Source organism: Liolophura sinensis, chromosome 13 (assembly GCF_032854445.1).
Source record: "Liolophura sinensis isolate JHLJ2023 chromosome 13, CUHK_Ljap_v2, whole genome shotgun sequence".
NCBI classification, from domain to species: domain Eukaryota; kingdom Metazoa; phylum Mollusca; class Polyplacophora; order Chitonida; family Chitonidae; genus Liolophura; species Liolophura sinensis.
The window spans coordinates 11,621,424-11,693,512 of NC_088307.1; the positions used below are offsets into that span (position 1 = coordinate 11,621,424).

The window sequence follows — 72,089 nt, forward strand, 5'->3', positions numbered from 1 at the left end:
AATAAATAAATAAATATATTCAGCTACAGTGCATGTATGTGGTATAGTTTATGTGCGCTATTTAAAATGGGTTCATCCATGTTAATAATGGAAATTTCTTTATCTGTTTATTCAACGTCGACAAAAACAATGAAGTAAACAAAGCAACATAAAGTAATAACGCCCATGTTTAGAAAGATGTCTTCTTCCTTTGTATATTTGAGCTTTTGAATAAAGGCTTCAAACTGATAGATGCATTGGACGGATCACAAGGAATGCTGGAATTGGCCAAGGCTAAAGGATTTTACCAGAATTATTTCTGCAACTTTATCGAAGAAACCCAGGGAATAATAGAAGATGGTAAGTTAAATTGTATGTCTGTTTTCTCCTTAATGTTTTTTTTATTTATTTGATGTCGGTGTACTTCGCACTCAAGAACATTTCCCTTATACGACGGCAGCCAACATTATGGAGAATGAAAATCCACGACCATCTGAATGTTGCTGGGATACCTTCCCATGTAGGCTACGGCCGGAGAGAAAGCCAGCTCACAGCTGAACTTACAACAACCGCATTGGTGAGGGGGCTCCTCTGTCATCACACCGCGCTTTCGTGGTAAACCCCTCGGCCACGGATTAAGTTGGGGTTCGTTTTACTCTTTCCTTTCTAAAACTTTGTGTGTTCATTCTCGTTTGGACTCTTAGGGAACAGGGAACATTTCCAGTTCGTCTAAAACACGCTGGTCCAAGGGCTGTGCTCCTCGTGCCTTTGTTTCGTAATACCGTCACCAAGGTAGAATTAATGACAACATTGTCTTTACTATGTCCCTTACAATAATCTGGTAATTGTGTGTCAGCCCACTGATAGGTCTGCCCATAATCCAGGCCATGCACCTGATTTGGCTTGGACCAGTAGGCCTGTTGTTCAATAACTTCACAACTTGGGCCAGCAGCCGTTTTGATAGCTAATCCGTAACTTCCTATCACCTGCCAGTATCAGAGTACTTCAGGTACTCGTCAAGTAAGTAAGAAAACAGTTTCTAACTAGATTTTTGATTTAGTATAAAAGGCCTTACTGTAACTTGGTAAGGCAGATAGCAACTTACGGTCACATTAGTAGGTTTGTGTACTCCTATACTGCAAATCCAGAGTGTGTTCTGGTTGGCATTAGGGGGCCTATCTCATGTTATTTAATCAGCTGTAGTGGATGGTTCTACCATTATTAAATTGTACATAGTTGTTGTTGCGTTACAACACCGTCTTCTGGATTTATTTTGTGATCATCGAGCCACACCCCTGCTAACTCCCCAAACAGCGATTTATGGATAGCGGCTCGGTGATAATACATCAGTGCCTTTGTATAATGAGAACCAATGCTCAGTCATGCGCTAAGATCATAGGCATAGCGCCATCTAGATGTTGTCTTAGGGGGGATAACTCAGTGACATAATCCATTGAATTTTTATCACCGTGTTGCCAAGATATGGCCAACGTACATATACGCACAATATCTAAACGAGCCCCTCTGATGGCGAATCGTTCCAGAGTTATTAATGGTGAGCTTGTCTTTCGGTCGCCAAAGACGTACGAGACTAAACCTAAACATAGTCCTGCAAATTAGCTATACTTTCCAACGGGAAAAAACATCATTTAAATTAATAACCGAAGCGAATTTCTTTATCAGAGACGTTCGACATAGCCTGCTCTCTTGGTGGCATCAGACCCGGACATTTGGAATCGGCTGCTGCGGGGCAAATGTTCCGAGTCACCAAGCCAGGTGGGTTGGTTATATCGAACAGTCTAAAGCTTTAAGGTGTCCATAAGGGAGAGTTCTCTTTTTTATGGGAAATTGAAATTATCTCACAGAACAATTCCGGGTTTAATCAAGTTTCTTTTTTTCTTCGTGAAAATAGAGAAATTTTGGATTCTGAGCCAAGTGGTGAAAGATTTTGCTCATATTTTCACTTCAAAACTTTGAATTGGATGTATCTCTAAATTTACTCGACACAGTGAATATCACTTAGTTTGGACACTTCCAAATCATGACTGGGATGCATCTGATTTGGTTAGCGTAGTGTACTATTATTGCCCTATAGTAATACATCACGGAAAATGCATTACGAATCCCGCAATTAGCTGAGTAACGCCTTATATATTGTAATAAAGTTAAATGACACATATTTCACATGGACTTAAATGAAAGCCTGGGATCTAATTTTTAGGTCAATATGGAAGTAACTGAAACATAATGGATGGATTTGATTTTTTTGATATCTTGCTTATGGAGGTGTGTACTGTATACAATCGGGGCACTTGACCTGTCATGAGTATAGCTGAAATAAGCTGTTGATAGTCCCGTACCATGTTAACTCAGCGTTCAACTTATACGGCCTGCAGGCTAATCGGCACGCATGCGTATTAGGCTGGCCGCGCGATTGTTGCATATGGCCTGGATACAATGAACATCACATATTTACAAAACTTCATAAACCTTGAATTGGATGTATCTAATTTATCAGACTCAATGAACATCACACGGCACATTGCCGCAGACAGTAGGCCTAATGTAGTGAATAGCTTAATAAATATTGCCAGCACACACATTAGACTTACCATCTGGCTTACTTACGCACACATGGGTGCAACACGGACGTTGTATGAACCCAATTTTACCAAATTTTTCGTCTTTTTGTAGGAGGCCTGATATGTATTTCTGGTGTCAAAGAACGATGGGACGGCGACCCAGATTACCACCAGCGCATGCGCAGTGTGATAGCGGAAGTAGAAGCGTTAAATAAGACTCTACCGTAATCCAGTACTATTTCTATCAATACTGGCATCATGGCGTTTTGTTACTCATGCAGAAAATAAATAGTTAAATATAATATACCAGTTTTATACCGCTACTATCATGCAGCCGAAGAATTATTATTATTTTTTGTGTAACTTTTTAACATCCTCAATTTGTAGTATTGTAAAAGATGTACGCCGCGCGTCTCTCGTTCTGATTCAATCCTTCATCCCTTTATTATGAATTCAAAGAAACTTATCATTAATCTTATCATCGAAAAAGACCCATTACTCCGTCACGTTTTATAATACAAGCTTTCACACCTGGTCATAATCGTGCATACCTGAGTAAAATCGCCCTCCGCTGTGACGCTGCGATATATGTGTGCTACCTTGCAGAGTTATGAGCACAGCTCCACAGAAATTGTGACGTATAAACAAAGGAATGAACAATAGGGGAAGTCATTTTTACGTTACGTCTGCACTTATTTTTTCCAAATGCGTGGTCAGCAACTGAGCCTGTGCACCTGTACATAATTCACGACTAAATCACCCAAAGAGAGAGATAAAAATGGTCTGTCAGTAATTATGGAGTGTTTTGTATGGTTTCTGTGTGCTGTGACTGGGTGATGTTTCATGTCTGTTGTCAGTGTACTGTGCCTGGATGAGGATTCGTGTGGTATCAGTACACTGTAGTTGGTTGAGGTTTCATGTCTGGTGTCAGTATACTGTGACTGGATGAGGATTCGTGTGGTATCTGTACACCATAGTTGGTTGAGGTTTCATGTCTGGTGTCAGTATACTGTGACTGGATGAGGATTCGTGTGGTATCGGTACACTGTAGTTGGTTGAGGCTTCATGTCTGGTGTCGGTATACTGTGACTTGATGAGGATTCGTGTGGTCGTGTGGTATCGGCACACTGTAGTTGGTTGAGGTTTTTATGTCTGGTGTCGGTATATTGTGGCTGGGTTAGAATTTGTGTGGTATCGGTACACTGTAGTTGGTTGAGGTTTTTATGTCTGGTGTCAGTATACTGTGACTGGATGAAGATTCGCGTGGTACCGGTACACTGTAGTTGGTTGAGGTTTCATGTCTGGTATCGGTATACTGTGACTGGGTTAGAATTCGTGTGGTATCAGTACATTGTAGTTGGTTGAGGTTTCATGTCTGGTGTCGGTATACTGTGACTGAATTAGAATTTGTGTGGTATCGGTACACTGTAGTTGGTTGAGGTTTCTTGTCTGGTGTCAGAATGCCGGGGCTGGATGAGGATTCGTGTAGTATCGGTACACTGTAGTTGGTTGAGGTTTCATGTCTGGTGTCAGTATACCGTGACTAGCTGGATGTCTTGTCTAATATTAGCATACCGTGACTTGGCGGGCTTTCTGGTATATGCTATAACTGGATGGGGTGTACGTCTTTTGTGACTACACTGTAAGGTAATGCGATGGAAGTGGTCAGGGTGCCGTGTCTAGTGTGTCCAGGGACCGGTTTCATAAGGCTCACTTAACAAAGTAAACCTTTAACTACCATACCTCCCTGGCCGAGGGAATTAGCGTGTCAGCAAGGTGCAATGGTCCAGGAACCTCTCACCAATGCAGTCACTGTGAGTTCTAGTTCACTTCATGCTGGCTTCCTCTCCGGCTATTCGTGGGATGGTCTGAGAGCAAACTGCGGATGGTCGTAGGACTCTGCCCGCTTTCCTCTCACCGTAACGCTGACCGTCGTCGTATAAGTGAAGTATTTTTGAGTACGGCGTAAAACACCAATCAAGTAAACCATCAATGAATAAATTAATCAATCACTAAGACACCGAAGTTGAGGGTTCAAACCCGGTATTTGAGAAGTAATTTGTACATTCCCTAACTTCCACTGTTCGTGAGACCTTGGTGACTAAGTTATAAGCTGTAGACTTTTCACCAATACAGTGTGCATGTCTCATCTCTCATCTCCGTTAGAATGGCTATTCGACACTCTGTGTTATCAACCCAACATGGCTACTGGCCGCCATCTTTGATTTTCTGGCCGCGACACCTACCCTGGTGAACAGCATATCTTCAACCAATCTAGTTTATACTTACACAGTTGCTTTTGAGGTCATGGAAATGACGCAACAGTCGAGTTGAGTTAAGTTAAGTCTTAAAGCTCTGCTGTATGCTGAGCTTCAAACTTTAAGTATGGGTTATAGGAGCAAGTTTTAATGGGGAAGTGGGTTGATTCGTTTGACTTTCAATCGATCGATCAGGCAGGTAAACCAGACGACGGTTCCATTTCAGCTGTGGGCAAGGACGTTTCGATTTTCCACTGCAACAAACGGAAACTTTACTGAGGCTGACTAGTATCCAGGCAATAAGGCATTCGCATATTGTTCATCGTTGACTTGCCAAAGGCCAGCGGTTTTTCTTCTAGCATTTAGGTTTCGTCCCTCCCTGACACTAAATACAGTCGTATATGTGAATGAAATATTCTCTGACACGTCATCAAAAACAACGAAGTGAAATTTATTCAACCATAATAATAGAGATGGACATTGTCGGTGTGAAATGACAAATCTATAACCATGTATAGGAATCAAATTAGGACACATTCTTGAGTATGGAGATAATCGTCAATCCATTCATCAGTCTCGTCTTCCCCATTCCACCTATCCATTCTTCAGTTTATCTATACATCCATCAGTTCGTCATTCCATCCACCAGGCCCGCTGAGTAGGGCGTAAAGTTAAACTGTGTAACTATAATAAGAAAAAAAACCCCAAAAAACTACAACAAACAAACAAACAAAAAACAAAGAAAAAAAAAAAACAAAAAACAAAAAAAAAAAAAAAACCCCAAATAAATAAATAAAAAAATCTTTCAATTTTTCAATTCAATCATCATTCCATCAAATCTAATATCATTCTATCAATAGTTCTATACCCAATACTTTATATAGCCAATGCCGTAACACACTGTGGAAGTTTTCTGTGAATTCCAGATTCAGCTCGAGGATTTTCTCGATATCCAACTTCGGTTCCTTCAGGTATTTAATGTTGGACAGGAGCAAGCTGAAGTTCAGGTTTCGGAAGAGCGATTTAATGTTGAGAACGTTACAGATGAGAGCTGAGCGACAGCAAAGGCAGACAAAGGGGTTGTGTCAAAATGCGAATCATGGGTGTGGACACGTTCGTGTAACGGACGAAACCATCATAAGGTTACGGGTCAATATTCGCCAGACGATTTTCCAAGACAACGTTGAACACAAACTGGGAAAAAACTAAGAAACTATATAAATTAATAAACTAGGACAGACTCGTGCAAAGAGGAACAGTTAACAGTTTTCATTGAAGATGAAAGCTCTATGTCTATCCATCAAATCAGCATTGAAATCGTCCACCATGCTAATCCATACGTTGTCGGTAATCATATTATGTAGTTGAGTTGCGCTTTTATTGTATCTGTTCATATACCGAACCTGGCGATCTTTTCCAACATGATGAATATACGCAGGCGCTAGCCTGTAGAGTTTATAAAGAAGGCAACAAGACGCATACGGAGTAATTTATCCGAAAACTACTAGTGCATATTATAAAGAAGTAATGAAACTTTATTTCCTATCAACGAGCTTCATGCACTTGATTCAAGCCGGAAGTTTATATTTTCAAGAGGCACGCATAATTCTTGGCCAAGCGAATGTTGCGCTCTAGGTGATTTCATGTCGAATTAACATGTAGAAATTTTAAATAGATAAAATAGGATAGACCTAATGAGAATTTTTCTTATATAAGATTCCGGGATTTATAATTTCATCTTTTCCACATATACTGTACTAAAACGATCAGCAAAGGCTAGATGAAAATATCATTATGCACTTCCCTGATATTGGTTGCAAATATTCAGTCTGAATGTGACGTCATGACGTCAGAATTGCAGTCATCGACAGAAGGCCGGGGGATGGTGACACGCAAGACTTGTGCATTCCCACCAGAATTGTTACGTCAACTGGTGACGTCACAGACGTTGACAAGGGCAAGCGCACATAGAAACCATTTCTGTGAACTCTCTTGTTCTGGAAGGATGAAGGTCCTACTAATCTTCTTGATAATGTGTTTTGCTTTGTGCGTGAAATGGGTGGCAATCCTGTCCTTGGATAGTCTGAAGGACGAGTGAGTATTGCTTTACCATTCTGTGACGACACAGAACATTTACACTAATATATATAATGATGACGACTCCTTGATGACGACACAGAACATTTACACTAATATATATAATGATGACGACTCCTTGATAAGGACCATAAGAAAACTGACAAATGTAACTGCCGCATGCGATTTTCGTGATTTGAACTGAAGATTTGTGAAGTTCGGAGTAAATGCTTTGGTTTTATTTCTGTTAATTGTACTGTTTTGGTCTTCATTATTGCCGCATAATGATGTGATATGAGTTCTGAATTACGCCTTTGACACTTTGAGGAGAGAGCTGACAACAGGACCTAGTTCCAGGACAGTGAATGTAACGATTAAGAGCGGTTAATGTTCAAGCTAGGGTACAGGAATATGGCCAACCGATCTAAGAGCTAAACTACAATCTGAGCACGTCTGTTTGTTTCGTTGTCCACAGGTGCAGAGAACAGACAACCCTCGAAAAAGTGATGACAAGAGTGAGAGTATTTTGGGGTTTTAAGGATCCCGATCCTCCGTGGTGGAAACCATTTCTTTGTGAGTGGGGAAATCCGGAACCTCGAGGTAAGTGTCTTTTACATTGTACTTCAGCTTCACTTGTCACAACCGATATATACGATATAATTAAGAAGCACAGCAAATACTGTAAAAACAGAGGAGCGACGACAGTGTGATTGCTGACAAATAGTGACACGTACCCGGTGAAATACGGCCTGTTGTCAATTTATCTCAGTTAGGGTTTTATTCTGAATATTCATGTAAATGTTAATAACAATTTTGTAGACGTCACTTGAAATGAAAGACTGGAATGAACACATGTAGAAATGCTTTCTAGACGTATCCAATTCAGAGCTAAAATTCAATGCCCAGTATTTTATTCTCTTCTTTCAAAATACAATAAAACTCACCATCACTTCATATATATCTGTTTTCCTGTTGCCTTATACAGGTTATATCGAAGCGGTAAATATAGTTCCAGCGCTGTATCTTCTGTTGAGATTAGCCTGCAATCGGAAAAAAACGACCAGTAAGTTATGTACATGTACACAGAATACTTCCTCTCCAGCCGTAAGTGGGAAGGCCTGCCAGCAACCTGCGGATGGTGGTGGATTTCCCCCGGGGTCTGTCCGGTTTCCTCCGACTAAAACGCTGGCCGCCATCGCCTATGCGAAATACTCTTGAGTACGGCGTAAAATACCTATCAAATAAATAAATAAATAAATAAATAATTGTACACTGAATGGTTGATGAATCACCTCAATAGTATCATTTTTCTAATTTTCTGCTAAGTGGATTTCAAGATGTCTGTAATGAAAGAAAAAACAAAGATAACTTTTAAAATGGATCACTTTGCAGAGAATAATAAATGTTCACTTGACACAATACTTTGGCGAAGTAATACTTTTGTAAGGTTTTGGCTTATATTTTTAACATTCCGAATTCTGTATTGGATTTTAAATCCTCACAATATACAAATGTACTTGTTCAGATGGGAAGCTGTCCAGACGGAGGCGGCCAAGGTTTACAAAGAAACGGGCAAGTCACCGAGGTAAGCCACATAGATATACGAAACTGTTACAAACAATGAACATAAAGTTCATGCAGTTGGAGAGTGACGTCACCAGATGTTATGTACTGTGAATGTGGTGTGGAAAGACTACCATAGAAGTCAACCAGCCGGTTCTATTTCATTCAGTGGGAAAATGTAAAAAAAAATCTAGATGAGTGTTTTCTGCCAAGATTTTCCGATAATGATTATGACAACTTCAGATTGCCTTTGATCGGTTGGAATTGATGAATAAACACAATAAAGTTGTCTTCATTCATCACAGTTTACATATTATAAAAGGCACACAATCAAGCCTTTAATGAAAATGTTATTTCTGCGGTTTAGATGTGGGTCTCCTACTGTATATGTATCTCTGATGACGTGCACAGATTTCATTTTAATATGCACCAGGTGGATTAAGTTTGGCTCCTACATATTTTATTTCTATCTAACAGCACAACTGACGCCAATCAACCTCTGTCCAATGATAACCCCTCCCGCCGATGCACACAGTAAGTTGAGTCTTCCCGAAGGCCTTTCTATATATTTTTGTTAACTGTATTCCCCACATTATGTGGTTAAAGAAATTGTCGAATGGAATTGCTATATGTTCGAATAGCAATATAATTGTACAGTTATTGATGCAGTTAAGAGAATGACTTTACATGAGAAGAGAATGACATCAAAACATCAATATATGTACTGAAGAATGCTTTGTTTTATTCTCAGGGAATCGCACTATTTGTCGTTTTGACTGCCGTCATACATTCCAATTCTTTGACGGCGAAATACATATAAAACATGTAAGTTGATATAACATTTTTACGTATTGTATCATTTATACCAGCAAACCTATTCCATTTTAAGCATTTCATTCATACTAAACAAAACCTGTGTTTATTTGTTGATATTTGTTTAACAATCACAACGAATATTTTGCTGAATATAAATATCCAATCCATATGTTTAATGACCATATTTTAATATGTAAACATCTTATAATTCTCAATAAATATTTAGTTATTTGTTATAACATAAACATACTATACTGCCGTCTTGTTGTGTTTAGAATATCCGCATATGTCCCTCTGCTTATTTGATTTCATACACATATATCGCCTATATATATATATATATATATATATATATATATATATATATATATATATATATATATATGCCTGCCATTTGGCCCCTGCCTTATACCTACAGCGTGGCTACTTAAGGCATATATCAACCAATCAGCACATAGTGGTAGAATACAGAATTAATGCTCGCTACACGCATGAAGAACTGGTGTGATTGTATTTTAAATTTAGAATTAAAGCTATTACGTTCCCTACAACGATACCGCTAGCCAGGCATCAAAGCCCAACAGAATGTCAAATAAGAAAAAAAATGTAACAAAAATTACAAAAACAGACAACATGGAGAAAAAGCATAACAAAGATGACAAATAATCAACTGGGTTTGAACCACACTCTACAAGATATCATATACAATACACAATGCATCTCAAGTGTCGCATCTGGTTTGCCTGGGCTCAGTTCAGTTTTGAGGTCGCTCGGGGACACAACATGTTAGAAGACTAAAGATATGAAAGTTTGATTTAAATAGTTAGAAGGAATAAGCGGTGTTGTGTGATGTGCTCTTTCAATAAGATCCCTACTCCAAAGCAATGGCGTACAGTTTCGTAGTTACTTTTCTGTGCGGCATCCTTAAGTCTGTTGATCGTACTCATGAGCATGCCTTGGGCTACAATAAGGTGCAAGACTCAGATTTGTAGCTTTGTAGTTTTCGAGTTACAGGTGTTAGACATAACGTAACTGAGATGTTTTTTTGTGGCCATGTCTCAAAAAGTTACAATGATAGCCATAATCCGGAAACAGATAGGGAATTAACGTTGTCAAACACACCTTAATACACGAAAACATTATCAAACTTGGACACGTTTCATCATGTGATAAGTTCGACTAATGACGAGCTTCCAAAGTTTTCAGTGCCTGTCCAAGATTTTAAAATATTTGTTCTAACTGTTTAACTCCACCTTATCAAACTACTGACAGTATGATGCACTACTCTTTCACTCCTTTATTTGCAGGGTACACCACGGGGTCAGCAGAGATACAGAGAAATACTGCTGGGTCCAGCAGCGAAGACTTTCACAGCTATGCGTTGTGTATTGGACACTTACTTTAGAATAATGAATGTGCCAGCAACATCTCTCAAATGGACTTTTGCAGCTCACCCATGTGGCACCCCAAAGTTTCTAGGGGTCTGTACCGAGAGGGTCAGATTTGCTGTGGTCCCGGTCCCAGACGAGGGAATAAACGTCCAGGTGCAGCGTCTGGGACCAGTTAAAGGTTTGGTACGGGAGGTGACGTATCAGACCTACCATTTAACATATAAGGGGTTAGCCCTTAGAGATGAGGGTACAACCCTCTTATATGGTGCCAAGTAGGTCTGATAATTCATCAGTTCTTCAGCAGGGAAGCTCAAACATTAACATCCCAATGTGGGTTTTCATCCACACCCTCCCCATGATAACCATCCTTGCTGAACAACTGCCAGCTGTACAAGTTTGTCACTTTGGTCTAAATTTCAATTGAAAAAAAATTCTAAATTGTCTAATTTAATCAACTTTTATAGTGTCAGTTCAGGTATTACAAGAGTAATAAAAATATAAAGTATAGCTTTATTTAATTGTTGTAAGACTGGTTATTTGTCACTCCAGTTTCTGGCGACCTTGTACAACTGGTTTCCCGACTTGATCTTAATACCCCTTATGTGGCTCCCTCTGGTGTTGACCCCTAGAAACTCTGTCTGCATGAAGCTAGTATTTAGTCGAACGTCATTTGTATACTAAATAATCTGTTAATTACCGTATCTATCAGACACCCTGCATGGTATGTTTCATATAAAATTGATCATACAACAGAGATTTGTTTTCTCTTTACTTGTTGTCTAAGCAAACACACATTCTAAGTGTATTATGATTTAATGACGACATGCACCTTCAAAATTTCCTGATATCTCCTGATCTCCTGATATGTCAATAGATATGCCATTTTCTTGAATTTGTTTTTTTTTAATAGGATTTGTGTTTAACGCCATATACTGCAGAATTGTCCACTTATTTCACAGCGATGAGGTTTGTGAGTGGAGGAAACCGGAGTGCTTGTAGAAAACCACATCTGTTCGGCATCTATTTGAGAAACCTTTTGACATTAATGTGTATCAAAGGGAGGAAAATCCTTTAAAAGATCTGGTAGCCGTTTCTGTTTTTAAAATTATAACTGTTTTGGTTTTCTAGCTTCCATTAAAGGCCTCCGTCTTTGTTTTTTGTTTCATTTTGGGTCAACGTGTTGATTGAAAGACTTGTCGAGAGACGCAACTACTTCCTATAATGCCAACCTATCCTGGAAAGGATATTGTTAAAATACTGCCAGTGTGGCTTGAACCCTTACCAATTGTTGGAAACAGATTTGCTAAACTTCTAGAAAATTGTTGAGAATTGTAAGACTTTTCATAGCTGCAGTGACTGAGGCTTTTGTGCGCTATGATGTTGTAACGGAAGCTATCACAGCATCGACTGGGATAGTACAATAATGGTACACGTGATGTTGCCTGACATTAAAGCTGCTTGTGATAATACGATGCTACCCTGCTGGCACCATCCAGCTTTGAGGCGCGTGAAAAAATCGACCAATCACTGATCACCGTTTATCATCAAGCAGAAACAGGTGCTGACAATAATGCTGTAACCGAGAACACGCCTGCAAGCGCAAGCTGTATAGCCTAGAAGAAAAACGTGAACCATACGTCTCTAAAACAAGCTTGTGAAGTTTAACATTATGAATTATGTAGAGCGATTTAGTGTTGGAGGCGTCACTCGTGGGACCTGAGCGACACCAAAGGCAGGCGAAGGGTTATGTCAAAATGGGAATCTAGGTGTGGAAACAGTCGTGTAACTGACCTAACCATAATAACGTTGCGGGTCAATATTCGCCAGACCGTTTTCTAAGACGACGTTGAACACAAACCGGGAAAGAATTAAGAAAGTGTATAAATTAAGAAATTAGGAGAGATTCGTGCAAGACAGAAGAGTTAACAGTTTTCGATGAAGATGGAAGCTGTATGTCTATCAATCAAATCAGCATTGACATCGTCTACCATGCTACATGAACAGTTGTCGTTAATCATGTTATGTAGCTGAGTTGCGCTTTTATTGCAACTGTTGATATACCGAACCTGGCGATCTTTTTCAACATGATGAATATATACAGGCCCTGACCCGCAGTGTTTATAAAGAAGACAGCATGATGCATATGGAGTAATTTATACGAAAACTACCAAGACATTTTAGAAAGCAGTAAGCAAACTTCATTTTTCATTAACGAGCTCATCGGCTTGCTTTGACTGGGAAGTTTCCACCAGGCACGCACAATTTTTGACAGTGAGACAAGCAAAATTATCTCCGGAGGGGAATTTCGTTGTCTAATAAATTGTCATATAACAATACATTGTATGTTTATAGTTGTAGATTTCCTAGCGCGGCTGAGTCACGTGACGTGTTCATTTCGGTCGCAGCCGAGTTATAAAACATATAGAACATATTGTAATTTCTAGCCAATCAGTTTCCATTGACCGATGCTTCTGGATAATGACCTTGTTTATGTTTTACTTTGTTCTTTCTCAAAGCTTCGATGGCAAAACATAAGGCGGCAGATTTGTAGGCTTGGACAGTCAGTGATAGTTCTAAACAGAGATAGACAGTGATACGACAGTGGTATTTGGAGAGCTGTAAGGTGCTTTTGACGATGTTACGGACGATACATCACACCTATAATTAGAAGAAATCGTTAGTACCGTTGGTATTTATTTATTTATTATTTGATTGATGTTTTACGCCGTAGTCAAGAATATTTCACTTGTACGACGGCGGCCGGCATTATGGTGGGAGAAAACTGGGCAGAGCCAGGGGGAAACCCACAACCATCCGCAGGTTGTTTGCAGACCTAGTTAGTCAGTGATAGTTATAAACAGAGATAGACAGTGATACGACAGTGGTATTTGGAGAGCTGCAAGGTGCTTTTGACGATGTTACGGGCGATACATCACACCTATGATTATAAGAAATCGTTAGTACCGCTGGTATTTATTTATTTATTATTTGATTGGTGTTTTACGCCGTAGTCAAGAATATTTCACTTATACGACAGCGGCCAGCATGGTGGGAGGAATCTGGGCAGAGCCAAGAGGAAACCCACAACCATCCGCAGGCTGTTTGCAGACCTTCCCACTTACGACCGGAGAGGAAGCCAGCATGAGCTGGACTTGAACTCACAGCGACCGCATTGGTGAGAAACTCCTGGGTCATTACGCTGTGCTAGCGCGCTAACCAACTGTGCCACGGAGGCCATTTAGCACCTTTGGAGTGGAAAAACCGGTGTAATTTTTACTTATTTAGCCGAACCAGGACTAACGGGTGATTGTTGGCGGACATTCTGCCATTAACCACTTGCTGGAGGATTTGTGGCCTCGATACCAGAAGAGTATCAACCTCCCTTCGTAAGACGAGTCGGAAAATTTAATCGGGTTATCGTTGGGGGACATCAACAAACTACGCCTGTAAAGAGGAAACGGACGTCCAGAGAAAGGACTGGAATACTTCAGGGCCGACTGGACAAAGACGGAAAGACAAGTTAAAGTCTGTAGCGTAACTCACATATAAAGTATTGGTGCATACGAGTAAGCTGCCGCCATTTATTGTAACATTTATTATTTATATATCCTGTGCATTGTTATTTGCAGTTTAAATCGTTATTTTCCTTTTTGATTCATTAAATTGTTAAACCAACAATCTGAGTGTTCGACAGTCTTACTCTGTTTGACCCAGGCTAGGCTGGTTATCGGGAATTGATTTTGGCTTATTATACCGATACCCTAACAAATATATGACACATGAAATATGTGTCCGCTATGTAAAATAGAATAAACATAATGAGCTTTTTTCATTATCCAAGCTTCTGAGATTTATAATTTCTTCTTTTTTACATATACTGTACTAAAATGAACGACAAAGACTACATGAAAATATCATTATTGCACCGATTATGTTCAATATTCTTGTAAACACGCCAGCTGGACATCCCTCACATTTGTGGCAAGTATTGAGTCTGTCTGTGACGTCATGACGTGAGAATTGCTGTCGCCGACAGAAGGCCGGGGGATGGTGACACGCAAGACTTGTGCATTCCCACCAGAATTGTTACGTCAGCTGGTGACGTCACAGACGTTGACAAGGGCAAACGTACATAGAAACCATTTCTGTGAACTCTCTTGTTCTGGAAAGATGAAAGTCCTACTAATCTTCTTGATGATGTGTTTTGCTTTGTGCGTGAAATTTGTGACTGTCGTGTCCTTGGATAGTCTGAAGGACGAGTGAGTATTGCTTTATCTTTCTGTGACGACACAGTACATTTACACTAATATATATAATGATAACGACTCCTCGTCGTCATATGGTTGAAAAGTTGTTATGTTTATGCAAACCCCAAACATTCATTCATCCATTTAGTTCTTTGTGAGTGATAAGGACCATAAGAAAACTGACAAATGTAACTGCCGCATGCGATTTTCGTGATTTGAACTGAAGATTTGTGAAGTTCGGAGTAAATGCTTTGGTTTTATTTCTGTTAATTGTGTTGTTTTGGTCTTCATTATTGCCGCATAATGATGTGATATAAATTCTGATTCACGCCTTTGACACTTTGAGGACAGAGCTGACAACAGGACCGAGTTCCAGGATAATGAATGTAACGATTAAGAGCGGTTAATGTTGAAGGTAGGATACAGGAATATGGCCAACCGATCTAAGAGCTAAACTACAATCTGAACACGTCTGTTTGTTTCGTTGTCCACAGGTGCAGAGAACAGACAACCCTCGAAAAAGTGATGACAAGAGTGAGAGTATTTTGGGGTTTTAAGGATCCCGATCCTCCGTGGTGGAAACCATTTCTTTGTGAGTGGGGAAATCCGGAACCTCGAGGTAAGTGTCTTTTACATTGTACTTCAGCTTCACTTGTCACAACCGATATATACGATATAATTAAGAAGCACAGCAAATACTGTAAAAACAGAGGAGCGACGACAGTGTGATTGCTGACAAATAGTGACACGTACCCGGTGAAATACGGCCTATTGTCAATTTATCTCAGTTAGGGTTTTATTCTGAATGTTCATGTAAATGTTAATAACAATTTTGTAGACGTGACTTGAAATGAAAGACTGGAATGAACACATGTAGAAATGCTTTCTAGACGTATCCAATTCAGAGCTAAAATTCAATGCCCAGTATTTTATTCTCTTCTTTCATAACACGCGTACCTATCAAGCAATAAAGCTCACCATCACTTCATATATATCTGTTTTCCTGTTGCGTTATACAGGTTATATCGAAGCGGTAAATATAGTTCCAGCGTTGTATCTTCTGTTGAGATTAGCCTGCAATCGGAAAAAAACGACCGGTAAGTTATGTACATGTACACAGAATACTTCCTCTCCAGCCGTAAGTGGGAAGGCCTGCCAGCAACCTGCGGATGATCGTGGGTTTCCACCGGGCTCTGTCCGGTTTCCTCCGACTAAAACGCTGACCGCCATCACCTATGCGAAACACTCTTGAGTACGGCGTAAAACACCTATCAAATAAAAAAATAAAACAATAAATGAATGAATAAATAAATAAATAAATGTACACTGAATAGTTGATGAATCACCTCAATAGCATCATTTTTCTAATTTTCTGCTAAGCGGATTTCAAGATGTCTGTAATGAAAGAAAAAACAAAGATAACTTTCAAAATGGATCACTTTGCAGAGAAAAATAAATGTTCACTTGACACAATACTCTGACGAAGTCATACTTTTGTAAGGTTTTGGCTTATATTATTGACATTCTGTGTTGAATTTTAAATCCTCACAATATACAAATGTACTTGTTCAGATGGGAAGCTGTACAGACGGAGGCGGCCAAGGGTTACCAAGAAACGGGCGAGTCACCGAGGTAAGCTACATAGATATACGAAACAGTTGGAGAGTGACGTCACCAAATGTTATGTACTGTGAATGTGGTGTGGAAAGGCTACCACAGAAGTCAACCAGCCGGTTCTATTTCATTCAGTGGGAAAATGTAAAAAAAAATCAAGATGAGTGTTTTTTGCCAAGATTTTCCGATAATGATTATGACAACTTCAGAATGTCTTTGATCGGTTGGAATTGATGAATAAACACAATAAAGTTGTCTTCATTCCATCACAGTTTACATATTATGTAAGGCATACACTCAGGCCTTTAAGGAAAATGTTATTTCTGTGGTTTAGATGTGGCTCTCCTGCTGTATGACATGCTTAGATTTCATTCTAATAAGCACCGGGCGGATTAGGTTTAGCTCATACAGATTTTATTTCAATCTAACAGCACAACTGACGACCATTAACCTGTGTCCAGTGATAGCCCCTCCCGCCGATGCAAACAGTAAGTTGAGTCTTCCCGAAAGGCTTTCTACACATTTGTGTTAACTGTATTCCCCACATTATGTGGTTAAAGAAATTGTCGAATGGAATTGCTGTATATTCAAATAGAAATATAATTGTACAGTTATTGATGCAGTTAAGAGAATGACTTTACATTATAAGAGAATGACATCAAAACATCAATATATATACTGAAGAATGCTTTATTTTTTTCTCAGGGAATCGCACTATTTGTCGTTTTCACCGCCGTCATACATTCCAATTCTTTGACGGCGAAATACATATAAAACATGTAAGTTGATATAACATTTTTACGTATTGTATCATTAATACCAGTAAACCTATTCCATTTAAAGCATTTCCTTCAGACCTAACAAAAACCTATGTTTATTTGTTAATATTTGTTTAACAATCACAACGAATATTTTGCTGAATATAAATATCCAATCCATATGTTGAAAGAGAATTTTTTAATATGTAAACATCTTATAATTCACAATAAATATTTAGTTATTTGTTATAACATAAACATACTATACTGCCGTCTTGTTGTGTTTAGAATATCCGCATATGTCCCTCTGCTTATTTGATTTCATACACACACACACACACACATATATATATATATATATATATATATATATATATATATATATATATATATATATATATATATATATATATATATACATATGCCTGCCATTTGGCCCCTGCCTTATACCTACAGCGTGGCTACTTAAGGCATATATCAACCAATCAGCACATAGTGGTAGAATACAGAATTAATTCTCGCTACACGTATGAAGAATTGGTGTGATTGTATTTTAAATTTAGAATTAAAGCTATTACGTTTCTTACAACGATACCGCTAGCCAGGCATCAAAGCCCAACAGAATGTCAAATAAGAAAAAAAATGTAACAAAAATTACAAAAACAGACAACATGGAGAAAAATCATAACAAAGATGACAAATAATCAACTGGGTTTGAACCACACTCTACAAGATATCATATACAATACACAATGCATCTCAAGTGTCGCATCTGGTTTGCCTGGGCTCAGTTCAGTTTTGAGGTCGCTCGGGGACACAAAATGTTAGAAGACTATAAAGATATGAAAGTTTGATTTAAATAGTTAGAAGGAATAAGCGGTGTTGTGTGTTGTGCTCTTTCAAAAAGATCCCTACTCCAAAGCAATGGCGTACAGTATAGTAGTTACTTTTCTGTGCGGCATCTTTAAGTCAATTGATCGTACTCATGAGCATGCCTTGGGCTACAATAAGGCGCAAGACTCAGATTTGTACCTTTGTAGTTCTCGAGTTACAGGTGTTAGACATAACGTAACTGAGATGTTTTTTTTGGCCATGTCTCAAAACGTTACAATGATAGCCATAATCCGGAAACAGATAGGGAATTAGCGTTGTCAAGCACACCTTTATACATGAAAACATTATCAAACTTGGACACGTTTCATCATGTGATAAGTTCGACCAATGACAAGCTTCCAAAGTTTTCAGTGCCTGTCCAAGATTTTTAAATATTTGTTCTAACTGTTTAACTCCACCTTATCAAACTACTGACAGTATGATGCACTACTCTTTCACTCCTTTATTTGCAGGGTAAACCACGGGGTCAGCAGAGATACAGAGAAATACTGCTGGGTCCAGTAGCGAAGACTTTCACAGCTATGCGTTGTGTATTGGACACTTACTTTAGAATAATGAATGTGCCAGCAACATCTCTCAAATGGACTTTTGCTGCTCACCCATGTGGCACCCCAAAGTTTCTAGGGGTCTGTACCGAGAGGGTCAGATTTGCTGTGGTCCTGGTCCCAGACGAGGGAATAAACGTCCAGGTGCAGCGTCTGGGACCAGTTAAAGGTTTGGTACGGGAGGTGACGTATCAGACCTACCATTTAACATACAAGGGGTTAGCCCTCAGAGATGAGGGTACAACCCTCTTATATGGTGCCAAGTAGGTCTGATTATTCATCAGTTCTTCAGCAGGGAAGTTCAAACATTAACATCCCAATGTGTGTTTTCATCCACACCCTCCCCATGTTAACCATCCTTGCTGAACAACTGCCAGCTGTACAAGTTTGTCACTTTTGTCTAAATTTCAATTGAAAAAAAAATTCTAAATTGTCTAATTTAATCAACTTTTATAGTGTCAGTTCAAGTATTACAAAAGTAATAAAAATATAAAGTATAGCTTTTTTTAATTGTTGTAAGACTGGTTATTTGTCACGCCAGTTTCTGGCGACCTTGTACAACTGGTTTCCCGACTTGATCTTAATACCCCTTATGTGGCTCCCTCTGGTGTTGACCCCTAGAAACTCTGTCTGCATGAAGCTAGTATTTAGTCGAACGTCATTTGTATACTAAATAATCTGTTAATTACCGTATCTATCAGACACCCTGCATGGTATGTTTCATATAAAATTGATCATACAACAGAGATTTGTTTTCTCTTTACTTTTTGTCTAAGCAAACACACATTCTGAGTGTATTATGAATTAATGACGACATGCACCTTCAAAATTTCCTGATATCTCCTGATCTCCTGATATGTCAATAGATATGCCATTTTCTTGAATTTGTTTTTTTTGAATAGGATTTGTGTTTAACGCCATATACTGCAGAATTGTTCACTTATTTCACGGCGATGAGGTTTGTGAGTGGAGGAAACCGGAGTGCTTGTAGAAAACCACATCTGTTCGGCATCTAATTGACAAACCTTTTGACGTTAATGCGTATCAAAGGGAGGAAAATCCTTTAAAAGATCTGGTAGCCGTTTCTGTTTTTAAAATTATAACTGTTTTGGTTTTCTAGCTTCCATTAAAGGCCTCCGTCTTTGTTTTTTGTTTCATTTTGGGTCCACGTGTTGATTGAAAGACTTGTCGAGAGACGCAACTACTTCCTATAATGCCAACCTATCCTGGAATGGATATTGTTAAAATACTGCCAGTGTGGCTTGAACCCTTACCAATTGTTGGAAACAGATTCGCTAAACTTCTAGAAAATTATGGAGAATTGTAAGACTTTTCATAGCTGCAGTGACTGAGGCTTTTGCGCGCTATGAGATTGTAACTGAAGCTATCACAGCATCGACTGGGATAGTACAATAATGGTACACGTGATGTTGCCTGACACTAAAGCTGCTTGTGACAATAGGATGCTACCCTGCTGGCACCATCCAGCTTTGAGGAGCGTGAAAAAATCGACCAATCACTGATCACCGTTTATCATCAAGCAGAAACAGGTGCTGACAATAATGCTGTAACCGAGAACACGCCTGCAAGCGAAAGCTTTATAGCCTAGAAGAAAAACGTGAACCATTCGTCTCTAAAACAAGCTTGTGGAGTTTAACATTATGAATTATGAAGAGCGATTTAGTGTTGGAGACGTCACTGGTGGGATCTGAGCGACACCAAAAGCAGGCGAAGGGTTATGTCAAGATGGGAATCTAGGTGTGGAAACAATCGTGTAACTGACCTAACCATAATAACGTTGCGGGTCAATATTCGCCATACCGTTTTCTAAGACCACGCTGAACACAAACCGGGAAAGAATTAAGAAAGTATATAAAATAAGAAATTAGGAGAGATTCGTGCAGGACAGAAGAGTTAACAGTTTTCAATGAAGATGGAAGTTGTATGTCTATCAATCAAATCAGCATTGACATCGTCTACCATGCTACATGAACAGTTGTCGTTAATCATGTTATGTAGCTGAGTTGCGCTTTATTGCAACTGTTGATATACCGAACCTGGCGATCTTTTTCAACATGATGAATATATACAGGCCCTGACCCGCAGTGTTTATAAAGAAGACGAAAACTACCAAGACATTTTAGAAAGCAGTAAGCAAACTTCATTTTCCATCAACGAGCTCATCCGCTTGCTTTGACTGGAAAGTTTGTGTTTCCACCAGGCACGCACAATTTTTGACAGTGAGACAAGCAAATTTAACGGCGGAAGGGAATTTCGTTGTCTAATAAATTGCCATATAACAATACATTGTATGTTTATAGCTGTAGATTTCCTAGCGCGGCTGAGTCACGTGACGAGTTCATTTCGTTCGCAGCTGAGTTGTCTAAATATAGAACATCTTGTAAATTTCTTTTCCAATATGATCAATATTCTCAGGCGCCATCCCGCAGTGTTTATAAAGAAGACAACATGACGCATATGGAGTAATTTATCCGAAAACTACTAGTACATATTAGAAAGCAATAATGAAACTTTATTTCCTATCAACAAGCTTCATGCTTATTTGTTGGCCAAGCGAATGTTGCGCTCTAGGTGATTTCATGTCGAATTAACAATTCTAATGTCTAATGAGAATTTTTCTTATATAAGATTTCGGGATTTATAATTTCATCTTATCCACATATACTATACTAAAACGATCAGCAAAGGCTAGATGAAAATATCATTATGGACTTCCCTCATATTGGTGGCAAATATTCAGTCTGAATGTGACGTCATGACGTCAGAATTGCAGTCATCGACAGAAGGCCAGGGGATGGTAACACGCAAGACTTGTGCATTCCACCAGAATTGTTACGTCAACTGGTGACGTCACAGACGTTGACAAGGGCAAGCGCACATAGAAACCATTTCTGTGAACTCTCTTGTTCTGGAAGGATGAAGGTCCTACTAATCTTCTTGATGATGTGTTTTGCTTTGTGCGTGAAATGGGTGGCTGTCGTGTCCTTGGATAGTCTGAAGGAGGAGTGAGTATTGCTTTACCTTTCTGTGACGACACAGAACATTTACACTAATATATATAATGATAACGACTCCTCGTCGTCATATGGTTGAAAAGTTGTTATGTTTATGCAAACCTCAAACATTCATTCATCCATTTAGTTCTTTGTGAGTGATAAGGACCATAAGAAAACTGACAAATGCAACTGACGCATGCGATTTTCGTGATTTGTGAAGTTCGGAGTAAATGCTTTGGTTTTATTTCTGTTAATTGTGTTGTTTTGGTCTTCATTATTGCCGCATAATGATGTGATATAAATTCTGAATTACGCCTTTGACACTTTGAGGAGAGAGCTGACAACAGGACCGAGTTCCAGGGTAGTGAATGTAACGATTAAGAGCGGTTAATGTTCAAGCTAGGGTACAGGAATATGGCCAACCGATCTAAGAGCTAAACTACAATCTGAACATGTGTGTTTGTTTCGTTGTCCACAGGTGCAGAGAACAGACAACCCTCGAAAAAGTGATGACAAGAGTAAGAGTGTTTTGGGGTTTTAAGGATCCCGATCCTCCGTGGTGGAAACCATTTCTTTGTGAGTGGGGAAATCCGGAACCTCGAGGTAAGTGTCTTTTGCATTGTACTTCAGCTTCACTTGTCACAACCGATATATACGATATGATTAATAAGCACAGCAAATACTGTAAAAACAGAGGAGCGACGACAGTGTGATTGCTGACAAATAGTGAAACATACTCGTTGAAATACGGCCTGTTGTCAATTTATCTCAGTTAGGGTTTTATTCTGAATGTTCATGTAAATGTTAATAACAATTTTGTAGACGTCACTTGAAATGAAAGACTGGAATGAACACATGTAGAAATGCTTTCTAGACGTATCCAATTCAGAGCTAAAATTCAATGCCCAGTATTTTATTCTCTTCTTTCATAACACGCGTACCTATCAAGCAATAAAGCTCACCATCACTTCATATATATCTGTTTTCCTGTTGCGTTATACAGGTTATATCGAAGCGGTAAATATAGTTCCAGCGTTGTATCTTCTGTTGAGATTAGCCTGCAATCGGAAAAAAACGACCAGTAAGTTATGTACATGTACACAGAATACTTCCTCTCCAGCCGTAAGTGGGAAGGCCTGCCAGCAACCTGTGGATAATCGTGGGTTTCCACCGGGCTCTGTCCGGTTTCCTCCGACTAAAACGCTGGCCGCCGTCGCCTATGCGAAATACTCTTGAATACGGCGTAAAACACATATCAAATAAATAAATTAATGTACACTGAATAGTTGATGAATCACCTCAATGGTATCATTTTTCTAATTTTCTGCTTTCGGATTTCAAGATGTCTGTAATGAAAGAAGAAACAAAGATAACTTTCAAAAATGGATCACTTTGCAGAGAAAAATAAATGTTCACTTGACACAATACTTTGGCGAAGTCATACTTTTGTAAGGTTTGGCTTATATGGCTTATATTATTGACATTCCCAATTCTGTGTTGAATTTTAAATCCTCACAATATACAAATGTACTTGTTCAGATGGGAAGCTGTACAGACGGAGGCGGCCAGGGGTTACCCAGAAACGGACAAGTCACCGATGTAAGCTACATAGATATACGAAACTGTTACAAACAATGAACATAAAGTTCATACAGTTGGAGAGTGACGTCACCAAATGTTATGTACTGTGAATGTGGTGTGGAAAGGCTACCATAGAAGTCAACCAGCCGGTTCTATTTCATTCAGTGGGAAAATGTAAAAAAATCTAGATGAGTGTTTTCTGCCAAGATTTTCCGATAATAATCATGACAACTTCAGATTGTCTTTGATCGGTTGGAATTGATGAGTAAACTCAATATAGTTGTCTTCATTCCATCACAGTTTGCATATTATATAAGGCATACACTCAGGCCTTTTAAGGAAAATGTTATTTCTGAGGTTTAGATGTGGCTCTCCTGCTGTATATGTATCTCTGATGACGTGCACAGATTTCATTTTAATATGCACAAGGTGGATTAGGTTAAGCTCATACAGATTTTATTTCAATCTAACAGCACAACTGACGCCCATCAACCTGTGTCCAATGATAACCCTTCCTGCCGATGCAAACAGTAAGTTGAGTCTTCCCGAAAGGCCTTCTACACATTTGTGTTAACTGTATTCCCTACATTATGTGGTTAAAGAAATTGTCGAATGGAATTGCTATATGTTCGAATAGCAATATAATTGTACAGTTATTGATGCAGTTAAGAGAATGACTTTACATGAGAAGAGAATGATATCAAAACATCAATATATATACTGAAGAATGCTTTGTTTTATTCTCAGAGAATCGCACTATTTGTCGTTTTGACCGCCGTCATACATTCCAATTCTTTGACGGCGAAATACACATAAAACATGTAAGTTGATATAACATTTTTACGTATTGTATCATTAATACCAGTAAACCTGTTCCATTTAAAGCATTTCATTTACACTTAACAAAAACCTTTGTTTATTTGTTGATATTTGTTCAACTATAAGAATGAATATTTTGTTGAATATATAAATTACTAATCCATGTCCTTGAAGACTATATTTTAATGTGTAAACATCTAACGACAGCAATAAATATTTAGTTATTTGTTATAACATTAACATACTATACTGCCGTCTTGTTGTGTTTAGAATATCCGCATATGTCCCTGTGTTGATTTGATTTCGTACACATATATAGCCCATATATATCCCTGCCATTTTGCTGCCACCTTATATCTAGAGCGCGGTTGCTTAGGGTATAAATCAACCAATCAGCACAAAGTGGTAGAATACAGAATTAATGCTCGCTACACGTATGAAGAGCTGGTGTGATTGTATTTGTAATTTAGAAATAAAGCTGTTACGTTTCTTACAGCAATACACGGTAGCCAGGCATCAAAGCCCAACTGAATGTCAAATAAGAAAACACCATTAAAGCAATGCGCTAAACTAATCTGCCATGCTCAGAAAAATTAAGCTTTGGAAAACAGGTGTTTGCGAACAGAAGCCAACTCACATAACGACGATTGGCTTGATTTAACTGCCGAAGTACACAGACAATGGAAAATTCAACAAATTTAGCTTGTATGTACAAACTGTAACAAAAATTACACAAACAGACAACATGGAGAAAAACCATAACAAAGATGAAAAATAATTAACTGGGTTTGAACCACACAGTACAAGATATCATATACATTACACAACACAATACAGCTTTAGTGTCACATCTGGTTTGCCCAGGCTGAGTTCAGTTTGAGGTCGCGCGATAACAGAAATATTTAGGAGACTATAAAGATATGAAAGTGATTTAAATAGTTAGAAGGAATAAGTGGTGTTTTGTGTTGTGCTCTTTCTAAAAGATCCCTACTCCAAAGCAATGGGGTACAGTTTCGTAGTTACTTTTCTGTACGGCATCCTAAAGTCTATTGATCGTACTCATGAGAAACTACATGTCTTGGGCTACAATAAGGCGCAATTCTCAGATTTGTAGCTTCGTGGTTTTGGAGTTACAGGTGTTAGACATAACGTAACTGAAATGGGTTTTTTTTTGCCATGTCTCAAAAAGTTACATGGATAGGCAAAATCCGGAAACAGAAAGGGAATTCGCGTTGTCAAACACACCTTAATACACGAAAACATTATCAAACTTGGACACGTTTCATCATGTGATAAATTCGACCAATGACGAGCTTCCAAAGTTTTCAATGCCTGTCCAAGATTTTTAAATATTTGTTCTAGCTGTTTAACTCCATCTAATCAAACTGCTTACAGTAAGATGCACTACTCTTTCACTCCTTTATTTGCAGGGTAAACCACGGGGTCAGCAGAGATACAGAGAAATACTGCTGGGTCCAGTAGCGAAGACTTTCACAGCTATGCGTTGTGTATTGGACACTTACTTTAGAATAATGAATGTGCCAGCAACATCTGTCAAATGGACTTTTGCGGCTCACCCATGTGGCACCCCAAAGTTTCTAGGGGTCTGTACCGAGAGGGTCAGATTTGCTGTGGTCCTGGTCCCAGACGAGGGAATAAACGTCCAGGTGCAGCGTCTGGGACCAGTTAAAGGTTTGGTACGGGAGGTGACGTATCAGACCTACCATTTAACATATAAGGGGTTAGCCCTCAGAGATGAGGGTACAACCCTCTTATATGGTGCCAAGGAGATCTGATATTTCATCGGTTCTTCAGCAGGGAAGATCACATAGTAACATTCCAATGTGGGTTTTCATCCAGACCCTCCCCTTGTTAACCCTCCCTGCTGAACAACTGCCAGCTGTACAAGTTTGTCACTTTTGTCTAAATTTCAAATGATAAAATTTCTAGATTGTTTAATACACCCAACTTTTAAAGGGCCAGTGTTCATAGTACCAAACTAATAAAAGTAAAAATTGCAACTTTGTTTAATTGTTGTAAGACTGGATTTTTGTCATGCCAGTTTCTGGCGACCTTGTACAGCTGGTTTCCGGCCTTGACCTTACCACCCACTATGTGGCTCCCTCTGGTGTTGACCCCTAGAAACTCTGCCTGCATGAACCTAGCATTCTGCCCAGCGCCATTTGTATAATAACAAATCTTTTACTTAAAACATGTTTCTATCAGACACCCTGCATGGTATGTTTCATATAAAATTGATCATGCAACAGAGATTTGTTTTCTCTTTACTTTTTGTCTAAGCAAATACACATTCTGAGTGTGTTATGATTTAACGGCGGTATGCATTTTGAAAATCTTCTGATTGTTAGTTGATGTACCATGTTCTTGAATTTGTTTTTTTTTGTATCGGATTTGTTTTTTAACGCTATATACTGCAGAATTGTCCACTGATTATCATGGCCACGAGGTTTGTGAGTGGAGGAAACCGGGGTGCTTGTAGAAAACCACATCCGTTCTACATCTACCTGACAATCCTTTTGACATAAATGGGGATCCCAGGCAGCAAGATCTTATAGAAGATCTTTTTTATTCCCTTTACTTTCTTCATCATCAAGCACAAACAGGTACTGACAACAATGCGGTGGCCCAGAACACGCGTGCAAGAGAAAGCTGTATAACATAGGACAAAACGTGAACCATTCGTCTCTAAAACAAGCTTATGAAGTTTAACATTATGAATTATGAAGAGTGACTTAATGTTGAGGACGTCAGCTGAGCGACCTGAGCGACACCAAAGGCAGACAGGGGGTTGTGTCAAAATGCGAATCTAGGTGTGGAAACATTCGTGTAACAGGTCTGACCATAATAACGTTGCGGGTCAATATTCGCCAGACCATTTTCCAAGAAAAACGTTGAACAGAAACCGGAAAAGAACTAAGAAAAAATATACAGTAAGAAATTAGGACAAATTCGTGCAAAGAGGAACAATTAACATTTATCAGTGGAGATGGAAGTTCTCCATCAATCAAAACAGCATCCAAATCATCTACCATGCTTGTGCATACGTTGTCATTAATGATGTTATATACCTGGGTTGCGATTTTAGTGCACCTGTTCATGTACTGAACCTGACGAACGTATTCAATATGATGAATACATACAGGCCCTGGCCCACAGGGTTCTTAAAGAAGACAAAATTACACATATAGAGTAATTTACACAAAAAATTATAGGGCAGTTTAGAAACCCGAAACCAAACTTCATTTCCTATCAACTCATTTAGGTGGTACTAGAGGTAAGCTAGAGAAACTGGTGTGAGTTCTTCCCTAGCTCTCTTTCTAGTAACGTTTTGCATCCGTTCAACCTGTCGGCTAAAGGATGGAGCTGGATGGGTGTACCCATATTGTCCAACACGTGTGTGGCTGTAATGGTTGCTTTGTAACCCTGTATAGCACATTTCCAATCTGTCCAGAGATCTCTCTTTCTGCTTATTCTATACTTAAATCCATTCCGCATGAGCGTCACACCTCCTGTCCTAGATGTAACGTACCCGAGTCTTGTCTGTTCAGCTTTTATGTGAGAGAATGTTGCACTACGCTATGCTTGAATTATTTATTAGCCACTATGACTGGCATTTTGAGTGAATAAAGCCAGAAGTTGATGTAATAAATTATGAAAGAACATTGCTCATCAGACTGTGTGATTGTGGTGTTATATGTGGCTGTGGTGTTATGTGTGGTTGTGGTGTTATGTGTGGTTGTGGTGCTGGGTTTGGCTGTTGTGTTATGTGTGGCTGTGGTGCTAGGTGTGGTTATGGTGCTGGCTGTGGCTGTGGTGCTGGGTGTGGCTGTTGTGTTATGTGTGGCTGTAGCGCTAGGTGTAGAAGTAGCGCTAGGTGTGGCTGTGGTGCTAGGTGTGGCTGAGGTGCTAGGTGTGGCTGTAGCGCTAGGGTTGGCTGTGTTATGTACGGTTGTGGTGGAGGGTGTGACTGTTATGTTCTGTGTAAAAGTCTTGCCTAAGTGTGGCTATTGTGTTATGTGTGGCTGAGGTGCTAGGTGTGGCTGTAGCGCTAGGGTTGGCTGTGATGTTATGTATGGCTGTCGTGTTATGTACGGCTGTGGTGGAGGGTGTGACTGTTATGTTCTGTGTAAAAGTCTTGCCTAAGTGTGGCTGTAGCGCTAGGTGTGGCTGTGTTACTTGGTGTACAAATAAAATCCATATTCATTAATCAAATCAAATTTTCAACGAGGGTGATTTTTTGCAAAAGGAAAAATTATGGTGGCTTTTATAATAGCAAAAATCCGGTTGGATTTACACTGATGGATTGTTTTGTCTAATAAAACTAGTGTAGCCTCTTCAACTGCATTGAACCCAGTCGACATATAGAATAACCCTGCCTTTTTTGCCCCTGCGTTTATTATGTCATCCCCAACTCTTTTACTGATTTTTGCTGAAGATCTGTTAATTAACTGTATATAATACTTACACGTACCCAAACTTCTTGAAACCATGGTTGCGCTTAATTACATGTAAACTCTTGTTTCTGTATACATATATCTTGGTTTTGCATGGAGCTTTTGTTTTTACATGAATTCGTAGACTTTTGCCTCCCTCGACTCAGTACGTAATTTGTAATTATTGTTATTAGCGATGCCATATTTTCTTGATGGAGGCAGAATACAAGTCAAGTGAAGTTTTTAAATAAACCCTGAACGTAACAGCATGTATTTCGTCCCATATCAAGTATAATACTTGTTACGACCCAAACTGTCTGTATTATAAAGAGATGGCTTGTTCGAAATACACGACAGTTTAGCCGCACAAAAAAGTAACCAAAACCAGCAGATTTTATTTTACAACAATTTATTAGCTTAACAAGAACAGATAATAAGACTTATACAAATACTAAAGTACTTAAGTTTAATAAGAAAGGATAGCAGTATCTATACAAATACTAAAGTACTTACGGTGTCAAGTCCAAACGGACGCTTATATTCCACAATATATATACCACACAGGCATAAATGCTCAGAGGCAAATTCACAAGAGGGAAAATCCACAGTATAACTGAGTGCATGACGAAATATACACAAAATTCCACAGACAGGGTCCGTGTACTAATAAGCACTGTGTATACAAGAGCACAAATTAAACATACAAGTTCAGACTGAACAAGTGCTCGGTGGAGATATAACAAAGCCAGAGGCTATAGAGACACCAAAATTCAGCACAAAAGGCCTACTAAAGTAATACACAGCAAAAGCATCCAAACTCTCAATAATTCTCCTTTCTCCGTTCTCTCCGTTCTCTTCGTTTGACCTGTTTTCATAGGTCTTATATAGCCTGGTGGAATTGTCTAGAATAAGAAAATTCCTGAACACTTGATGTAAACAAACAGGCACCGAACTGAGCGCATTCTGGAATATTCTAAGGTAGAGGCAGACAGCAGGCGCTGAACTCAGCGTATGTAAACAGTGGCAAGCTAAATTTAGAAACTGACGGCAGTCGTGCACAAACACACCCACCCTTCAAGAAAAAAAGTTTTCCTAACTTTTTTACTTACAATATATGTTAAACAATATTATATACAACATTGTAAAACCACATGTAATTAAACATTTTATACACAACTTATACACGAGACAAGCAATCTGCAATAACATTATCTTTTCCCTTAACATGTTTGATTTCAAGATTGTATTCCTGCAACAATAAACTCCACCGTAACAATCTCTGATTCTTTCCCTTAACTTTCTGTAGAATCACAAGTGGATTGTGATCAGTATTTACAATTACAGGTTGTCTCGAAGCTGTTACATAAACTTCAAAATGTTGCAGAGCTAAAATAACAGACAAACATTCTTTTTCAAGAGTTGAATAATTTCTCTGAAACTTGTTAAGTTTACGAGAAAAGAAACAAACTGGATGATCAACACCAAGATTGTCCTCCTGAAGCAAAACTGCAACATCACTTGCATCAACTGCTAACTTTTCTAACTGCTAAGTTTTCTCAAAATTAGGTGCTGACAACACAGGCAAACTTTTAAACTTGACCTTGGCCGAAAACATGACCCAAATATGTGACAGTGGCACAATAAAATCCACTTTTTACAAGATTGACGGTAAGTTTAGCCTGACTAAGTCTCTTAAACAACTGGCGTATTCTGGAAATATGCTGTTCCCAAGTGTCGGTGAAGATAATGACGTCATCTATGTAGACACGACACCCGTCCAAACCGGAAGTGACCTCATTCATCAGGCGTTGATACGTAACTGGGCTATTCCTCATTCCAAATGGCATTACCTTGTACTGAAAGAGTCCATCGGCTGTAGCAAACGCTGAAACTTCACGAGCCCTAGGAGTAACCTGCCAAAACCCTTTTAACAGATCGAACTTTGATACATGTTTCGCCTGACCAACAGCGTCAATACAGTCATCAATACGAGGTATTGGATAATTGTCTGATTTAGTGACAGCGTTGACTTTCCTGTAATCCGTACACATTCTATATGTACTATGCACATTCTATATCAGGCTTGGGTACCAAAATACATGGTGAACTCCAGTTACTGTGACTAGGCTCGATAAAGTCATTGTCTAACAGGTACTTAATTTCATTAGAGAGGTACTTAGCCTTCACTGGGTTTAACCTGTAAGGGTGCTGTTTAATAGGTAAGGCATCACCAACATCAACATCGTGAAAGATGACATCAGTTCTTGATGGTACATCCGGAAACAAATGTGAAAACTCAAAAACAATTTCAGACAGTTGCTGTTGCTGAATGGGTTCCAGATGTTGCAGTTTAGAATCAAGTTGTTTTAAGACATCTGAATTCTGAAGCTTTGAAGAGTTGAGCTTAGAATCAGCCAACTGTTCGCCAATACCATCTGTATTACAGCAACTCTGGTCAATGTCAGCAGCAACAACATTAACAGAATGTACAGCAGTGTTGTCAATGTCACTTCTGTTTACATAGGGTTTCAGCATGTTAATATGACATAACTGACTTGATTTGCGCCGATCAGGTGTTTTAACAACATAGTTAAGCTCACTCAGCTTCTTGTCAACAACATATGGACCAAACTATCTGACATCAAAGCATTTACCAGGTACAGGTAACAATACTAAAACTTTCTGACCAGGTTGAAATGACCAAACAACAGATTTCTCGTCATATCTACGTTTCATATTCTTCTGAGTACATTCAAGATTGGCTTTAGCCAATTCACATGCTCTGACAAGCCTAGCACGAAAATCAGATACATAATCCAAAAGATTTACATTACTTGTGTCATCATTGAGAAACTGTTCCTTGTAAATTAACAAAGGTCCTCTAACAGTATGTCCAAATACTAAATCAAATGGACTGAAACCCAATGATTCTTGTACTGACTCTCGAAAAGCAAACATAAGAAATGGAATACCTTCATCCCAGTCTTTCTCTGTATCATAACAATAAGTCTTAATCATGTTCTTTAATGTTTGGTGAAATCTTTCAATTGCACCTTGACTTTCTGGGTGGTAGGCAGACGACTTGTATTGTTTAATGCCTAACTGGTACATAACCTGCTGAAAAATACCAGACATAAAGTTTGAACCTTGATCAGACAGTATGGATTTGGGTAAACCAAACAGAGTAAAAAACCTTGTTAAAGCTTTGACAACAGGCTTGGTGTTTATATTCCTTAAAGGAACAGATTCGGGAAATCTGGTTGCTGTACACATAATAGTTAACACATACTGATTCCCAGACTTCGTCTTTGGTAGAGAGCCTACACAATCCCTTTAATCCTGGCCAAAAGAAGTGGTTCAGTATCCTCTAGTAGGTCTTGTTAACACGCAAGTGACCAGCTAATGGCATTTCATGTGCCATACGTAAAATTTCAATTCGGTATGCCTTAGGTACAACAATCTGATGTTTAACAGCCCAGTCATCATCAACAGATACATCAGGTGGTCTCCATTTACACATAAGTATACCAGACTTGACATAATAACACACAGGTTCAGATGAAATAACACAATCATCGAGAGCTCTGTCAAACAAACATTGGAATTTCTGGGTCTTTATGCTGTTCAGTTTAGAAACTGATGTTTAGAAACATGTGATATGTCACTAGGTGTACAATGGTCTGATTCATCATTATCAATGCAGTCGCCTTGAGTAAACATTTGTGTAAGAAATGTATCTTGTAAGTCCGTTACTGTGTTTTTGCCGTTATCAGAAAGTTTGTTTGACATAGACCTCGTTACAGCACAAGAGGGATACAAATCTGGAATTTCTTTCTCAACAGGATCAACAGTTTGATTTAAACAAGGTTTATCAGTTACAATAGAATTAACCATTACTTTGTCACCAGCAAGATCATTGCCAATTAGTAGATGAATTCCTTTAAAAGGCAAAGTAGGCCTAATGCCGACAGTAACAGGACCCGAAATAATATCTGATGACAAGTAAGCTTTGTGAAGAGGCACCGATTCAAATTCAGCACAGCTTACACCTCTAATTAATACATTTGATCCAGAATATGACTCATCAGAAAATGGCAAAACATCTTGTAACAATAAAGATTGAGAAGCTCCAGTATCTCTTAATACCCTGATCTTTGTATCACAAGACATGTCACTTTTAAGTGAGACTTTACCGTCACAAATAAATGGCTCAAAAACCTTCATAACATTATCCTGTGAATTCTGTGTACAATCTACTGGTGGAGTCTTAACATAATCAAATGCATCAACATTGTTCACTATATCAGACTTTTTAGCAGTAACACACAAACCAGTAGGCTTGGAGCCACCCTCCTGTTCTTGCCTTCTCTTTAAAGCATAACAATTTGATATGACATGGCCTGGCTTCCTACAAAAATTACATGTAACCCTGCTAAACTGTCTATCAGTAAATGTATGGTCAGACCTTCGTTGAGTAGTGTTCGAATTAACAGGTCTTTTTTGATCAACTGATTTGTCAAAATTTTGAGCCTGTTTCGGTGGGCCTGAATTTGAGTCAAATGAACCGCTGGAAAAGGGTTGAGGCTTTCTAAATGTAGACGGCTTTTTCTGAAATGAGACCTTATGTGTAACCGTGTATGTATCGGCCATAGTGGCTGCTGCTTCTAAAGTATCAGCCTCTTTGTCCCCAATGAAAGTTCTGACATCATCATTAATACACCTTTTAAAGTCTTCAATCAGAATGATCTGTTTCAACTTTTCATAATCATTATCTACGCTTTTAGCATAACACCATCGCTCAAACAATTGTTCCTTCTGCTTAGCAAATTCAATGTAAGTCTGATCTCTTTTCTCAAAATTTCTAAACTTCTGCCGATAGGCCTCTGGCACAAGGTCATATCTTTTTAAGATAACATCTTTTACAAAATCATAATCTGCAGCCTGTTCTGTTGATAACTTTGTGTATATATCCATAGCTTTGCCAGTTAACACACTCTGTAAAAGGGTAGTCCAAAACTTTTTAGGCCACTCTAAATTCTGAGCAATCATCTCAAACTGTAGAAAATATTTATCTACATCAGTTTCACGAAATTGTGGCACCAATCTTATGTTTCTAGCGACGTCAAATTTTGGAGGCATATCAGAAAAACTTAAGCCAGACCTATCTCCTTCTAGTTTCCTTGCTTCAATTTCGCCTTGAAGACTCAATTTCTCCAATTCGAACACTCTTTCATTTTCCCTTTCTCTAAACAACCTTTCTTTTTCATTTTCTTTTTCTTTAAACAATCTTTCATCTTCCTTATCTTTAAACAATCTTTCATTTTCCTTTTCCTTCAGTTCTAACTCCTTCAGTTTTATTACAGTGGAATTATCGCCCTCAGGCCTGTACGCATCTAATGCACTTTCATCAAACTCCTGTAATTCTACCAAACACTTAGCAATACTAAACTGCATATCTTTCTTACGTGAGGATCTTTTGATATTAACATTCAGGTACTTCCTTAAAGCATACAAATCATTCTTATTTAACACATCAAAAATATCCTGATCTGGCGCTTCCATAAACTCGTCGGGCTTAAAGTCCGACATGATGAATAAAATCTGCTGGCAAAATTTACTACAAAGTCAAAGACTAGAAAAATGACACAACTTACACAAAATCCTTTCAATTCCAATTCAAATTCACTTCCCGGTCAAGCTCCAATTTGTTACGACCCAAACTGTCTGTATTATAAAGAGATGGCTTGTTCGAAATACACGACAGTTTAGCCGCACAAAAAAGTAACCAAAACCAGCAGATTTTATTTTACAACAATTTTTAGCTTAACAAGAACAGATAATAAGACTTATACAAATACTAAAGTACTTAAGTTTAACAAGAAAGGATAGCAGTATCCATACAAATACTAAAGTACTTACGGTGTCAAGTCCAAACGGACGCATATATTCCACAATATATACCTGATACGGTATTGAAAACGGCAACAGAAAACAGACTCAGTGACTCAATATTACAATGTAAACAATGCTTTATATATAAAATGAGACGTACAGTTTTACAGACAGTTCAACAACAACAACAACATACACATCAGTATTACCGGTCTTTACAAGTTTCCAGTTCACCTTTGCATCCCAAGGAATGTATTCCAGGAAATCCAACGTAAAGACCATGGGATAAACACACAATTCACAAATTGTCCTAGACAGGTACTTCGCCAGGTTAGCGAAAACGAACACAGTACACAGGTTACACAGAACTGGAACAGTCAAGCCTTTGAATGACGTCACACCCGCAGAGCACAACACAGGGTAAATACAGGCATGGAGGTATAATCCACTTTAGAACAGTCACCGCTCCCGCAGAAACTCACAAACGAACCGTTCAGAGACGTAGAGTAATGTCACCTTGTGGCAGAACGAACGTCCGTTGCAAAACTGAAAACTTCAGTTTAGAGTCCTTGACGACCTTGACGGTCAGGTGAGGTCAGCGTGTTAAACAAATTACACAGTCCACACTGTATAATCATAATAAAGATCCGAACACCAATAAACGTGACTTCCGCAGAAATTCACATAAACCAGACATCAGTACTACTGTGGTACACAAACGGTGCCGGCATAAAAATCTGTCCTCCCAAATGAAACTGGCATCACCAGCTCATATAAACATAATGGACTCGATACGAGAGCGTCTCACACTCTCCTGGCTCCCAGTAGATGCAGCAAAAATACCTCCACTCTGCACAGAAAACACGGCTTATATACGTGCCAGGTGGATTCAACTATTCTTAGACACAGAATTAACAGCCAATGAACATCCAGTTAAATAAACAGAGCATTGAACAAGGTGCTTTCGGCCAGGTCCGCGCTGTACATATATAACAGGGCCCGTTATGCTTATAACATATAACACAAAGGTCCGCAGACTAACAGTACATGAAGACGTTAAATAGTCATACATAACATACCACACATGCATAAATGCTCAGAGGCAAATTCACAAGAGGGAAAATCCACAGTATAACTGAGTGTACGACGAAATATACACAAAATTCCACAGACAGGGTCCGTGTATTAATAAGCAGTGTGTATACAAGAGCACAAATTAAACATACAAGTTCAGACTGAACAAGTGCTCGGTGGAGATATAACAAAGCCAGAGGCTATAGAGACACCAAAATTCAGCACAAAAGGCCTACTAAAGTAATACACAGCAAAAGCATCCAAACTCTCAATAATTCTCCTTTCTCCGTTCTCTCCGTTCTCTTCGTTTGACCTGCTTTCATAGGTCTTATATAGCCTGGTGGAATTGTCTAGAATAAGAAAATTCCTGAACACTTGATGTAAACAAACAGGCACCGAACTGAGCGCATTCTGGAATATTCTAAGGTAGAGGCAGACAGCAGGCGCTGAACTCAGCGTATGTAAACAGTGGCAAGCTAAATTTAGAAACTGACGGCAGTCGTGCACATAACATACGTCCTAGTCCTCTAAAATTATCCACAGACTAGTGCCCATCCAGATGATGGGAAGCTCGGACTTGTCGCAATGGTCTTTAACCAGGTCAGAGGATGTTACTCACCGGAGGAAGCCTTGTATGTGTTTGTGGGTAATGTTCTCGCCATTTCTCTCATTGTCCTCGTTCCTCACATGAGAACTGGCCTGAACTTTTGCTTGTCATCCCGGACTCTTGTTGATTTGATTGTCCTCATATTTAGTTGTATATATGTGAGTATACACACAATTAAAACTAAAATGTTTTCCCTAATAATATTACATAGAACAATTCAGCAGTGGCAAAGGTGGGAAAACAGCCATATTGTTGGATTAACACTTTCAAAAGTATTATAGATTTAACACTTTACAAAATGGTATTTATTTATTTGATTGTTTTAGGACACCATACTGAAGAATGTGTCACTTACAGAACGACAGTCACTTTATGGGGTGAAAACCGACTTTTGAAAAGTTAATAACAAAGTATGAAGTAGAGATATGTAACTTATACCTCCGGAAGGCAAGTGGTCTTCAACGAACGTTAGACTACAGAAATGGTCACGCTATTGTCGTAGTCTGCTCATTGTCACCATCGATTGGCAGGTAATAATGAACTCCTTCCCATACCACCTGTAATGCAGAGCCATGTTCCTGGTGGAGGAAAAGGGCGCTTCAAGCAAGGTTAGACTGCGTAAATAGTCGTACGACCGTCGCCGATAGTTTACTAGTATTTGCATCAAGGCCACATAGCTGAGTAGAAATTGTGATAATGGAACACTATGTTGATAAGAGATTAAGAAAAGTAGGTGTTGTGTTCCACACACTCGTGATGGGGTTTACATTGTAAAAGTCTTGTAATGTAACTTGCAGACAATTATTGCCCGTCGTAAGATTTAATATGTTGGCATTCATATGTTGCGTCATTGAATAACTCTTGCAAAATGTTGACATTATAATATTTGTGTTTTAAGAATGCACTTTGAGATCAGGGACGGATTTTGGCATAATCTAAACAAGCTACGGCATAGAAGTTCTCAGAGATATCAGATTTTTTTTTGTTTTTTACCTTTAAACTTTATGGGTCATTTTCTCAGTAATCTTTTACTTATAGGTGAACAGAGTTATTTCTATATTCAAATGCTTGAGCGTCTTTAACTTTTTTCACAAAAATGAAAACATTTTGGCCAATGCGAACAACCAATGCGGTTTTTCAAACCCCACGTACTGTCACACAATTATTTATGGCCCATGACAAAATTGAAGACTTGGCCTGAAGTTGAGGTTGATAGTAAGTCTTACGACAGTTTTGAATAATATTGACTCCTATCATGATGAAAATTATGATGAAATTAATTGTTACATCCCTGTCAAAATAAGTCGTGTTCATTGTTACGTCATTTCATTTCCAAGAAAATACGCACTTGTATCCTTCCGTAAATGTAAAAAAAAAAAACAACTTCCACGCTCTGCTTTAAATGTTAAGAAATTCCATTGTTTCTTCCTTCTGAACTTTTAAGGGGATACAGTGTTCAAAAAATACTAAGAAGTTCATCGGCGTGTTCATTTGAATGCATCAGGATATCCACTGCTTCGTAATGTTGTCATGATAATGACGTTCTCTGCACCCGTGCTGCTATAAAATTATTGTTAAGTATTGCTCATTAGTCAATGTAACTGTAACTACAAGGAAATGACATTTTCCTGAACTGCTGTAAATGCTCAGGGGATTCATCCTTGCCTCTTTCTGAATTTTCCTGTGCCATTCTACTGTAAATGTTAAGAAAATGCGCTGTTTTGCCCTATTTTTGAACTATTTAGAAAGTTCTTTATTTCATCTTGCGTTAGATGTTTTTATCTAACTGTTGAACCTATGGATTTAAGTGGTTCTGAAATTGTTAAGAAATTTTTTTATTCTCACCTTCTGGAAATTTTGAGGAAACCTATTACTCTGTCCTTCTGAAAAGGCTGAGGAACCCCATTGCTCTATCTCTCTTTAAAGGTTGGGTAAAGGCATTGTTCTGTTCTTCTGGAAAGGTTGGGGAAACTCATTGTTTTGTCTTTCTGGTAAGGTGGAGGAAACTCATTGCTCTCTCCTTCTGGAAAAGTTGAGGAAACCCATTGTTCTGTTCTTCTGGAAAGGTTGAGGAAACCCATTATTCTGTTCTAGAAGGTTCAGTTATTACCGAATTTGGGGTTGAAGTCAGGTCATCCTCATTTGAGGAGTGTTTCTCGTTTTGGGAATAGGCTGTTTGCCATTCTTACATGGTACATCGAATTAATTAACTTTTCTTTTATTTATTTGTTCCCGCAGGTCAGCTGTTCAATTCTATACCTAGGGGATCCATGGTTTGTTCCACGCTGACGTTCGTGGAACGCTACACATGTGTCTGCCGTCCTTTGACGTCAGGGGGAATGTGGACTCGTGAAGAAAGTAGGCTTGCTATTGGCTATAATCTGGTTAGTTTCTCTCGGAGCTGTAGTTCAGTATGTCTACACTGGTGCTGACTTACCGCCTGTGTACAGCAACGTGACGATGTCGTATTGTGCCATGGTCGAGGAGGCTATTACGACATCACCATTCTGTTGGCAACCACCTTCCTGCCTAGACCGCTGCTAGTGGTCCTCTACTGCAAGATGATCCACTCTCTACGGATCCCAAAACAAGAGAGTGACCGCAGTGGTGCGGAAGTCAGAGGGCCCCGCAGACCGCGACGTAAAACTGTTATGTTAACTTCGGGGTACTACAGGATTTTAGCCTGAGGTCGCTGACGTTTTATTATTTTTTTTCCTTTTGACGCTAATGTTCATCAACAATTTTGCTAACCCCATTATTTACATGGTTATGGACTCTAACTTTCGAGAAACTTTCAAAATATTGTGCTACAAATGTTGTAGAAAGTGCAGATACAAGTAGTCTATAAATGGTTACTCGTAAAACTCTTTCCCGTCTTCAACAAAGCGACCCAAAGCGGTACAGCAGTTTTGTTTTGTCCTGTTGTTTCAGTGTATGTGTATTTATAAAACATTTCATAGGAAGATAACCTTGCGTTTTAACCCCGATTTGGATCTCTAGCTAATCAGAGCCTTTCATTTAAATGTACTGTTGAATTTTAAAATTTTAAAATTTAGCATTTTTTGACATTTGTGCTTATACCATTTGCTAATATAAATAAGATCTCTTTGATATTCTCAGGCGTGTTGAATGTCTTCGCGTTTTTTGCGCTAAATGTTTACCAACTGCTACATTTTCCACTCGATGAAAAATGAACTTGTTTTTAAAAGTAACGTTTATTTTTAAAACAGTTGTGTTCAGGAGGGAGTGAAACATTCCACTTTTAAAGTGGGCATCCAAACGTTGCCAGTGGCAAAAATAATGCTCTGATTACCGCGCAACGCTAGACGGGTCACTTTCATGGGGATGGTTTATTATTGCATCCAGCAAATGACTCATGTGCATACAGGTATATAAATGTTTATTTTCTTGATGCTGTTCTGTTGTGAACTGAGAATTTGGAATTAGTCCCTTTTATATATTATGTATAGCAAGTTACACAATATAAGTTATATAAGGTATATATATATATATATATATATATATATATATATATATATATATATATATATATATATATATATATATATATATATATATATATATATATATATATATATATATATACCAACACACACATACACTCACTCCCGCGCCATGCCACATCAATCGACACTTTCCAAAGACCATCCCACACATATCTTAAAATTAATGTTATTGTGCACAATACGCCTTTTACGTACAAGTAGGTCACTCGTTAGGACGTAAAATCCGAAAACTGCTACAACTGGCTCAGTCAATGTCCACTCAACCAAAATCAACTTAATATTGAATGGCCAAGCAGCACCAGGCGACTTTATTCGATTGTGTATTACAATCTGAACATTAATATGTGAACGTCGCCAACGAGATATAATATTCCTGATCTACCAACTCACGATAGTGTGTATAAAATGTATGTCATTAATTTAAACTGTCCGCGTTTTTGTGAGACTTTCCTCTCCTGTCGTACGTGGGAAGGTCTGCCAGAAATTTGCAGGATGGATGTAGGTTTTCAAGAGTATACGTATGTCTGTTTCGACTTTCCTGCCGCCATGATGCTGTAGCAAACTGTATTTATGTATCGTTATTACCGTCGGTAATTCGCCTTGTTACATAGCTGCTTTTCTAACCTATACATTACCAATGATCATGGATTATGAATGAAAAACAAAAAACAACGAAATAAATAAATAAGTTCTAAAAATGTTTTAATGGTATATGCTGCTAAAGGTCACATATCACCAATGGTCGGCGTTCAATATGTTCAGTTTTTCACAAGCAACTCAGCAGTGTGAAATTAATAGATTGAACACTTCAAGTATCTTCAGGTACAACCCGACTCTGTTATTTATATATTTGATCGGTGTTTTACGCTGTACTCAGTAAGATTCCACGTATACGACGGCATTCAGCAATGTGATGGGAGGAAACTGGGCCGACTTCAGGGGAATTCACAACCATCCGCAGGGTGCTGAAAGACCTTCCCACATATGGTCGGAGAGGAAGCCAGCATGAGGTGGACTTGAACTCACAGCCATCGTATTGGTGAGAGGCTCCTGGGTCATTTCGCCGCGCTGGCACGCTAATCACCTCGGCCACGGAGCATGATACTTCAGTGGTGGCAGCACTTTGGCGGCATGGGCACGTCGTGCCACCAGGAGACACACTACATGTACAGACACACTTAATGAGTCCTCGACGTCATATGATTGAAAAATTGCTAAGTATGACGTAAAAGCACAATGTAATGACTGTACACAGGGAAAGACAGAAAATAAATTCGTTTTGCATAAAAAAATACAATGTGTGTATGTATGCGTCGGGTTTTACGTCCTACAATACGATACAATGTAGAAAAACACATAAATTACGATATTACAATATAATCTTTCAAGTAATCGTGAGGAAAAGATACACACGTTGTTTATCTCAGGTACACCTTAACCGCAACAACTATGCAACGGCACAGTATGTGTATTTTGTGCAACATGTGTTCATGTATGCAAACTTTAAGTGAGTACCAAACTCTCTACCTGTAATACACATCAAGTTTACATCGCGAGCTACACATACACATTCATACACAAAAAAACACATACTTTCTGAGAATAAACCACCGTCTTTAGCGTAAATACATGACGTGAGGCTGTGGTGGGTTCCGACAGACGTCAGGCTGCGGTGGGTTCCGACAGATGTCAGGCTGCGGTGGGTTCCGACAGATGTCAGGCTGCGGTGGGTTCCGACGGTCTGCTAAGTGCCCGGATCAGCTTCTGCCAGAACATATGTCTGCTCAGTTCACAGTTAGACCAGTCTATGTATATCTTGTCTCGCATCAGAAGCATTAGTCGGTTCGTCATGTTACGGTGCTGAATGTCTCCTAGTTTCACTAGGATAAGAATTTCTCTCCTTTCATCGAGAAGCTTGTGCTGGGCCATTTTTAACTCCCATTCACACCATTCGCTGGCAGCGAAGCTATCCGAAAGGACGAGAATGACTTTCCTGCTGGCCTCCATGCTAACCATGATATTGTCTACAATGTCGGTTCCAGGTATAAAGTCCCTGTCGTACAAACACAGCTTAAATCCTTCCTCATCTTCCACTCTGGCTAAGAGTTCCTGGATCACCCAGTTCCGGTCTGTGGCACTGTAAACGACGAAGGCGTCATAATCGTACCCTTCCGAGTCCTCGATTTCCGTGTATCCTTTGAGTTTGGAACGCGTAAGGAAACAGCAGTAGCTAATGTGCATCCTGTAACGAACAAACACAGTCACAGTAATCGCAATTACGACGGCAGCCGTACCCAGGGACGCCCCAAGAATTAAGGGCAAGTTTAACTTCTTTACAGTACAAGATTCTACTGTAGGATTGAAGGACAGCAGGTTCTTATGTTTCCATTCTTTCGGAGAGTAACATTTGTAACCTTTGTGGTTCAGAACCACGATAGTTACGTTGGTGGTTCGAATCCAATTCCTGAACCACATTAAGTCGCAGTTGCAAGCGAAAGGGTTGCGGGCCAAATTCAATTTCTTGAGGTTAGCCAAAAGAGATTTAGGAAATGAATATTCGGAAATCGTAGAAATTTTATTAGAGTCCATGTAAAGTTTTTCCAGTTTCTTGGCCTCTGTGAATAAACCCGGCGTCCAATCACTGATACTATTACTGGAGGCAATCAATTCTCTTAATGAAGGAAGAACCCTAAACAGAGTTTCCAGTAGACGTTTATAGATACGCATGTTTTCTATTATCAGTCGTGTGAGCTTAGAGAGCGGAGAAAAAAGTTCCTCTAAAGCAGTGCTGTTGATGTCCATAATATTATCCGTCAAATAAAGCCCATCCAGGTTTGGACACAGTTTGAAGAAGTTTTTAGTGTCGGCAGTGCTGAAATGAAAAGCGTTTACTGAGAGCTCCAAATAACGTAACGAGAATCTATTAAAAGCGAAGCGGGAAATCTGGCGGATATTATTATGCTTAAGATGAAGTCGTTCTAATTTGGGCGTTTCCCTAAACAAATTATTTGCGAGTCTTCTAATGTAGTTAAACTTCAACTCTAAGTATTTAAGGTTTCGTAGACCGGAAAAGTCCTCTTTCGCTATCTCCAGAATTCGATTATATCCAAGTCTTAGCATCTGAAGTTTTGGGTAGACGCTGTCATCAGGCGAGGTCTTTTTGAAAAGTCGTGGGATTTTCGTGAAATTGTTCCAACGCAGCCCAAGAATAGTTAAATTCCTGAAGCCTTCAACGTCCTGTAAAAAGGCAATGTTGTTGTACGTCAGAGTCAACGTGGTCAGTTCTCCCAGCGGTGACAGAGCCTGACCCGAGAACGTCAAAAAGTTGTTTTTACGTAAACTCAGACTTCTTATCTTTGAACCTAATAAACAGTCCAAAAGACCAGAAGGGAAAGTCTTGAAGTTCATGTTATCCAACTGTAATACGGATACATTGGAAGAAGCGAGATCACAGAATGCCATTTTTAGCCCTCTCAAATATATACGGTTATTCCCGCTCAGGTCTAATTTTGCTCCTTGGCAGAATTTCAAACCGAGAAAAACATCTTTCTCGATGTGGGTTATCTCCGAGTGTGTCAAGTTTAGACATGACAAGGAAACGTTAGTTACGTTAGTCAAAGTCTGTTTTGTCAGCGTTCCGAACGACGCGCGTAAAACCGTGACAGAAGTCACGTAAGCAGGAGGCACTGGGATGTACGGTATGTTACCAGTGCACTTCATTTCTCTCCTCGACTTAGTGCATTTACAGAATGCTGACAGAGGACAACTGTCGTCAAGATTCGTTGTTGTTGAACTATCTGCAGGTTTCTGGTCGAAGCCACTTTGTAAATGATCATCACTGACGCCCTGTTTCATCCTTGTGATATGCAGACTAGAGAGGAATTCCTGGTCCCCAGTATCTGCAAGTGTCAGCCCAGCCTGTGCATTAACCAATCTGTTGGTTCTCGTCTTGCCAACGCTGCCATGGTTAGCATCCACGATGCCTGTGTCGACATGGGAATCTATTTCTGATGTTGTAGTCATTGAAACCGTACGGCATTCTCTAAAGCAGACGACAAAGCAGGTGACAAAAACCATAAGTGACGTCACACTCTGTCTGCGCGCGGAAATCATGATCATTATTACGTTTTCTATATCAACGTGGCGACGAAGGGCTCTGAAAACGAAAATATATAATACAGCGTGAAATGACGAAAGATTAGCGCTTTCTACTGTTCAAGTTACAGCAAACAGTTGATAACAGATTTACAGTTCTTGGATATTTTATGGGTAAATTAGACATTTTTGTTCTTCTGTGTTGTATGCACACATTAGGCGGAAATATTTCCATATATATTTGATTAGCCCCTAACGAGGCCCCCAAGAACTGTTAACTTGATTGACTTGTATCAGGTTATTCCGTGGAGGAAAGTGGAGTACTGGCAGTACTGAGACAACTGTGCTGCAGTTATGCAACAACTAAATAAGGTAGCACACACCTTAAAAAGCTACACAAACAGCACGAAGCTGACCTTATACTTACCTTTCAGTGTATATACAACCTGTCATTCGGATGTCACACCTTTCATCTACCAGGTCAGTCTCATCAGAGAGCCTATGGGTTGTAGGTTAGTCAAACACATACACATAAAGACCATCCTACGATGCCCTGCCATGTTATAAACACCTAACACTTTGAAAGAGGAAGTTGTAACTTCCTCGCTTGGCGTTCAGCATGAAGGGGATAGTGCAACGACTGGTTGGCCCATATCAGTATAATGACTTGGGCGGGGCTTCTTACTTGCCTTCGGTAAGTCGTCTCAGTGAAGCAGCACGATAAAAGAGCGGTGGAAATCCGTCCTGCAACAAGCAGGTACATAACATACACCCTGAGGATTCCTTCGTCGTCATATGACTGAAACATTGTTGAGCACGACGTTACAACCCAAGCACTCACTCACTCACACACAACACGCGTTCTCGGGTTTCATGTTTTTACATTAGGTATATGGCCCCTACAGCGATTTTTTCTTCCCGAACTCAAGTGATGTTTCGCTCATAATATCAGTGGCAATAACTCACCGCACTCGTTCTACAATGCAGACTGATATAAGCTTATTTTCCGTTATTGGCCAACTTGAAGGATTGAAACAGACAGAAAAACAACAAAGAAAAAGCAACCTGTTAAACTCAACAGAAATTCTGATGCCTGAGTGATGCTAGAATATATTTTGTTATATCAGCAGATTATTCTGTTAAATATAACACAAATATTCTATTAATTCAACAGACTCATGTTGACTTCCCCTCCAACCATACGTGGGAAGGTCTGTGAGCAGCTTGTGGATGGTCGCGGGTTTCCCCCAGGCTCTGCCCGGTTTTCTCCCGTCATAATGCTGGCTGCAGTCGTATAAGTGAAATATTCTTGAGTATGGCGTAAAGTACCAATGAAATAAATAAATAAAATTCTACATCGCAGATGAATATAAGCTCATTCTCCGTTATTGGCCAACTTGAGGGATTGAAACAGACAGAAAAGCAACAAACAAAAAAATTATTATGTTAAATATAGCACAAATATTTTATTAATTCAACAGACTCATGTTGACTTCCTCCCCGTACGATGGAAGGTCTGTGAGCAGCTTGTGGATGGCCGGCCCGGTTTCCTCCCACCATAATGCTGACCGCCGTCGTAGAATTGAAATATTCTTGAGTATGGCGTAAAACACCCATCAAATAAATAAATAAATTCAACAGACAGATTCTATTAGAATAAGAGGGTATTATGTTGAATACGGCACAGTATATATTTTATTTTATAATAGCTAAATACAGTCTAGCATCTCTCAGGCAACAGGCAACATAGCTTCTTTTAAAATTAATGGATTGTGTTTTTGAGTGATGTTCCAAAATAAAAAGATTGGTATGGGGTTGTAACAGTCTGAACGACCTCTAGCCAGAACACCCTGTACCAGAAAGCCTGCTATATATAATGCTTGTTGAAGCTAGCAGCATAGGCATAGGTGTGTGCCTGCGATCATATTGTATCATATATTCCATGTGTGTTCTACATATATGGCCTATAATATTGCCCCTGAGCATAATTTAATTACTCTGATGTGTCTGAATATCAACTGGTGGGTTTAGATATTGGGGCTTTTTTTTAAGTGAATGCTTTTGAAGTCAAAAAGTGGGTGCAAATGTGAACTACGTGTATTTTAAACTATCAAACAAAATGTAGCCCACAAATAATTAAGGGATAGTGTATACAGGCACGTGTACACGGCTACGCGCTCGCAGACTGACCAGTGTTGTTAAACGTTTACACACGTTGGACACATGAGGTGCGGTGTCTTGGGTAAGTGAGTTAACAGGATTAATCCAGCGTCTCCGGCTTTTAATGTCCCCTAAAAGGGCATACACGGTGATAAAAATGCCAGTACCATTATTAAAAATAAAACTTGGCCTTGATTCCTCTACCACCCGAGAAAACAACTACAAAGGGTTAGTCACTGTTGTAGTGACACGATTGTGAAGATTTTACGGTTTATACAAGACTGATAGGGGGTTTAGATAGGTTTTTAGGTAGACAGCGTTCTTGCAAGAGGGCGTGTTTGACCTTCATACAAACGTGTAGGCCGTTCTCCTTACAAACCTTTTCTGCCTGATGAAAACACACAACGGTTTTCTGTCTAGCTGTGTGGAAATATACACAGGGGTTCATAGCAGTCAAAATGTTAACTAGCCATCAGAAATATTGTTTTTTTTTTTAAGGTTGTTTGGATTTTTTTTCAGATCTTACTGCCCTGTAATAGTGCCATATTGAGTTTTTTTTTAAATATCTAACTATTCTAGGAGAAAATTAAAATATTGTTTGCTTGATGTTACATGACCTTTATGAAAGAGGGTAGGTAGATTATTAAACTTCCTCAATTAAAATCCCTTTATTAAACTTCCTTGATTTAATTTCCTCAACAATGATCAGAACGTAACACTAAATTATGTCACCCAATATTTGGCAATTCTCTCTAACCCCCCCCCCCCCCACCCTCCACACCAAAATATATTCTTATTCTGTACAGAGTGTGCGAGCATGTGAAAATATAACCAAAATCCTGTCCAGCTGATACTTTTGATGGAGTTAAGTGGGACCTCATCACCTGGTAAAATAAAATCTATACAGAGAAATCTGTTTCCATTTTCCCAAATTTCGTAATTTTAATTAAACTTTGTGAGATTTAGGTGATTCTTCCTTCATGTAAAGGATGAAACATTTTTTCTCTCTTCAATACATCATTCAATGTACCAGCTTGTCTACAAGTATGAAGAGAGTAAGCACCTAAGTGAACCTCAGCTCAGATCACCAGCTTTAATCGAACCTACACTGTCCAAAACATTTATACGTGAGGAAGAACAGAGCCAAAATCATGTTGTGTTGCATGAAGATTAAAGGTTGGAACATATCAGCTTTGTATTTGTATGTCAACTTTACTGCATCTGAAATGCACCTGCCATTTCTGTTGTCACTACCATTGTTTCCATTTCACAACAATGTATCAGTAGATACGTTTTCTACCCACCAAAGCATCTGGCAGTGGTGATATGAATGACAGTTCATGAAATTATACGAATATATTCCCAGCTACATGCTCCCAAGCATAGAGTTTTGACGAGGAGAAAAGCTATCCACACATCTGAATAACGTTTTTATAAATTTTGGAATCTCCCGAACGGTATTTTTCCATGTCAGCAGAAGGGGCTGATTTGGGGGTCTCTTATACTGTGAAATGGGATTAACACGGAACATACAAGGGGCTCTGTTGGGGATTCCTTGATAACGTACAGGTTTAAAACAAAAAAAAACTTATGTCTCGATCATCTTACAGCAGGTATTATGATGTCGTACGGTTTCAGTTTTTCACCGTGATTATAACAGACCATGACTGAATAAATTTAATTCCAAAAAATAAACTAGGGGATCTTCGAAAGTGGACTTCACAGGTAGAGACCTGTCTCGATCTACGGGTACCGCTTTAGAAAGCTTTATATCTCGAAAGAGAGACCGTCACTTGTAAACAGAGTGACATTTCAAACGATCGATGCCAAAAAAAAACAACAAAAAAAGCAACAAAACACAAGTAGTTAAATGAAATAAAAAAAAATGGCATCTGTAAAACACACACAAAAACTTCTGTCGGGGTCTTTTTCAAGGGTCGGTCGCGGAACATCAAACATATAATATTTTAGTTTTGACCGTATAGAATGAATAAGACAAAATAATAGTAACTTTTAAACTTATGAATTATCAGCTTCCCTGTAGCTCAGCCGGTAGAGATTCTGCTTCGCAGCAATGAGATCCAGGTTCAATCCAGTCAACTATTGAGACTTAACTAAAATTTAAATTAAATGTAAATTAAATGTAATTACAACAATCAAATGTAAATTAAATGTAATTACAACAATCAAATGTAATTAAATGTGTAATATTTTAATTGACGCTATTTCCTTGTTATCATCGATCAAACAACGTTATTAAAAATGGTACATATACATAACAACTCCGTGTACGAATTTTCCCTTCAAATTGGATAAAACCTGATACTTTCAAAGCGAAGAAAACATATAGCTTGTAAAATGGAAAAGCTCTCTATCTGTACACGGTTTGAGGATATATGTAAAAGAGTAAAACTTGATATGGTAATCTTCACTGAAGTAAGATGACACAGGTGATTCATAATTACTTACTTCGGGCTGATGAGTCATCATCACAGTCATCATGCGGTTTACAATTATACAGAAGTTTAGATTTTTGCTCTCAGTTACACAAACCAGGACATATTTGAACTATCACGCACGGTTTGGCCGCGACGTGAACAAAACGCCAGACTACGAGTCTGTAGCCAAGTAAAGCAGGAACTGTATTTTATATAGTTGTGGAGTGGTCAAAACACAGTGACCTGGTCCTGCCTCTTGAATGATATAAATGATTTATATGGTTAATAAGGAGCTAATATACACTGAAAAGCGTGACGCCAGGCTCAAATCTCAATTACTGCTGGCCACTTTCACAAACATGTCGTACTTGTACGATATCGCTCATATAGGAAGGACAATGGTACGTTAATAGTGAAGTACAAAATAAGGTACGACAAGTGTATGATAAATAGATGTCGTACGCCGCTTTGTGAAAGTGGCCCCAGCAGGCCTCGGTGATGCTTAGTCCACTATCAGAATCTTGGTTTATACAGGAATACAATACACACACACGCACGTGCACACGTGCACACACGCACGCACACACACACACACACACACACACACACACACACACACACACACACACACACACACATATATACGTTACTGTAACCAAATCAGTTTAGACAATCATCGAACAGTTGCATCAGTCACTTTTAAGGTGAGCACACAAAGGGTTACTCATAAACGTCACTCACAGGCTTTACCTGACGATGGATCGTGGGCAAATTCAGACGAAGGGTCCATTACAGTTTAACTTTTAATATTTTAATATCACTGTGATAAATTTGAACAAGGTCTTGAAATCCAAAACGGAGTTTGGCTATTAAAGCTAAACACCAGACGAGGTGCCAAACTCTGCAACTTCTGTGAACCAACAAGCTGTAAGATGTTACCTACAGACACACACAATCCAGTCATCATGTTTCTGGTATATCAAACACTGTCCAGGATGTCTTCTCAGAAGCAAATTTCACCGCTGTACTCAAGGTTTGCTCTTGTAGGCAATAACTGCATATTGTTTGGCACAGCTGTTCGTGGGAAGGTCTTCATCAACCTGCCGATAGTCGTGGGTTTCCCATGGGCACTACCTGGTTTCCTCCCACTATAATGCTGACCCCCGTTGAATAAGTGAAATATTCTTGAGTACGGCGAAAAAACACCAAATAAATTAAATAAATAAATCCTTTGGCACAGAATAGATTAGGCATACCGGTAACATATACTCAAAGTGAAGATAAAGTCTGCCATTATATATGCTAAATTTTCAAAGCCGAGGAGATGAAATTTAGCCTTGATATGGCACTGACGGACAATTCACGCTGAAAGGGTCACGTGATAATTGGCTATCACGTCAAAAGCCTATTTGCTCTCGATTGTCAGTTTGGTTTCTTGGATTTTGTGATTAGTTTAAGTGTTAAACTGATGCATTTAGGCCCACACACCTATGAGCAGGGAACTGAGAACGGCTGCCCGTGCTACAATGCAGACATGTTGGGCAGGATACTGCAATAACTTGTCAGGGTGAGCTAACAAGGAAACCGCCTCGGGAGAGTAATTGCTTAAAATGTAATAAAAAAGTAAAATGGTGATCGTAGGCGTACGATCTTGTAAAGTTACATGACCAAGTGAGACTCCATTTCATTCATTCTGAAGAACCTTTAGCTACGACTAAGAACCTTTGCAATGATCAACTGTATTATTTTCACAAAAAGGTTCTTTGAAGAGCCATACCTAACCCAAATAACCTTTGAAACACCATTTTCAAGGCTGTATCTAGTTGATCACTCTTCACATTAAGGCCACATCTTGCTCACCACGGACGCCATATACGTAGACCCATAACCTAGGCCTATATACATGTGTGCCTTTAATCCGGTTTTATGACAACATATAGTTTTGCTCAGTGTGGTGTTGTTTAACATACGAGCTGAAAACACGGATGTTTTTACGCAATTTCGTAATTTGAGTAAATGTTATTTCTACGGAATACTGCCAACTCGTACAAATCATACATGTATAGTATCTGACGGTCTAATTTAACTCGTTGTTTGTTACCTTCAAACCACACTCGACCCGTGTAACGTGTCATTTGAAGTAGGGATAATTAATTTAAATCAACTACGTTATAACATAACGTTTTAATAAATGAAGGCATCTGCTTCTAAATCTATATTAGGCCTATATTTTGTTCAAGGAAAAATTTCATCTAGATGGACCCTACTGATCCCACGTCTTGATTCTGGGTGAAGGGAACGACGATCAGGCCCATGAACTCACAAATATGTGATACATGCATGGCTGTATACTAATGATGAATAAATCTTCTTGTTCTGATGGTACATTTATTTACTGCTCTTATTAATTCCCTATTTGGTTGTTTTTATTGGTATAATGTGTATTTTATGTCTGCTGACAATATATTTGGCGTACACTATTGTCTGATTGCCTGAATAAAATAATATATTGTCTGTCTTATTCTGTAATATTTGGAAAATACAGATCTATAAAACGCAGCGTTGAGAACTGATTCGGCATCCAATTTTGTACTTCTAACAGGCGAATATAACTTGATGAATGTGATGTAGTGTTTACCTATCTGAGCTGAGCAGGCCGAGCGCATAGGCCCGGGCCCTTTCTTTTCGAACGCATGTGCCAAATTTGTAAGAACTCAGTTCAAGTACAAATTTCGAAACTCTTAAGAATAAGTTTGTCACCTCGATTATTAAGATGATTAAGGATGATCAGTGGAGTGAATGCACAGCGAATGCACTGGAGTAAATGCACAACGAATGCACTGGAGTGTTGGAGTGAATGCACAACGAATGCACTGGAGTGGTTCAGGTCAGGTCTCTTAGACGGTAATGGAATAGGGCCTCGCTGTGCTCTATTCTTTAAGGTTTGTATAAATGTAAACACAAGGAGTTAAAGGATGTCCATTCAAATATGTTCTACGTGCTTGTGTCGTAAAACTCTGATGAAAAGGATAATGATCAATGGCTAATATACGGCAGTTATAATGTAGCGATCGTAGGTAATTAGCTATGTTGTTCTAAGGCACATAACTCTTAGGTGTTACACAGTAGGCTTTGACACTGAGTGAAACGATCGTTCTGATTGGTTCATCGGCAGGATGAGATTGGTTGTCCGCCATCTTGGGAGACAGCTCTCAATGACATTCTAATTCAGGGGAAAATATTCTGTCCGGAAATATGAAGTAATATCATTGTATACGTTGTATTGAGACTGGTTGTCCGCCATCTTCCTTTAAAAGTTCTATCTAAATAATTTGTCTCGTCTCGTCGGTATTACAGGTAAGATTCAGACGCCATCTGCCCCTCGGTTACACGCCATTTAGTTCTTATTATGTTGTAGTTCCTAGCTGATCTATAAAAACTGATATAATACGGTTAACTTTGAAGATATTGTTGGAAGAATAGTTCATAAATCTAAAAGTGCATGTTCGCATACTGTTTAGCAAGGTGTTGTTGTTACAAGCCCAAGAGCGTTCCTTGCTAGAATTAATCTGAGATATAATGGTTCACTAGTATGGCAGATTTTATAGTTTTTTTTATACATTTGTATTCATGAGACAAGTAACCCTAAGAGCTCAGTGTAGTTACGTGTGTAACAAAGTAACTTAATTCAGTCAGTGTTCGAACGGGTGTATATAAACGCTCTAGTGATTGTAACAATTCAGGGGAGACAACTCTCAAAGACATTCTAATTCAAGGGGGAATACTCTGTCCAGAATTATAATGTGATATCATTGTATATGTTGTATTGAGACTGGTTGTCCGCCATCTTCCATTAAAAGTTCTATGCCATCTAAATAATTTGTCTCGTCTGTCCTGTGTTACAGTCCTACATTGCGCCAGACCTTAGAAAGGGCAACAGAAACACTACCAATACACTACCAGTAAATTTTTGTGAGGTGAAAAGTTTTTAATACCAATTGAGTCTCTCACAGTTATGGCATGCAGTGATCAACACGATGTTTGAAAAAGGCAGAATTTCAATCAATATTTTTAGAATTTTCTCTTAAGATTGGCTTTGGATTCTGTTGTCATCAATAAAGTTGTCCATTTAAAGACTACCATTCGAAGTATCTTAAAACAGGATAAATATTTTTTTAGATATTTTTTAAAGTTTTATTTTAGAATAAATTCGAAAAAAAAACTATATTGCAGGATTTAATTAATTTTCACCGCGTTGTGCGGTGAGATGCCCATGAATTTTTCACTGCCTTTTTAACTTTTTCTTATGTAGAAACTGTTTACTAAGACACAAAAATAAACGACAAAAAATGTATTTGTATAATTTGAATAGCCTGATTAATTAGGTTTACAGTCTGTTGGGAAGAAGAATGCGGTTTGGGCCGAGACGGCGAGCAGCTGTGTGACATACTGTGTGATACCGTCCTTAAATATACCTGGCTTGTAAATCAACTGATTGTGCGTCTGTGGTGGTCCGTAAATGATACAGAAGTGTCCCACAACTCTGAGTGAAATGGCCCGTCGGAAACACATAGGTCTACCGGTAACTAAATCTGTCGTAAACGATCTCAACATGATGTATTAAGCAGTAGTTCTGTGCTATCATATACCACTACATGGAGTGAATGGGTAAAGGCTACGTCACAGCATAGGCCCCGCAATCTGATAGTTTGACTGGATAAAATTCTCAAGATGGCTGTATCCATTCACACCAGCCAATTGTGCAGTATTGTCATTTTGTTCGACACGTTATTTGGTGAAATCACAATAAAATAATAAAGAATGATACCTTTTAGAATGTGTGCTGGATTTGACTACCTTTTTCTATTTTAGTTTAAAAGATTAATCGGCGATTTTTGATTGCATATATTTCTGTATAAATTACCAACGTATTTAAGAATTGAATAAAGGCACAGACTTTGGTGTATTTCAGTTCAAGTGAAATCGGATTTTTTTACCATTGTAGTAGAAGGTTAGTGTATAGCCGAAAACACAACGCTTCGTGCAAAATTACTTGTGCTATAGATATCACCAGACGTACATAAATAGAGAGAGCAATATGCCATGATCGCGTTATATGATTCACCGTCTACATCCGGGTAATCCAACTCCACACTGATTGGCGCAACCATCACAGCAACAGGCGATCTATTTTAGACATGCATGCGTAACACTGCGAAACTGATCTCATTTGCTCATCGTCACATGCAGACGACATATTATTTCTCAGAATTCCTCAGGATAGTCTTGTGTATTTTTCCTACATGCTGTCTTCCTCTTCGACTGTACATGGGATGGTCTGACAGCAACTTGCAAACGATTGTGGGCTTCCCTGGGGCGCTGCCCGCTTTTCTCTCTCCCCCCCCCCTCTCAAACCGCCATATTGCTGGCGGCCGTGAAATATTTTTGAGTACGGCGTAAACCACCAGTCAAATAAATAAAATAAATAAATATTTTAGTAACATCCCACAGTAACCTGTGAGACGAGAGTGTCGCATAAACTGTTTTACAGTCGTATGACACGGAAGAGTCAAGCTCCCGGCTGCTTGTATAATGTGTGTTCTTGTGGCACGGCGATCTCATGCCTCCAAAGTGCGCTGTCACCACTGAAGTATCAAGCCGAAGACACGAAACACGACACCCCCACCCAATCACATTATACTTACTCTGGACCAAACAGTCCTGTGTCATTGCTCTAACCTGTTCATGCTGAAAACGAGGCAGCAACAAAAAGCGTCTTTGGTATGACCCGATTTTGTAAAAATCAGACCAACTATAAATATGCATTAAGAATAATGCATACGATTTTTTTTTGCACAACCTTAAATTCGAAGTTTAAAAGTACAGTCGCGAAAAGAAAACTGCATACATTGAAACAATCGAAATCGCTTTCATGTTATCGGTTTTAAACAATCAGCCGAGAGTTATACTATAACTCAAAGGTGCAGCTGTTTCTGAGTTTTTCACCCGAACCCTGTCTTGCCTTTTAACGATATCACCTTGTGGTACGGCCACACGACTTTATGTTTCCGGTTGCTCTAACATGGCGTAACCCATGACCTCGTAAGATTTTCTGCATGGTTAAAAGTTGATTAATAGAGCTACCAAGAGCTTCAGCAATAATGTATGTGACCGATTAGGCATGTTACCATCCCTCCTCCAAAATAACTGGTTTGAATTATTTAAATGAAACTTCATTAGAGCATGACCTAAGTTGAGGGCAAAAAGTTTTAAACATTTTCTGTGATATATGTCACGTGACTTGGACGCCATATTGAATTTTGTCGAAAAGCTTTAAAGGCTTCTTCTACATAAACACCGAAACTATTATCGTAAAACAACTCAGCCCCCAGAACTTTTGAAGTGTGAAAACATATAGCAGCAATTTATGCTCTGAATACATCACAAGAACGAACAGTTCTCTTTTAATTCTCTGGCTAACCGCGTAGCTATATACATAGGTTTTACGGATAAAATCCCGCGCAGTTTTAGGTTGTTATTCTAATTATGGCATTGATTATTACAAAAGTGGGAAAATCTGCATTTGACCTGTAGCTTGGAAAGCTGAAGCCTTGATCACATTGTCTCGCTTTAAGACCTCTTTCATAATTATATTGACAGATTATGGTGCGACCAATAGATATTTCGTTTAAAGTTTGAAGAACATAATTGTCATACTGAGGCCATTGAATTAACAGGTAGGAGAGTGTGCAGAATGACTGAAGAAATCTCTGCAAATGGTGTCACCATCTGGTCTGTAACTTGATTGATTTATTCATTTATTAATTTATTTCACTGGTGTTTTACGCCGTACTCAAGAATATTTCACTTATACGACGGCTGCCAGCTTTAGGGTGGGAGGAAACTAGGCAGAGCCATTGGGAAACCCATGACCATTCGCAGGTTGTCTGTAACTTTAGTCTGTAAAAAAAAAAATAAAGTTAGAATGCTGAAACCTGTATCAAACTCTAGGGATTGAGCAGTTCTGTATTCTTTGTTTAGGTGTTTGAATCTACAAAAAATTTCAGAATGTTTTCTGCTTTTTATAATATTTGTATTATGAAACTAGATGTAATTGTTTATTTCAGAAGTTTCAGAACAACACTCAGTATTTGAGTGAGTGCGTGCTTGGGGTTTAACGTCATACTCAACATTTTTTCAGTCATATGACGACGAAGGAATCCTTAAGGTGCATGTAAGGTGCCTCCTTGTTGCAGGACGGATTTCCACCGCTCTTTTATCTAGTGCTGCTTCGCTAAGACGACTTAGCGAAGGAAAGGAAGGCTCCCCGCCCGAGCCATTATACTGATACGGGTCAACCAGTCGTTGCACTATCCCTTTTATGCTGAAAGCCAAGCGAAGAAGTTAGAAATTCCTCTTTTAAAATCTTAGATTTGACTTCACCCATGATTGATCCTGGATCTACCGCTCCCGAAGCGGACGCTCTACCAAGTGTGCTATCCGGACGGTAATACTTAGCATATGGTATGGAACGTCGATGACTACTAAGATGTTCAAAGGTGGTTAGCGTGCTAGGACTGAGCAATGACCTATGAGCCTCTCACCAATGCGATTTAATGGTTTTAATGGTTCCGGCCTTACTTGGAAAGCTCTTTTCGTAACCTGTGGATGGTTGTGGATTTTCCAGCCCATCCATTCCCTTTTCATAATTCATGACAGTGAAATATTTTTGAAAACGGCGTAAAACACTACTGAAATAAATAAATAAGCAAAGGCTTTGGGGAAAATGATACCAGGTCAAAATTCTTTCTACCAATACGTGTGTTAGATGTAAGTGTGCGCACACTAAATTAACCTTTGTCAAAATATTAACTTTATAAAGCGTTTAATCACCACAGCATGTATTTTAGAAAAATTATCAACTGTGCAATTTTGGAGTGCTTCTATTGCACATGTAACCAAGTACGTGGTGTTTCAGACTTCGGGAAACAAACATATGGCAGCTAAGCAGATTATACTGAGATGATGGCAGTTTCTTCAGAGATAACCTAAAGAAAAAATATAAAAGTATTGATCCACAATGTGTTGATCGTTTGACCGTGTACACGCGGCATCTGTTTCTCAATATGTTGATAGTTTGTCTGTGTACACGCGGCGTCTGTTTCTTAATGTGTTGATCATTTATCTGTGTACACGCGGCATCTGTTTCTCGATGTGTTGAGCGTTTGTCTGTGTAAACGCAGCATCTGCTTCTCAAAGGGTTGATCGTCTGTCTGTGTACACTCGGCATCTCTTTCTCAATGTGTTGATCGTTTGTCTGTCTACACTGGGAATATTTTTTTCAATATTTTAATGGTTTTGTCTGTGTATGCGCGGCATTCGTTGCACAATGTGTTGATTGTTTGTCCCTGTACACGCGGGATCAGTTGATCAATATGTTGATCGTTTGTCTGTGTACACGTGGCGTCTGTTTCTCAATATGTTGATCGTTTGTCTGTGTATACTCGGCATCATTTTGTCAATGTGTTGATCGTTTGTGTACACGCGGCAACTGCTTCTCCATGTGTTGATCGTTTGTCTGTGTACACGCGGCATCTGTTTTTTTTACTCTGTTGATCATTTGCCTCTGTATACTTGGCATCTGTTTCTCAATGGGTTGATTGCCTTACTGATGTACTTTTTCTTACAATGAAAACAGGAAATTATGTACAGTAGGTTGCATGAGTTGCAATCCATGTTTGCATTAACTTGAAACTTAAATCTGTTAAGCGCGGAAACACATAACCGCCTGCGGTAACATTGTCGCAACACAGTGTTTGTACCCTTGCGAGGTTATTCTAACGGTTGAATTGTTATTGGATATGAATTTGCGATAGACATTAATTTCCTCGGATTTGGCGGCTGCCATTCGGCATGTAACATACTTACCTGTCTGTGTGAGATGTGTGTTTGACCTCAAACGCTTATCCGTTATTGCAGACTACCGCTGAAAATCTGAAATGGTTTGCGATATCGTCTTGTCCTTATCAAGGAATGGAGTATAGCAGTTCGCAAGGCCTTTTATATGTGGGCCTGTTTCAAGGGAGTAAATGGTCACTCATACAATAAATTTTCAAGTCAGGACAGCTTATGTGGTCTGGTCCTAAGATCTTTGTATATCGGTGCCGTGTATTTTAGAAGAGTATCAGGATTCTCAGAACGAATTGTTGTAGCAACAACCCCGTGATTTATGCAAAGAGCAAGTGTCTTTCCCCGACTTGTTTTAAATTGCCGTGAATAAATAGTTAATGTAAGTACAGCATACAATAGGCCTACTTTAACAAGGCAGGGAGGTAGCGGGGTGGGGAGCAGTATATATTAAGCACTTTTGTATTAGGCTGAGACATACACCACGTGGATGATTAGTTCTGTAGACACGTGGCCGGATGTGATGCGGTTGAAATCAACACCTTCTAATTGCCAGGGCCTGGATCTAATACATATAAAAGTCTCAGATAGGTCAGGGCTTCTGTTTTACCCAGATGTTAAGGGGAGCTATGGGAATTGGGGTGAAAAAGGGTGGGGGTGTTGGGTTGGGGGGTGTTGGTGCAGGGCCAGGACATTTGTATGGAGTTGTATATAGTGATCGCTTTTCCTTCCACCATTGTACGTCCTATTAATCTTGACTACGCCATATTTCAGTGCTGGTTGTTGGCAGGAATCTGAAATTTGATTTATTCTTTGTTTCAAATAAAGGACATGGTATGGTAAGGGAATCGGCCACAGTGCAAGAAACTGTGCACCCCAAGAAGCGAAACTGACGGGATAGCTGTGAATGATAAGTGCAGACACACTTGTGTCAGGCGTCTCCGCGTTTTAACTGAACCATAATAGTTACATACTTTTACGTACCTTGAAACCACCCCCACAAAAGGTAAAATGAATGTCATTTGCGACCTGCATGGGGAAATATAGTAAATCTTTTATTTTAATATTAACGTCTTTTTTCTATTTAACATCAGAATGCTGTCAGTGGAAAGTATCCATTAAATGGCGTTCTCGTTCGTAACCCCCACATGCATACATAAGGCTGTTATCTAACAGCAAAACCTGTCAGCACATTTTCTCTGTGGCATTCACGGTTTGCGATAAACATTTCACGAGATCGATATCGCCGCTCGAGTTTTAGGGACACACCTAGAAGATATGCAAATTAATTACTGCTATTGTAGTCTAGATTTCAAAATCTTATATCTTACGGAAGTGAGCGAAGTGGAAATGTAAATGTTATATTACGTCGAATCCTTGTCTGAGATTTTGTGTTGTAACTGGTGACTTGATATATTTATCTCATTTATTTATTGATTTGATTAGTGTTTTCGCCGTACTCAAGAATATTTCACCTATACAACGGCGGCTAGCATTATGGTGGGAGGAAACCGAACAGAGCCTGCAGGAATTCCACAATCATCCACAGGTTGCTGAAAGACCTCTCCACGTTCGTTCAGCTGGAGAGTATGTGCCTCATATTACGTGAGCGTTGATCACATTTCGAATTTTTTCGAATTTTTTATTTTTGTAACTAAAATACAACTAGTGTTGTCCTACTTTCACATCAAATATTACAAGGGTCCCTTTATTGATGCTGAACAATAAGACGTTTAAAAGTTTTGCATACAATATTTGTATTATACACAATGTTCTGATGTAAAAAACAAAAGGTATCAATTATCCCAGTTATATAAACACAGCAACAGTAACATTAAAACTAATCCATATTTATGTGGCCCATGACTCAGGGTTAAGCGGAAGTAGATATACACATGCTTTAGCACAGCTTACAGTGCCATAGATATTCAACAGTATGATTATAAGCTGTAATTAATGGTATATTTGGCAACAAGAATGAAACTTTGAATGATGGCGCTTGATGTCTAAACTTTTACTTAGAAGCAAAAATGTTTTGTGACGTAGAATTAAATCGTCTATGTTAGTACACGCTTTTGTTTATGTGACTATAGGCGAGATATATATACACCATATATGCATTGATTTCTGGGATATACGTATAGCTAACAATATGGAAATTACTATTAGTCCTCTCTATTGCCATGCAAACGACGATAGAGGAAGACCTAGCTGTTTTTATCAATGTACAAATTCAGATAACATGTATCAGCTGGGATATTAACACGAGATATTAATGCGCTCGGTTAAAAACAATTCAACAGAAGAAATCAAAAAGAGGAGAACCTGACAAGCCCACGATGACGCGTGCTCTGTAGAAAACTGCCTTAGACAATATCCTCATCGGATCTTTACAAGAGTCTGTCGTAGATTTTAGTAACATGAGAATGCTTCTAGCATAAACACATTTTTACTATTGGAAGTTTCTATGAAAGTATAAGAGTGAATCTGGGACTAAACACAAAATACAACCTGAACAAAAACAGTTTCACTTTTCTTTACACCCTCGGCAGTTTAAGTTCGTCACACTCGCCTCCATTCTCGATCAAATTTCCTCGGGAGAGCGACACCTGGTGGCGGATGGTGACCTCTCGGTTAAATGTCAGTGTTGTGTATAGCTGTGGAATCCGTGTTTTGCTGGAAGGCCTGGGGATTTTCGTTTCCGGTTATCTCGGGCTGAACACTGCTTTCATTCTCATTGGTGGTTTTCAGACCACACAGAATATGGTACACGTTCTGTTCTGTTGAATGCACATTGTGCAGAAAGATTTTGGGGCTTTCGCATCCGGGCTGAATTCTACTTTTATTCTCATAGGTGGTTTCCAGACCACACAGAATATGGTACTCGTTCTGTTCTGTTGAATCCACATTGTACAGAAAGACTTTGGGGATTTAGCTTCCTGGCTGAATTCTGTTTTCACTCATTAGTGGTTTTCAGATCAAGCAGAGCTTGGTACTGGTTCTGTTCGGGCTGAATTTTGCTTTCATTGGTGTTTTTTACATCATACAGAACTTGGTACTCGTTCTGTTTTGCTGAATCCACATTCTTCTGAAATACTTTGGGACTTTGGCTTCCTGGCTGAATTCTGCTTTCACTCTCATTAGTGGTTTTCAGATCAAACAGAGCTTGGTACTGGTTCTGTTCGGGCTGAATTTTGCTTTCATTGGTGTTTTTCACACCATACAGAACTTGGTACTCGTTCTGTTTTGCTGAATCCACATTCTGGTAAAAGGCTGTGGTATTTTCGTACATTTTGGGCTGAATACTGCTTTCTTTTCGGTGGGTGGTTTTTAGATCACGCAGAATATTACACTCCTGTGGTGAGGTGTATTCCATGGCGGCGGCACCATCCACACCTTTGTTTCCGGAATTTCTGTCCATATCCACTTCTTCGTAGGCGCCGGTCTGCACGATAGCTGTTGAGCAAGCTGCATTGTCTTGGCCCCTGGAATCCGACACGGAAACATTACTGTAAGCAGCGTTCGCTGTTATTTGTCGTTCCACAGAAGGCCGCATGGAGGTGTTACCAGTGCCATCGCCACTCTTTCTTTTACGTTTCCTGTTACAGAAAAATGAAGTTCATGTTGAACTTTCTAAACAGGTACACGGGTATTACAAATGAACCGCAGTCCGTTTCAGAAAAGAGAAATGAATGCAATATATTCAAAAAGGAATTCATCTTCCCACGCAATGAATTGTACATCGTAAAAGTAGGAATAACTGTTCTCCCAAATTCCTACAAAGTAAATAATTCTTCTGCTTAGTTTAAAAAATATTTCGTCTAGTTTATTTTCTAACATACGCCTTTCCGTTAGTCGACCTCACGCAAAGTGATCTCAAAATACGTGGTATGGTTTTGGAGGGGAGACAAACTGCTCTATAAGTGGTCCTGATGATATGAGAGTCTGCCTTTTGAGAGAAAAGTGGGGGTCAGCTGACTCAAAATCTGAGTTATACACCTGAGCTAATTCAACTCAGAGTGATGTGACCAGATAAAAGTCTTGAGCTTTCCGACTAATCAAGTGAGTCAGCAATAGAAACAGATGAGCTTAATGACTCAGCTGATTGGGCCATGTGACTAAGTTTACTCAGTTGAATTAGCTATAATTTTATATAATTTTTAATATATCAGTTGACCCTAACCTTTCCTTTAGCGTTGATCGGTTGTTCTGTCTGTCAATCTGTGGTATAATCGGTCAATGTGTGGCACTGCCGATCAGTCTGTCTGTTGGTCTGTCTGGTTAATGGTTTGTTCTTAGAATGATCGATGCGTCAGCTTTTTTTGGTGGGTTTGTTAGTCGATCTGTCGGTCATTCCGTAGAACGGTTGGTCAGCATGTCGTAAGGACGTGTCTATTGGTTTGATCTGTTGGTCGGTTGGTCAATATGTTAGCTGGTTGGTCAACATCTTGGTAGGTTGGATAATATATTGATAGGCAGGTAAATATTTATTATTACATTGGTTTTTACGCTGCACTTAAGAATATTTCACTTATACGACGGCGTTTAGCATTATGCTGAGAGGAAACCCGGTACGACCCGTGGGAAACCCACGACCATGCCAAGAATGCTGCAAGACCTTCTTATGTACTGCCGGAGAGGAAGCCAGCATGCGCTTTGTCAATATGTTGGTCGGTTGGAAAATATCCTGGTCGGTGGAAAATATGCTGGTCGGTTGGTGAATATGTTGATCGGTTTGACAGTATGTTGGACGGTTAGTTAACATGTTGGTCGGTTGGACAGCATGTTGGTCGGTTGGTCACTATACTGGTCGGTTGGTCAACATGTTGGTCGGTTAGTCAATATGTTGGTCGGTTGGGCAATATTCTGAACGGTTGCTTAACATGCTGGTCGCTTGGTCAACATCTTGGTCGGTTGGTCAGTTGGTCTACATATTGGTCGGTTGGACAATATGTTGGTCGGTTGACAATATGCTGATCGGTTGGTCAATATGTTGGTCGGTTGGACAGCATGTTGTTCGGTTGGTCAATATGCTGGTTGGTTGGTCAACATGTTGGTCGGGTGGACAGTATGTTGGTTGGACACTATGTTGGTGGGTTGGAAAATATATTGATTGGTTGGTCAATATGTTGGTCGATTGGACAGCATGTTGTTCGGTTGGTCAATATGCTGGTTGGTTGGTCAACATGTTGGTCGGGTTGACAGTTTATTGGTTGGTTGGACAATATGTTGACCGGTTGGTCAACATGTTGGTCGGGTGATAAATATCTTGGTCGGTTGGTCAATATGTTGGTCGGTCAGTAAAATATTTGTCATCCTATCTTTTATCTGCTTATACTCGCAGACATATGCTACCTACGTATGTGTGGGGGGAGGGGGATTTCACACGAGATACATATCCCTGAGAGTCTATACTTACCGAACAAAAATAACCAAAACGATGACAGCCAGCAGAATCGCCCCTCCTAACCCAACAACCAAGCCTGCAGTGAGTGCCGCGGAATTTGTGCCTGAAGAGAATGTATAAAAAAATAAACGGTTTCAAGTATGACGCTGAGCGTAATCGCCTTATCAAAGTGTCACTTGTCAAGATACCATGGGGGCTCCTACGTGTAAACAAACAGACTTGGGCTTGAACTTCTTATTTCAAATTAAAGTAATGCCCAATTTTCACAATAATATGAAAATCTTAAGGTAGGAGACTTGTGAGACTACGGACTTACATCAGTTTTACATTTTAATGGGTATAAAATTCTCGGCCTGTTCAAGCTATGGTAACACCAAAGAATCCTTATTAACCACTTATTTTCTCGCTTGGTCTCGTGCATCGAGATGTTACGTCATTTTAGTCAATGTCAATCTGTCAAGCGTGGCACTTTTAGCTTTAGGAGGAGGACATTCCTTAGAAGTAAAGTTTTTCATTGTACGCATTCATTAACTCCTACTGTCTGTTTCTGTTCCTCCCCCGCACAACTTCTGAAGGAATAAATGAATGGTTATGGATTAACACTGCTATTTCTGGATAAGAACTCCTGATTGTGTACTGTCTAGCGCTTATAATGCACGACTGCACCATTGAGGTCCCTCTTGTCCAGGGCAAAGATCCTTTGGTTAAGTTTTTTGATTGCTGTTCAAAGTCTGGTCTCTGCACCAAGGTAAGCAAACTGGATTTATCAAGGAACAAAATCCTAATGTGACATCACTGTTCACAATATGACCAGAAAGGCCACTCAAGTATCCGGTGTTTTCAAGGAAATTTACTTGGTTTAACTGTTTTTAGTATATGTACTGAATAGCAAGCAGCGACTATATAATACCATTGATTTGGCATTATGTGACGTGAGAATTATTTAATAAGCAATCTTTAGTAAATTCACTTTTGAAAACTAGTGAATAGTAGTTTATACTGGAAAAAATAAAGTATTAAATTGAGAATGTGCTAATATCTGTGGCCGATTCCACAAACACAATTCTGACTTTAGTCAAAATTTAAAACTTGCCAGAGTGCTTAGTCTTTGGTAATTTTTGACACATTTGTGTCTCTTGGATTTTCATGTCCCACCTCTCATTCGAACAATATTTATGCCATTCAACCTTTACTGAGCAATATCCTCTATTGATTACTTATATAACAGTGAAATACTAGGACTTCCTTTGCTGTCTGTGACGGCTTACAGCTGAAACGATTGCTAGTTCAAATTCACGAAATCACGATATTGTCAACAACAAATAAATAGAACATTTTACAGTGCAGGATGATTACCATAATTTTTTCTCATGACTGGTTATCATTTCCCCATCTCACTCGAAAAATATTATGCTATTTATCCTTCACTGTACCATATCCTCTATCCACATCAGGCTGTGAAAGTATAGCTCACTAAATTACATTGGAATGAATCAAATAAAAAAAATGTTACCACCTTTCTCCTATTATCAAATTTATCGTGTTTTCCGTACTGTTCGAGTCAAAATCTTTAATAAATATTCTCAATACTCAAATTCGATTATGAATAGTAATTTTTCCAACAAGCTACGCATTGTCCGTGGGTTTTCCTCGGGCTTTGTCCAGTTTCCTCCCAAAATAATGCTGATTGTCATTTTCTTGAATATGGCGCACAGCAAACACCTATCAAGTAAATAAACAATAAAGAAATGAATAGTAATTAATATTTCTTTAAGGATTTAAGCATTAGAACTCTACCTGTGTCATTGTCGTCTTGTTTTTGTGCGCCGTTCTCACCTGTGACTCCGTTATTCATTGTACTGGCAGTAATCTTTACGCTTGGAGCTGAAACAAAGACCGTCGTTTGTTCATTTCCCTTCTTTATCTCGGAATGCATGTATGCTTTAAATACGAACGCGTCGTAGCTTGTTTTGGCGCATTTGGTGATCATTTTTCATGTTTTTAAAATATTACATCAGCCAACAAAAGCTACTTAGTGTTTAAACGAGACAATGTCAAAATGTGTCGTATAAGTTTAAGTTTGCACGACACGAACATGAACGGTATGAGCGCCATCGGATGGCTTCGGTGGCCTGCTTGTTAGAGCGTAGGTCTCGAAGCCCGCAAACCAGTAACCAAACCCGGATTGGAGAATACCAAAGACTTTGAAAATGCTGCTTGTTCCTGCCCTGTGTGTCCTCAGCACTGAGAGGTTAGAACAAGGAAACATGACCTGGTGGGCCCGGTGTCAGTATAAAATCATTAAGTTGGGTGTCATGCCTGGTGCCTGTTGTCATATTTGTCGTGTTTTTGGTACTGTTCTAGTTAAAATCTTTAAAAATGTTCTCAATAGTCAAATTCGATTATGAATAGTAATTTTTCCAACAAGTTACTCATGGTCATGGGTTTTCCTCAGGCTTTGTCCAGTTTTATCCCCAAAAAATGCTGACCGTCATATTCTTGTGCATGGCGCACAACAAACACCTATCAAGTAAATAAACAATAAAGAAATGATTAGTAATTAATATTTCTTTTAGGATTTAGGTCCAAGATCACCACCTGTGTCATTGTCGTCTTGTTTTTCATGCGCCGTTCTCACCTGTGACTCCGTTATTGGTTGTACGGGTTGTAATCTTTACGCTTGGATCTGAAAACAAAGACCGTCGTTTGTTTTATTCCCCTTCTTTACTTGTGATGCATGTATGTTTTTAAATACGCACGCGGTCGTAGCTTGTTTTGGCACATTGGTGATCATTTTTACTTGTTCTTTAACATATTACATCAGTCAACCAAAGCTACTTATGTGTTAAACGAGACAATTTTGCATGCCAAAATGTGTCGTACTAGTTTAAGTTAGCACGACACGAACATGAGACGGTATGAGCGCATGAGACCGCTTCCGTGGCCTGCTTGTTAGAGCGTAGGTCTCGAAGTCCGGAAACCAGTAACCAAAAACAACAGGATTGGAGAATACCAAAGACTTTGAAAATGCTGCTTGTTTCTGCGTTGGGTGTCCCTCAGCACTGAGAGGTTTGAACAAGGAAACATGACTGGTGGGCCCGGTGCCAGTGTAATGTCACTGAGTTGGGTGTCAGGCCTGGTGGCTGTTGTAATATTTGTCGTGTTTTTGGTACTGTTAGAGTTAAAATCTGAAATAAATGTTCTCAACAGTCAAATTCGATTATGAATAGTAATTTTTCCAACAAGTTACTCATGGTCGTGGGTTTTTTCTCAGGCTTTGTCCAGTTTTATCCCAAAATAATGCTGATCGTCATATTCTTGTGCATGGCCCACAACAAACACCAATCAAGTAAATAAACAATAAAGAAATGAATAGTAATTAATATTTCTTTTAGGATTTAGGTCCAAGATCACCACCTGTGTCATTGTCGTCTTGTTTTTCATGCGCCGTTCTCACCTGTGACTCCGTTATTGGTTGTACGGGTTGTAATCTTTACGCTTGGATCTGAAACAAAGACCATCGTTTATTTAATTCCCCTTCTTTATCTTGGGATGCATGTATGTTTTAAATACGCACGCGGCGTAGCATGTTATCGCTCTTTGGTGATCATTTTTTCTTGTTCTGTAAAACATTACATCAGCCAACCAAAGCTACTTATGTGTTAAACGAGACAATGCCAAAATGTGTCGTACCAGATTAAGTTAGCACGACACGAACATGAGACGGCATAAGCGCATGAGACCGCTTCGGTGGCCTGCTTGTTAGAGCGTAGGTCTCGAAGTGCGGAAACCAGTAACCAAACAAGGATTGGAGAATACCAAAGACTTTGAAAATGCTGCTTGTTTCTCCCCTGGGTGTCCCTCAGCACTGAAAGGTTAGAACAAGGAAACATGACTGGTGGGCCCGGTGTCAGTATAGTCATTGAGTTGGGTGTCATGCCTGGTGTCTGTTGTCATATTTGTCGTGTTTTTGGTACTGTTCTAGTTAAAATCTTTAAAAAATGTTCTCAATAGTCAAATTCGATTATGAATAGTAATTTTTCCAACAAGCTACGCATTGTCGTGGGTTTTCCTCAGGCTTTGTCCAGTTTCCTCCTAAAATAATGCTGACCGTCATATTCTTGTGTATGGCCCACAACAAACACCTATCATTAAAAAAAAAAACAATAACGAAATGAATAGTAATTAATATTTCTCTCAGAATTTAAACCCAAATTCACCACCTATGTCATCGTCGTCTTGTTTTTCATGCGCCGTTCTCACCTATGACTCCGTTAATCGTTGTACGGGTTGTAATCTTTACGCTTGGATCTGAAACAAAGACCATCGTTTATTTAATTCCTCTTCTTTATCTTGGGATGCATGTATGTTTTAAATTCACACACATCGTAGCTTGTTTTGGCACATTGGTGATCATTTTTTCTTGTTCTGTAAAACATTACATCAGCCAACCAAAGCTACTTATGTGTTAAACGAGACAATTTTGCATGCCAAAATGTGTCATACTAGATTAAGTTAGCACGACACGAACATGAGACGGCATGAGCGCATGAGACCGCTTCGGTGGCCTGCTTGTTAGAGCGTAGGTCTCGAAGTCCGGAAACCAGTAACCAAACCCGGATTGCAGAATACCAAAGACTTTGAAAATGCTGCTTGTTCCTGTCATGGGTGTCCCTCAGCACTGAAAGGTTAGAACAAGGAAGCATGACTGGTGGGCCCGGTGTTAGTGTAATGTCACTGAGTTGGGTGTCTGTTGTCTTACTTGTCGTGTTTTTGGTACTGTTCGAGTCAAAATCTTTAATAAATGTTCTCAACAGCCAAATTCGATTATGAATAGTAATTTTTCCAACAAGTTACTCATGGTCATGGGTTTTCCTCAGGCTTTGTCCAGTTTTATCCCAAAATAATGCTGATCGTCATATTCTTGTGCATGGCGCACAACAAACACCTATCAAGTAAATAAACAATAAAGAAATGAATAGTAATTAATATTTCTTTTAGGATTTAGGTCCAAGATCACCACCTGTGTCATTGTCGTCTTGTTTTTTATGCGCCGTTCTCACCTGTGACTCCGTTATTGGTTGTACGGGTTGTAATCTTTACGCTTGGATCTGAAACAAAGACCGTCGTTTATTTAATTCCCCTTCTTTGTCTTGAGATGCATGTATGTTTTAAATACGCACGCGTCGTAGCATGTTATCGCACTTTGGTGATCATTTTTACTTGTTCTTTAAAACAATACATCAGCCAACCAAAGCTACTTATGTGTTAAACGAGACAATGCCAAAATGTGTCGTACCAGATTAAGTTAGCACGACACGAACATGAGACGGCATAAGCGCATGAGACCGCTTCGGTGGCCTGCTTGTTAGAGCGTAGGTCTCGAAGTCCGGAAACCAGTAATCAAACAAGGATTGGAGAATACCAAAGACTTTGAAAATGCTACTTGTTTCTCCCCTGGGTGTCCCTCAGCACTGAAAGGTTAGAACAAGGAAACATGACTGGTGGGCCCGGTGTCAGTATAGTCATTGAGTTGGGTGTCATGCCTGGTGTCTGTTGTCATATTTGTCGTGTTTTAGGTACTGTTCGAGTAAAAATCTTTAAAAAATGTTCTCAATAGTCAAATTCGATTATGAATAGTAATTTTTCCAACAAGCTACGCATTGTCGTGGGTTTTCCTCAGGCTTTGTCCAGTTTCCTCCTAAAATAATGCTGGCCGTCATATTCTTGTGTATGGCCCACAACAAACACCTATCATTAAAAAAAAAACAATAACGAAATGAATAGTAATTAATATTTCTCTCAGAATTTAAACCCAAATTCACCACCTATGTCATCGTCGTCTTGTTTTTCATGCGCCGTTCTCACCTATGACTCCGTTAATCGTTGTACAGGTTGTAATCTTTACGCTTGGAGCTGAAACAAAGACCATCGTTTATTTAATTCCTCTTGTTTATCTTGTGATGCATGTATGTTTTAAATTCACACACATCGTAGCTTGTTTTGGCACATTGGTGATCATTTTTTCTTGTTCTGTAAAACATTACATCAGCCAACCAAAGCTACTTATGTGTTAAACGAGACAATTTTGCATGCCAAAATGTGTCATACTAGATTAAGTTAGCACGACACGAACATGAGACGGCATGAGCGCATGAGACCGCTTCGGTGGCCTGCTTGTTAGAGCATAGGTCTCGAAGTCCGGAAACCAGTAACCAAACCCGGATTGCAGAATACCAAAGACTTTGAAAATGCTGCTTGTTCCTGTCATGGGTGTCCCTCAGCACTGAAAGGTTAGAGCAAGGAAGCATGACTGGTGGGCCCAGTGTTAGTGTAATGTCACTGAGTTGGGTGCCTGTTGTCTTACTTGTCGTGTTTTTGGTACCGTTCGAGTCAAAATCTTTAATAAATGTTCTCAACAGCCAAATTCGATTATGAATAGTAATTTTTCCAACAAGTTACTCATGGTCATGGGTTTTCCTCAGGCTTTGTCCAGTTTTATCCCAAAATAATGCTGATCGTCATATTCTTGTGCATGGCCCACAACAAACACCTATAAAGTAAATAAACAATAAAGAAATGAATAGTAATTAATATTTCTTTTAGGATTTAGGTCCAAGATCACCACCTGTGTCATTGTCGTCTTGTTTTTCATGCGCCGTTCTCACCTGTGACTCCGTTATTGGTTGTACGGGTTGTAATCTTTACGCTTGGATCTGAAACAAAGACCATCGTTTATTTAATTCCCCTTCTTTATCTTGAGATGCATGTATGTTTTAAATACGCACGCGTCGTAGCATGTTATCGCACTTTGGTGATCATTTTTACTTGTTCTTTAAAACAATACATCAGCCAACCAAAGCTACTTATGTGTTAAACGAGACAATTTTGCATGCCAAAATGTGTCGTACTAATTTAAGTTAGCACGACACGAACATGAGACGGGATGAGTGCATTAGACCGTTTTGGTGGCCTGATTGTTAGAGCGTAGGTCTCGAAGTCCGGAAACCAGTAACCAAACCCGGATTGGAAAATACCAAAGACTTTGAAAATGCTACTTGTTTCTGCGTTGGGTGTCCCTCAGAACTGAGAGGTTAGAACAAGGAAACATGGCTGGTGGGCCCGGTGTCAGTGTAATGTCACTGAGTTGGGTGTCAGGCCTGGTGCCTGTTGTCATATTTGTCGTGTTCGAGTCAAAATCTTAAATAAATATTCTCAATAGTCAAAATGTCGGTTAGCGCGCTAGCGCAGCGTAATGACCCAGGAGCCTCTCACCAATGCGGTGGCTATGAGTTCAAGTCCAGCTATAAATCAATAGTAAAATTCGATTATGAATAGTAATTTTTCCAACAAGCTACGCATTGTAGTGGATTTTCCTTAGGCTTTGTCCAGTTTCCTCCCAAAATAATGCTGAACGTCATATTCTTGTGTATGGCGCACAAAAAATAACTATTAAGTAAATAACAAATAAAAAAATGAACAGTAATTAATACTTCTTTTAGGACTTTGGCCCAAGATCACCACCTGTGTCATTGTCGTCTTGTTTTTCATGCGCCGTTCTCACCTGTGACTCCGTTATTGGTTGTACGGGTTGTAATCTTTACGCTTGGATCTGAAACAACGACCGTCGTTTGTTTTATTCCCCTTTTTTATCTTGGGATGCATGTATGTTTTAAATACGCACGCGTCGTAGCTTGTTATCGCGCATTGGAGATCATTTTTACTTGTTCTTTAAAATATTACATCAGCCAACCAAAGCTACTTATGTGTTAAACGAGACAATTTTGCATGCCAAAATGTGTCGTACTAGTTTAAGCTAACACGATACGAACATGAAACGGTATGAGGGCATTAGTCCGCTTCGGTGGCCTGATGGTTTGAGCGTACGTCTTGAAGTCCGGGATCTCGTAATCAAACCCTAATCGGGCATTACCAAAGACTCTGAAAATGCTTCTTGTTCCTGCCTTGCGTGGTGCTTAGCACCGAGAGGTTAGAACAAGGAAACATGACTGGTGGGCCCGGTGTCAGTGTAATGTCACTGAGTTGGGTGTCATGCCTGGTGCCTTTGGCATGAGACTTCAGTGGCGGCAGTAGCCTGGAGGATTGGCCCTGCCGTTAGAAAACACAATATATGTACACACCTAAGGACTCTTACCATGCATGTAACAGTATATATGTCCGAATGTGTACAGAACTATTTCCTGTTATAACTTGATACAACTCATTCATTCATTTTTTCCTGTTTTTTTTTTTCCCTTATTTTACAGTTTCTTTTTTGTCAATTTTTAAATATATGTACATTTTCCACCGTTATTAACATAAGCCTAAATAGCTGAACTTACCAAGGCAGAACCACAGGGAAGGAGAAGTGCCCTTCAGATATGTTAATACGTCATTGCGGGATAAACATTCACACTTGTTCTTCTTACATTCTGCTTCGTAACCGCATAGCTGATCCCCACATTGTGTAACTCCTGTGGCATTGTCGTCTTGTTTTTGTTCGCCATTCTCACCTGGAGCTGAAACAAAGACCGTCATTTGTTTACTTCTTCTTCTTGATCTTGGGATGCATGCATGTTTTAAATACGCACGCGTCGTAGCTTGTTATCCATCACTGGAAGTGATTTTTTTCTTTGTTCTTTAAAATATTACATCAGCCAACCAAAGATATTTATGTCTTAAACAAGACAATTTTGCATGCCGAGATGTGTCGTTCAAAATTTGGTTGCCACGGCTGGAACATCTGCGTGTTAGACCGCTTCGGTCGCCTGTTGGTTAGAGAGTCTGTCTGGAAGTCCGAAATTCCATAATCAAACCCGGATCAAGGAGTACGAAAGACTTTGAAAATGCTACTTGTTGCTACCTGGCGTGGAGCTCAGCACTGAGAGGCTAGAACAAGAAGGCATTACCGGTTGGCCCGGTTTTAGTATAATGTCACTGAGCTGGGTGTCATGTGTGGTGCCTTTGGCATGACACTTCAGTGTGGACAACCGTCGGTGGATTGACCCGGCCACAAGAAGATACAATATATTTACACACACCTACTGACTCTTCGTTCTCATATGACTGAATAGTTGTTATGTACGACGTAAAATCCCAAGCATATTTATGTATATATGTGCGCATGTGCACAAACCTATTTCCTGGCTGTGTCTATTATATCTTGATACATCTCTCTCAGACATTTTTTACTTTTTTGTTTATACCATATTAAGATTGTTATCTTTTATTTGAATAATATGCTGTGGAACGTTTTTGGCTGTTGAACTTACCAAGGCATTGCCCTGTAGATGAACTTGTGAAGTTCACTGAACACAGACACCAGAACTTGTTACCGCCAAAGGGGTTTGTACACATGGTGTTTTCAGGACAACTGCTGTCACCAGGG

General features: G+C 39.2%; 2 protein-coding genes across 2 annotated transcripts; one reads left to right on the top strand and one right to left on the bottom strand.

The window, feature by feature from the left end:
- The first annotated feature begins 254 nt into the window (after window positions 1-254).
- On the top strand, window positions 255-18,682 carry LOC135480860 (uncharacterized). Its single transcript, XM_064760790.1, has 6 exons — window positions 255-339; window positions 1,663-1,755; window positions 2,674-2,785; window positions 8,421-8,480; window positions 16,485-16,544; window positions 18,631-18,682. Exons 1-6 carry the CDS (start codon window positions 255-257, stop codon window positions 18,680-18,682), a joined length of 462 nt encoding a protein of 153 aa, XP_064616860.1.
- A 22,682-nt stretch (window positions 18,683-41,364) lies between these two features.
- Window positions 41,365-43,717, bottom strand: LOC135480861 (toll-like receptor 13). Its single transcript, XM_064760791.1, has one exon. The coding sequence runs from the start codon at window positions 43,715-43,717 to the stop codon at window positions 41,411-41,413; it is 2,307 nt and encodes a 768-aa protein (XP_064616861.1). The 3' UTR covers window positions 41,365-41,410.
- Between the last annotated feature and the right edge of the window lie 28,372 nt (window positions 43,718-72,089).

What these genes read in the sequence shown, in the direction of transcription:
- LOC135480860 (XM_064760790.1), top strand. Translation starts at nt 255, where the DNA reads ATGCTGGAATTGGCCAAGGCTAAAGGATTTTACCAGAATTATTTCTGC. An exon ending in GTTCCGAGTCACCAAGCCAG is followed by an intron (nt 1,756 to 2,673) that starts GTGGGTTGGTTA and finishes GTCTTTTTGTAG; the next exon opens with GAGGCCTGATATGTATTTCT. An exon ending in GAAACGGGCAAGTCACCGAG is followed by an intron (nt 8,481 to 16,484) that starts GTAAGCCACATA and finishes GTACTTGTTCAG; the next exon opens with ATGGGAAGCTGTACAGACGG.
- LOC135480861 (XM_064760791.1), bottom strand. Translation starts at nt 43,717, where the DNA reads ATGACTACAACATCAGAAATAGATTCCCATGTCGACACAGGCATCGTG.